General features: G+C 36.9%; 1 protein-coding gene and 1 pseudogene across 1 annotated transcript; both read left to right on the forward strand.

Annotated features, from left to right (window-relative positions):
• The first annotated feature begins 5,698 nt into the window (after window positions 1-5,698).
• LOC111549911 lies at window positions 5,699-6,697 on the forward strand (annotated as a pseudogene).
• Window positions 6,698-12,209: 5,512 nt separating this feature from the next.
• ELOVL4 (ELOVL fatty acid elongase 4) lies at window positions 12,210-43,948 on the forward strand. Its single transcript, XM_023223104.2, has 6 exons — window positions 12,210-12,648; window positions 32,344-32,531; window positions 33,697-33,777; window positions 36,940-37,111; window positions 39,222-39,349; window positions 41,878-43,948. Exons 1-6 carry the CDS (start codon window positions 12,549-12,551, stop codon window positions 42,151-42,153), a joined length of 945 nt encoding a protein of 314 aa, XP_023078872.1. The 5' UTR covers window positions 12,210-12,548; the 3' UTR covers window positions 42,154-43,948.
• Window positions 43,949-72,089: the final 28,141 nt, after the last annotated feature.

Genomic DNA, 72,089 nt, shown 5'->3' on the forward strand with positions numbered 1-72,089 from the left:
ACCTAGATTTTTGCTGATGTTTTCTTACAGAAGTTTTATGTTTTGCATCCTACATTTGGGTCCACAATGCAATTTGAGTTAATTTTTGTGAAAGATGTAATGTTTCTCTCGAGGTTTTGTTTTGTTTTTGCATGGACATCTAATTGTTCTAGACTATTTGTTGAAAAGGCTATTCTTTCTCGATTGAATTTTCTTTATTTCTTTGTCAAAGATAAGTTGACTATATATGTGTAGGTCAATTTCTAGGCTCTACGTTCTTTCCATCATTCTATGTGTCTATTCTTCCCCAATATAACAAGGTCTTAACTACTGTAACTTTGCATTAAGTCTTGAAATCAAGTAGTGTGAGTTCTCCAACTGTGTTCTTCTGTAGTATTGTGTTAGCTATTCTAAGTCTCTTACATTTTCATATGAACTTTAGAATCAGTTGGTTGATATTAACAAAGTAGCTTGCTGGGATTTTATTGAGATTGCATTGAATGTGTACACCAAATTGGGAAGAATTGGCATGTTAACAATATTTAGTCTTCCAACCAGTGCACATAGAATATCTTATCTCTCCATTTATTTATATCTCCATTCATTTATTTCATTGGAGTTTTATAGATTTTCACATATAGATTCTGTGCATAATTTGCTAGATTTATACCTAAGTATTTCATTTTCTTTCGTGCTATTGTAAATAGTGTTGCTTTTCAAATTTACATTTCAAGTTGTTCATTATTGATAAAGCAATTAACTTTTGTATATTATCCTTGTATCCTCTAAACTTCCTATGGTCCCTTATTCGTTCTAGGAGTTTTGTTGTTGATAACCCTTTGGGATTTTCCACATAGATAATCATGTTATCTGTGAATAAAGACAGTTATATTTTTTCCTTTCCAGTCTACATACATTTATTTACTTTTCTTATCTTATTGCACTTGTTAGGAATTCCAGTATGATGCTAACTAGGAATGGTGGGGCAGGGTATCTTTGCCTTATTTATAATTTTAAGGAGAAAATGTTCAGTTAGTCATTTAAGTCTGATGTCCGCTGTAAGCCAATTTTAGATATTCTTTATCAAGTTAAGAAAGTTCCCTCTATCCTTTATGTGCTGAGAGATTGTTTTATGAATGGGTGTTAGATTTTTGTCAACTGATTTTTCTGCACCAGTTGATAAGATCATATTTTTCTTCTTTAGCCTGTTGATGTGATGGATTATACTGACTGACTTTTAAATGTTGATTTTTGAATTATTTGGAATGATTTTTGAACCAGCCTTGGATAACTAGAATAAATCTCACTTGGTCTTGATGTTTAATTATTTTTATACATTATTGAATTCAATTTGGTATATTTTATTGAGGATTTTAACATTTATTTTATGAGAGATTTTAGTCTGTAGTTTTCTTTCTTATAATATCTTTATCTGATTTTGGTATTGGAGTAATAGTGGTCTCATGAAATGAGTTAGAAAGTGTTCCCTGTACTTCTATTTTCTGGAAGAGATGGTGAGAATTTGTATCCTTACTTCCTTAAATATTGATAGAATTCACAAATGAAACCAAATAGACAAGGTGCTTTACATTTTAGAAGTTAATGAATTATGGATTCAGTTTCTTTATAGATATAATTCTATTCATATTTTCTAATCTTCCTTGTATGAATTTTGGTAATATGTATATTTTAGGAAGTTAGTCCATTTTACCTACGTTATTAAATTTGTGGGCATAAATTTGTTCAGAGTATTCATATATTATTCTTTTAACATCCATGGGAGCAGTAGTGATGACCATTCCTTCATTTCTGATGTTAGTAACTTGCATCTTCCTTCTTTTTTTCTTAGCACAGATAGAGATTTCAATTTTATTGATGTTTTTGAAGTAGCAGTTTTTGGTTATGTTGACTTTCTCTGTTGTTTTCCAGTTTTCAGTTTCACTGATTTCTGCTCTGATTTTTATCATTTCTTTTCTTTTGCTTCCTTTTGAGTTTACATTGCTCTTCTTTGTCCAGTTTCCTAAGGTGAAGCTTAATAACTTTCCACCTTTTTTTCTTTTCTAACATATACTTTTAATGCTATGAAAACCTCACTGCTTTTGCTGCATCCCACAAACTTTGATAAGTTGCATTTTTATTTTAATTTAGTTCAAAGTATTTTAACATTTCTCTTGAGATTTCTCTTTGACCTACATGTTATTTAGAAATATGTTGTTCAATCTCCAAACATTTCTGGTTTTCCCAGTTATCTTTCCATTGTTGATTTCTAATTTAATTGTATTGTGGTTTAAGGACATACTTTGTATGATTTCTATTCTTTTAGATTTGTTAAGGTATGTTTATAGCCCAGAATGTGGTGTATCTTGGTGAATGTTCCACGTGAGCTCGAGGAAGCAGTATATTCAGCTGTTGTTGGTTGGAATATTTTATGTCAGTTAGATCAAGTTGACTGAGAGTGTTCTTTAGATCAACTACACTCTTACTGATTTTCTGAATGCTTGACCTATCAAATACCGAAATTAGTGTTGAAGTCTCTAATACTGAAGTTGTTTATTTTTCTTCGCAACTCCATCAGGTTTTGCCTCACATATTTTGACACTGGTATTGGGTACACACACACGAAATATGTATTATCCTCTTTATATCTTGTTAAATTTGATTTCATAAATTTCTAAAAAATTTGTGCATGTATGTTCATGAGGAATATTAGACTATAATTTACTTTTCTTGAAAAGTCCTTGGTAGGTTTTGGTATCAGATTTACGGTGACATCATAAAATGAGTTGAGAAGAGTTACCTTCCCTTTATTCTGAAAGAATTTGAGTGTAACACTGGTAACATTTCTTCCTTAAATATTTCATAGGATTTGGCAATGAAGCTGTCTAAGCATAGAGCTATTTGTTAGAATATTAAGAAATTATGAACTTAATTTCTTTCAAGACTATTCAAATTTTACATTTTTTCTTGTTTCCATTTTGATAAGTTATATTTTCTAAGGAATTGGTCTATTTTATCTAATTCATCAAATCTTCTAGCATAAAACTTTTATAATACTTTCTTATTATCCTTTTAATGCCTGAGATTCTGTAATAATATTCTTTTATTCCCCATTTTTTTCTTTATTAGAATATGTCAGGATTTATAAATTTTCTTACTATTTTCAAAGAACTAAATGATGGCTTTGCTGATTTTCTCAATTGTCAGCTTTCTATTTTTTTTATTTCTGCTCTTATCTGTATTATTTTATTTCTTCTGTTTACTTTTATTCTAATTTACGGTTTTTCTCCAGCTCTTTAAATTAGGAACTTAGAACATTGATTGCAACTTCTTCTTCTAATTATTTATTTTCCTATAAAGCCTGCTTTAAATTAGGAACTTAGAACATTGATTGCAATTTCTTCTTCTAATTATTTATTTTCCTATAAAGCCTGCTTTAGCTGCATCCCATACATGTTAGTATGCTGTGTTTTAACTATTATTTAGATTGGATACTTTTTGTTGTTGTTGTTGAGACAGGGCCTCACTATGTGCCCAGACTGATCTCAAACTTCTGGCCTCAATTGATCCTCCTGCCTCTGCCTCCTAAAACGTTGGGATTACAGGTGTGAGCCACTGTGCTTGGCCTTAAAAATTTGTATAGATATTTCATTGTTATTGATTTCCCATTTAATCCCCTTGTGGTCAAGTTCTATATTATTTCATATTTGAAATTTATTAAGAATTATTTAACAGCCCATAAAATTATAGATCTGGCCGGGCGCGGTGGCTCAAGCCTGTAATCCCAGCACTTTGGGAGGCCGAGAGGGGCGGATCACGAGGTCAGGAGATTGAGACCATCCTGGCTAACACGGTGAAACCCCGTCTCTACTAAAAATACAAAAAACTAGCCGGGCGACGTGGCCGGGCGCCTGTAGTCCCAGCTACTCAGGAGGCTGAGGCAGGAGAATGGCGTAAACCCAGGAGGCGGAGCTTGCAGTGAGCTGAGATCCGGCCACGGCACTCCAGCCTGGGCGGCAGAGCGAGATTCTGTCTCAAAAAAAAAAAAAAAATTATAGATCTTTGTGAGTGTTTCAGGCCCATTAATTTGGCCTTCACCAGGTCAAATGATTTACAGTGTAATACAACTCTTCCATATTATAATTAGTCTTTGCCAATTTATTATATTAATTATATAATAGGGGTATTAAATTCCCTAACAATAATCTTAAATTTGTCTAATTATTTTTTTAGTCTGTCGAATATTGCTTTATGTATCTTAAAGGTCTGTTATTATGTGCTTACCTTTTACTGGCTCTTTTATCTCTACTAACTTTGGTCTGTCCACATCCTGTCATCCTTTAAGGAAGTGAAAAATAAAAAGCTTCTATTTTGTTTTAGGCACTTTTCTTTTGGGTTTTTCTGTAATATATAATCAGATCTAATGCTAAATGATACAAATACTATGACAAAAAAGTACAAGACACTATGAACATGTGTGCAATGGGGATCTAACCCTGTTATGGGAGTCAGAGTTTTCCTAAGTCGTACATTTAAGGTAAAGTGGGTATTAGCTCTAGTTAGAAGTTTTGAAAGAGTATTCTAAGGGGGAGAACATTATGTGCAAAACCGCCGAGTCAAAGGAAGCTTGGCTCTTTGGAGAAACAGAAAGAGGTCCAGATTAGCTTCCCTGTATATTAAAAGCAGAAGTGGTAAATGAATGATAGGCATTCTAGATCACATTCTCATTAGACAAGAAGAAAGACTTACCATGTTCTAAGCTTCTAGATGTGGAGGCTTTGGAGCTTCCTGACAGCACTAGAAATATTAAGAGATTTTAAGATGAGAAATGCCATGATCTGATGTGCAATTTTAAAAGATACTCAAAGTGCTGTGTGAGAATAAATTGTAGGGGGCAAGAAATGGTTGCAGAGAGATCAGTTAAGAGGTGATTGAGGCCAGGCACGGTTACTCACGCCTATAATCCCAGCACTTTGGGAGGCCGAGGTGGGTGGATTACGAAGTCAAGAGTTCGAGACCAGCCTGACCAACATGGTGAAACTCCATCTCTACTGAAAATACAAAAATTAGCCGGGCATGGTGGTGAGTGCCTGTAATCCTAGCTACTCAGGAGGCTGAGGCAGGAGAATCGCTTGAACCTGGGAGGCGGAGGTTGCAGTGAGCCAAGATCATGCCACTGCACTCCAGTCTGGGTGACACAGCAAGACTCTGTCTCAAAAAAATAAATAAATAAATAAATAAATAAAAATAAAAATAAAGGTGATTGAAGTGATTAAGGTGGGAGAGAAATGATAGAACTTTTGGTTAAACTATATGCAGTAGAGGTGAAGAAGTGGAAAAAATCAAGATATATTTTGTATGCAGAATTAATAGGACGTGGTCATGAATTAGATGTCCGTTAGAAGGGAGAATATTATAAAATGTCATTGATCACTTTTTGCACGTGTGCATTGTGGGGAGGGGAAGATAGATTTTTAATATGTTGATTTTCAAGATGCCTGAGTTACATTAAAGAGAAAGTACCACACAAGCTATGAGATACATGAGCTAGAAAGAAGATCCAGGTTGAACATATATATCTGAGAGTTATGAATGCACATGGCAACCAAGGCTATGAGAGTGCATGAAATAATTTAGGCAGGGCTCTCTGCTCCTTCTGTTTGACAGACAGCCACATCTTCTCTCACACTGCCAGCCACATCTCTGAGACACCACTGGGAAAGTGAAGGTAGGAATCAATGGATTTGGTCGTATTGGGTGCCTTGTCACCAGGGCTGCTTATAACTCTGGTAAAGTAGGTATTGGCGCCATCAATTACCCATTCATTGACATCAACTACATGGTCTACATGTTCCAGTATGATCCCACCCAAGGTAAATTCCATGGCACTGTCAAGGCTGAGAATGGGAAGTTTGTCATCAATGGAAATCCTATCACTATCTTCCAGGAGCGAGATCCCTCCAAAATCAAGTGGGGTGGTGCTGGCCCTAAGTATGTCATGGAGTCCACTGGCATCTTCACTGCCATGGAGAAGGCTGGGGCTCACTTGCAGTGGGGAGCCAGAAGGGTCATCATCTCTGCCCCCTCTGCTGACTCCCCCGATGTTCAGGGTGGGTGTGAACCATGAGAAGTATGACAACAGCCTCAAGATCATCAGCAATGCCTCCTGAACCACCAACTGCTTAGCACCTCTGGCCAAGGTCATCCATGACAACTTTGGTATTGTGGAAGGACTCATGACCACAGTCCACGCCATCACTGCCACCCAGAAGACTGTGAATGGCCCCTCCAGGAAACTGTGGTGTGACATCCACAGGGCTCTCCAGAACATCATCCCTGCCTCTACTGGAGCTGCCAAGGCTGTGAAGAAGGTCATCCCTGAGCTGAATGGGAAGCTCACTGGCATGGCCTTCCATGTCCCCACTGCCAACGTGTCAGTGATGGACCTGACCTATCATCTGGAAAAACCTGCCAGATATGATGACATCAAGAAGGTGGTGAAGTAGGCATCAGAGGGCCCCCTCAAAGGCATCCTGGGCTACACTAAGCACCAGGTGGTCTCCTCCGACTTCAACAGCGACACCCACTCTTCCACCTTCTATGCTGGGACTGGCATTGCCCTCAATGCCACTTTGTCAAGTTCATCTTCTGGTATGACAATGAATTTGACTACAACAACAGGGTGGTGGACCTCATGGCCCACATGGCCTCCAAGGATTAAGACCCCTGGACCACCAGCCCCAGTGAGAGCACAAGAGGAAGAGAGAGGCCCTCACTGTTGGGGAGTCCCTGGCACACTCATCCCCCACCACACTGAATCTCCCTTCCTCACAGTTTCCATGCAGACCCCTTGAAGAGGGAGGGACCTAGGGAGCCCCATGTTGTCATGTACTATCAATAAAGTCCCCTGTGCTCAGCCAATAATAATAATCATCATAATAGTTTAGGCAGGAAGGATAACATAAGTAAAAAAAACTTGTAAAGCAGCCAGAAATAACTGAATTTTAACATTCACAGGCCACAAAGAAGAGGAGGAGCCGACAAGGATGAGAAAGAGGGAACAGATATTTAAGTGATATTACAGAAGCCAATGTTTTCCCTTAGGTGTCATTCACATTTGCTTTTGTGTATGGTGTGTATGGATTCTTCAGGTTCAAGACAGTTTCTCCAAGATCAGAGGGAGGTCATTCATCTTTGTGTGGTTTACAGGCCGGTGAGTCCTATTGCAAAGTTGCTGAAACCATAAAATTACAGTTCATTTACTGGCAAGTTTTTAAGCATTTATTCACATATAACCATTTTTCTTAAGAGGCATTCCCAGATCATCAGGATGGCTGGTAGGAGATAGCTTCTGGAATCAACTAAATGCTTGCCTAGAACCGAGTATTTTTCTGATGTCTTGGGTTTTTGAAAGTAAGTCCTTGAAATATAGCCTGTTTCTTTCCTCTATCATGGTGAGTTTTTCCTCTCAGGGCCTCATTTGTTTTCTCTTACCCTGAAACCAGATTGCCCTTCAGTAATAGGAAGATAAGAGGAGGGTGAAAAGTCATTCCCCATTAACACTTGGAATTTATTACCAGATTTTTTGGACAATAGTTTGTTGATATCCATGAAGACAGAGATGTTAGAGTAGTAAGTGAAGGGAATCACAACACAGACAATACTTCAATTAAGAGTGACGAAACTTTTCTTGGTATAACCAAGCCAGGAAAAACTGGCAGAACCACCATGGTTTGGCCCTCTTATCACTGTATGCTTGCATGTATGACTAGAAGTGTGGGATATGGCCTTGAAACATGGCTATGTGAAGAGAGACTGGACTAATGGCTTTGACCGTAAAGAATACGGATTGGGTGTACATGTTGGGTGACACCAAAACAATGAATATACAATGTAAGTAATTCATAATTGTCATTCTTAGGAAATGAGTAGCATATGTACCTTAGAAATACGCACCAGGGGTTGCAAAGTTGAGAAGGCATTCTGATATATGATTCTGTTGGAGGTGGTGGTGGGTGAACCTAACTTATTCCCAGTATCCAATATGCCTAGTTGAAAATCATTATAATAAATTTAATAAGAGACAAATAGCAAACTGGGAAAATATATTTGCAACATATGCAGACAAATTGTTAATAACTTTATTATATGAAGATCTCTTACAAATCAATAAGAAAAGGTAGACACAACTAGTGGAAAATGTCTAAAGAATTCAAACAGGTAATTCTTTAAAGAAGGCTAAAATTGCAATAAACATGATAATCTGTCAAGCAACAATGAAATATCAATATTTACCTCTCAGACTGGTAATGATTTCAAAGCATAAATTCAGCAAAGTGAATGAGGTGGGGAAATGAGCACCTTTTCATAAATTTTGGTGGAATTGTGAACTGGCATTATTTCTGGGGGTTGAGTGGGCATGATGTATCAAAATTTGTAAATTTAAAACCCTTTGGCCAGGTATAGTGACTCATACCTGTACTCCCAGCACTTTGGGAGGCTGAGGCGGGCAGATCACATGACACCAGGAGTTTGAGACTAGTCAAGCTAACATGGTGAAACTCTTGTCTCTAATAAAAATACAAAAATTAGCCAGATGTGATGGCACATGCCTGTAATCCCAGCTACTCGGGAGCCTGGGGCACGAGAATCGCTTGAATCCGGGAGGCAGATGTTGCAGTGAGCCAAGATGGTGCCACTGCACTCCATCCTGGGCGAGAGGGTGGGATGGCATCTCAGAACAAAACAACCACCTCCCCCCCTCAAAAAAAGTCCCAAACTTTTGACCCAGAAATTTCCCTTGTAAATATTTATGCTAAGAGTTATTAAACAAGTGCACAAAATTGCATACTATGGATACTAATAGCCAAATTGATATAGTAATTCAAATTTGAAACAATCTAAATGCTAATCTATAGGGTAAATGGCTACATAAATGAGGGTATATCCATATTATGGAATATTAAGTAGTTGGTATTATGTTGAAAAGTATTCCTGATGTATAAAGTTTTAAAAAAAGCAGATTACATAGTAGCATTATTAAAAAATAACCATCTGTGTTAAGAAAAAAAGGCTTATATAGGCATGTGAAATTTATTTAGAATGGGAGATGAAATTATGGGGGGATTTTCATTTTGTTTCTATTTTGTTATTTTATCTGTGCTTATATATTATCAAGATAATCTATGTCCATTTAAATAAAATGAAAATAATTCATACAAGGTAACAAAAAGGTAAAAATCTTTAAACGTTTGAATGAAACATATCTCATGGAAAACACTGTAATTCCAAGTTAGTCAAGCACCTGTGTTATATGATGGCTATAATGTGGGGGAGGAGTAATGAGCAGAAAGAACAAAAGATTGGAACTGATAGACAGTAGTTAGTATTATCAACAATTTTCTCCATTTTTCTCTAAGTAGCATCCATTTAGCAAAATTTACTTCTAGAAGATTTAAAGTCTTTCTCTACAAACTCTTTAATTAGGTTATTTCTTTTTACTCCTGACTCAACAGGCTTCCAGGTTCACTTTTCTTTGAAAGCAGAGGTTGTTGACAATATTACCAACATGGAAAGGTGGACTAGGAAAAAAAAAGATGGATAGCTTGATTTATGTTGCAAACCTTGTATGGACTGTAAGATATTTAAAAATATTTTGTACTGGGCGTGGTGGCTCATGCCTGTAATCCCAGTGGTTTTGGAGGCCAAAGCAGGAGGATTGCTTGCAGGCAGGAGTTTAAGACCAGCCTTGCAACACAGCCAGTCCTCCTTCTCTACAAAAAATAAAATAAAATAAAATAAAATAAAATAAAATAAATTAGCTGGACATGATTGTGCAGGCCTGTAGTCCCAGCTATTTAGGAGGCTGAGGCAGGAGGATAGCTTGAGCCCAGGAATTCAATGTTGCAGTAACCTATGATTGCACCATTGCAATCCAGCCTAGCTGACAGAGCGAGACCCTGTTACTAAAAATTAAAAAAAAATTGCTTTTTTATACAAAAAAAAGTTTATGATAAAATGTCCTCTCCCTTAGGTTTTGTAGGTAACAGTATCGTATTTGCATTTGATCCACATGAAAGAACTCTGTGTTCTCAAAATTTGCAGATGCTGTTGTTGCTTGTATTTGCTTTTATTCTGTTATTATGCTACCAAGATTTTGGTTAGATGGCTGTCATTCTAGGTAGCAGACATGCAGGTTTCCTTCCCTTTGCACAACTAAACTGGGTAGGCTTTGGTTCTGGGCAGTCACTGGTATTTATAAACCACTTGTTCATGCCAGGCAACAGGGTTCCAGATTGGGTAAGTTTTATGTTCTGGTTCTTGCTATATGTTTAGACGGCTTATAAATGTAAATAAACATTCTATTCTTACAGGTGGAGTGTGGACACCGGGATACCTGTGTCACCGCCATTGCCAGTTGAAGGTTAGCTCATCTGTGGACACCGGGATCCTGTGTCACCGCCATTCCCAGTTGAAGGTTAGCCCATCAATGATTTTCTTATACGTGACTGGCGCCCCCTAGTGAGTAGGGACTTAAGTTGACCTCCACTGCAGAAGAAAGACCAGGGAAATACCTGAAGCTGTTTTAACAATTTCTCCTTCTATTAAGTATTAATAATATGCTGCGGTTTTGCGTGTGTGAATGGAGGTATGGGTAGAAATATGTTCTCCGTAAAAAATCCAGGATTCCACAGTATAAAAATAGTAATCAAATTTTTAAGTGAAGCTCGAACTAATCCGAACTTTGCTAGATCATCATCCTAAATGAATGGATATTTATCCACTCCCTAAATGAAGAGACTTGACTGGATTTCTTTTTTTTATAACTACTAGATTCTGTTACACATAATTTAGGATTAAGGCTTGAGATATTGTCATTCCAATCCAGAAAACTTTAGTTTTGCAAATATATTTCACAAATTAATAAATTATGTTTTATTTGGTTAATTTCAAGAATAGGGCGTTTAAAGAAGCTTTAGTTCTGCAATAAAGTTCCTGCCACTCACAATAATCCTTATTATTCTCTGAAAGACATATGTTATATTTTGTCATCATAAATATTTATTAATTATTGTTTATAGCACTGGGTTAGGTACTCATCAAACAACCAAACATAATTCTTATCATCTAGGATGCTTCCAATATAAAATACAGACAATATAACCAGGTCAATTGGGAAATAGATCATTTCAGTATGATAAAAGATAGCATTCACATTAACAGTGTGAAAGGGCAGGAACAATAAGACACTTGACTCAGTGGTCTTTAAAATGTAGCATCCAAAATGAGCAAGTGGAGAAAAGGTTAAACAAGTAGGTGACACATTTAAATAACAAGTAGATGAAAAGGTTATTGGACTATTCTCAAAAATCTTGTTTTACGTGAGAAACCATCAAATTATGAATTGCAATTAGTGTATTTTCGTTACTTTTCAAGGGTAGGCTCTCCTATACCTTATCTAAACAATTTTTCAAAATAAACCCAATTATTTTGTTTTCCTCTCTACACTAACTTGCCCTTTGCCTCTTGAGCGATTGTCTTTTTAAGATTCACCTCAATTTCTTTAGGTTCAAGCGGACTTCACCTGGCAGTCCCTCTCGGTTCTCCCTCTTCTCTGAACTGCTAATGGCCTAATTTAGCAATTATATTGCTTTGTTCATTCCATGTATAGCAAAAATTCTACAGAACACATGCAAGCATTCATTCAAGTATATGTTAATTTGTTCATGGGTCGACCCCAAAGTCTATTCTCTATCGCTGAAGCATGGAAGACAAATACCCTTCGCTTCTTCAGAGGCATAACACGTGCACTTCTCTTGTCATGGTGACAGGCATGTGCTGGTGGAGGTCAAAGAAACAGGAACACAAGTGAAATCGAGGTGAATGTCAGGTAAGGACCAAAGCACCACGCCTACCTCATCTTTGTCCACAGAACACCCATTCTTCCCGTGTCCTGTTTCCCAGGATGTATCCGGGGCGGATAAGAAGTCACCCATGGGGAGGCGGTGAATGAACTCCTCCGCAGGGGCCCATGCCTGGGAGAGGGGCGGGGAAGGATGATGGGGCGACTTGTGCCCGGAGGGGGCAAGGAGGGGCCCAGGTGTCCCGCTCCCGCGCGACCGCGCGCGCCTGCGCGAGCCCTGCTTGGCGTCGCACCCGTGAGCGCAGCATCCCTAAGCCCGCGAGTCCCAGCGCTACGGAGGGAGGAGGGGCGGCCGGCCCCCCGCCCCCGCGCGCGGCCACGTGACGCCGGCGGAGGATATTGGAGGGGCGGCGGCGCGAGGCGGCAGACTGGTGCAGCGCACTGTGCTGGCGGCTGGGCCTCCACCACCTCCTCCTCCTTCTCCCGGGAACCTTGACGACGCCTTCTGCTCGGCGCTGCTCGTAGACGCCGCTGCCGCCGCATCCCCGCCGCCGCGGCGCCTCGAGGAGGAGGAGAAGACGCAGCCGGGCCGCCGCCGTCAGAGGGGTCCCCGGCCGCCGCTCGCCCGGTCGGCTGCCACTGCCTCGGGGATCAGCCCTCTCTCGAGGTCTCCTCTTTCTCTTGCCGTCAGCGCCCGCTCATCGCCGCGATGGGGCTCCTGGACTCGGAGCCGGGTAGTGTCCTAAACGTAGTGTCCACGGCACTCAACGACACGGTGGAGTTCTACCGCTGGACCTGGTCCATCGCAGGTAAAGTCACTGACTTCCCCATCCTCGCTGGGTCCCCCGCGGGGGTCACCGACCCCTAGTCTCGGAGCGCCCGGGTCGGGCCCCACAGGCCCCCGCGCCCTGTGGCTTTCAGATGCTGCGGATCAGCGGAGGGGCCGGCGCGGGCATTGCGGTTGAACACTGGTTAATCTGATCCGAATGTTAAGGCCTCCCCTCCCCCGACACTCGCAGGTTTTTCCTCTGAGCTGCCTCCATCTCTCATCAGCTCTGGGATGCGGGAGCTGACGTATCAGATGGAGCCTGTACAGCCAAGAGCTCCTCGCAGGAGCCGCCCCACCCTCTGCTCCCACATCTCCCGAGCTTGCTTCACAGTTCTTCCCCGTGCACAGGATTACTTTTAACATTTAGTCCTATTTTGTGTGGAGAGCGGGCTGGGGAGGAGGGAGGGCTTCAGGGGCAGCTGAAGGTACAGGAGGCTTCTTCAGCCTCCTGGTTGCTTTGACACAACCCTGCTAATCTTTTCTTCTATCTAGCTCCTTCATCTATAGTATAATTTGGACTGAAAAGTAAAATAACATTGTTTGGCTCCTTGAACCTTGAAGAATTATTAGTTTCCGAGGCATTTTCAACAGCAAATATGTTTGAAGTGATTGTCTGTAATGGCTTTGCGCACTGCAGTGCAGTCAGAGGGAGGGGGAGGCCAAAACACCGGGTAAGAAATCAGTCTTTAGGAAGGGGGTCTCTACAGCAACACCTAGAGGTTGTCCCAGATGCCTACATATATACAGTTCTTAAATCAGCAAACTTTTCTTTAGCTGTTGCAGTTAATTTGGCAGGGCTGTCAATTGTTTGATTTATGCAGGTTTCCTAGCGCCCAGTTGTGGTATTGTATTTTTGCATTTTACCGTTTATTTCTTCATTTGCTTCGCTGCTTTTGATTTTAAAACATTTAGAAGTTTTTGAAATCTAAAATAAGGTTTAAAGGATTTCAGAAATGATTTTACGATGTGAATTTTTCTGATCCTTTTGCAGTATCACACTGCATCCTATCAGTGAAGGATATTAACGTTCCATCTTATGACTCTGCCTTCCCTACTTCGAAATGAAAATGTATTCCTGTAGTTTTTGTGTTTATTGTTCAATTAGACAGTGGTTTACAGCATAAGTGTAGTCCGATACATAGGGCTTATGTTGTGGGAAAAACGTTTACTGGAATTATTTTTGTTTGAGACAAAATGATTATTTGACATTAATACTGCATTCACTTCTTTAGAAAAGTATGTTCTTTTTCAGAAGATCTCAACTTTGACACTGGGAAATAAGCTATTTAATAAGCCATTACAGCTGAAAATGGTTAAAATGCAGTTTTCAATGGAGTGTTTCTTCAAGTTTTTTTTGTTTTTTCTATGTGCTGTGACACTAATGTTACACTGTACCTGCAAAAACTGGTAAAGATGTCCCCTTCCCTTCATGTCTGTGATTTCGGTTCTTTAAACATTGTATCAGGGCTTCCCATTACACAATCGTATAGAGCTGAACATCAGACAAGTTCTTTAGCAGGTAATTGCACTTGGCATACCTTGGAGTTAGACAATGTCGAGATCCTCCAGTCTCCACATAGCCAGAGCCACACCCAGGAGTTCTCAGTCCTGTCATTCCTATCCTATCTCGGAGCTTTCCCGTCTCTTGAGTCTCAGAAGGAAAAATCGAGGGCAAAGGTAGAATACACCTTTCTGTGATGGTGAATTCCTTCCTAATGATGTTTGTGTAAAAACACACACACACACACACAAATGAAACAGGACATTTTGTGCAGTTGCCGCATGTGAAAGCTTGCTACTAGGTTTTGAAGGGCATATAGAATAATATCGTGGGCCAAGCCTGAGAAGTGAGAGTAGCCCTAGAACACAAGTGACCTCTCACTAGCAGGCCCAAGGAAGGTATTTGCCTATGCTTTGACTATCCACTTACGAAACCTAAGACTGCTTCCTTGCTTTCTGTAATGAGCTACCTTGTGTAGGCAGATGGTATTTCTTAACCAACAGAGAGGCTTAGTGGATATAGTCTGTTCTGCTGTACTGCTGTGTAAGGAGGAGTATTTTTGAGGTCCAGGCCGAGTAGACCTGAAGTCTGGTGTCCATTTACGTTTACTCTCCTTCATTCTATGCAACTCGTGTTCCCTTTTTTTTTTTTTTTTTTTTGGACTCACTGACTCTGCTCTGATTCCACCTCTCAGCATAATTTGATGAAAATCTGGGTGGGGGATATCAAAGTGGAAAAGTAGCTTATTAGATGAGGTTAAACAAAAGTTGGTGAGTCAGATGTTTGGAAAGAAGGGGAAACAAAAATGGGCGGGAGAGAAAGATGGTCTTGAGAAATAGTGATGAGTGTGGTGAAAGGATGCTAATTATTGAGGGAGAGCAAGAAATGAGGTAGGCTCCTTATCCTTGGCTGCTCTCATTCCTAGTGCTGTAGTTACATGCTTCTTTTATTCTTTTATTAATTCATCAAATGCCACTTTGTGCTATTATATCAAATGGTGTTTTAAATATCCAAATATATCCAAAACAATGTCTGAAAACTGGGCTTTTCAAAGGCACATGTGTAGCAAATACAAAATATGGTCCATAATATGTTAACAACAAAAATGTTACTTTACTATAGTATTAACACTTTTTACATTGGAATTGAAACTTTGAAAGAACTGTACTTTTAGAAAAACAACAAAAATAATTTTTATTTCTCTATATTTGTAGACATTTTGAGTGAGGAAATTAGCATTGGTTTATATTAAAGTATAGGCTGGGGTAGGACTTTATACCAGTTGTTAGTATTAGAGTATGTATTCCATGTCATCATGTTAGTTTTTTTCTTCTATTCTTTCACTTCATAAGTACATTTAAATTATTAGGATTGGAGTCCTAGGCTCAAAGTATATATGTAATAAAAGTTGTATATACATTTTTAAAACTGATGAATCTAAATATTCCCCAATCTATGAATACCCAACTTACCGACATTATTCATTTATTCATGCTTTTAATAAATATTTAATAGCTTTTTGCATACCCGACATTTAGCCTATAAACACCCTAGAGAGTTAGTAGGATGCTTACAGTAAAGCCAGGTGTCTCCTGTGAGGCCATATATCTTTTGAACATTTGTTTCTAAATAGCTGTTGTTCACAGGATATGAATGCTGTTGGTTGGGAGTGATAATGGCTGGCATTGGCCCTCTTTTCACAGATACAGTACCCCATGTTTTGGTGAAAAAAATTGTCCACTTGGTAGTTGCAGTTAGAGGTTAACTTGCTGGGTCCTTGAATTCACTTTGGAGGGGTGAGAAAGAAGAAGGGATGAGTGGTACAGGAAGAGGGAGGAGAGCTGTAGGATGATGAAATGTGGAAGCCAGGCTTTTGATACCATTCATTCTTTCCGTATTTACTTGCCATGTACAGACACAGTTCTAGGCTCTGAGGAGGGAAGGAGGACACTTGGTCACTGCCCTCATGCAGCTTGCAAAGTCTAGGGGGTCACTGTCATTCCCGTTTCCTTGATATCGTGGTCTGGAGGCAGTGTGATCTGTCAGACTCAGGCCTAGCTAGGTCCTAGGGAAGACCAGAAAAGTCCTTTCCTGCTCTTCTCATCTCTATTTCTCCTACATGAAAGGAATATACAAGTTGTTTTCAGAATATTTTAGCTGCTTCACCACAGTTTACTTCCCTCTGTCCTTGAATGAGGAGTTGATGTGACTACTGTCAGAGTATTTGGAGAGGGAAACTAGGACAAAAGGTGTCAAAGGCAAGGGGAACAGCTTGACTGAAAACCATGGAAACTGGGAAGGTGCTTAAGGGCCAGACCAGTGGGTCATCCAGGTTTGATGAAGCTGGGGGCTAGTGTGAGGGGATGTTTAACTCAGCTCCAATAAGCTGAAGTAAAAGCAGGTTTGTCTTAGGGATTGCTAGGCCCCAGAGGAGCATGTGTGTTAAATATTGTACAGTATGCTTACATTAATTTTATTATTTGTCATAGTTAATGTTTAGTTTTTCATCTATGTTATTATCTAAAATAGGTTTCTTTGTTTGGCTTAGCCCGGTAAGGCAGTTTTCTTTGAATGTTTCTTTGAGAAAAGACATTCTGATTCCAAGTTATAGGCAGCTAATTAAAAAAAAATATGAAACATCACCAGCTCCTAATACGGGATCTCCCTTGGTCACTGTTTTCAGTGAGGTCCTAATTATCCTTTACTCATAAGCTCCCTGAAGCCTCTGGGAGGTCCATGCCAATTTATGGTTTTTTGTTTTGGTTTGGTTTTTATTGTCTTTTCCTTCACCCCAATCTGATTTTTGGTGGCTGACTGCTAGACTTTTAATAGCTAATGCTCTTGTCCATTCCCCAATGATAGCATACAGTAAAACATCCTATTGCAGGTGGAATTCCAGGAGGGTAAACAATGTGGATTCTAAAACTGGTGTCAGGACACAGTTTTAACTGTTTTAACTTAGATTCTTTGGCTTAGGAAGACAAAGTTTTAAGAATTATGCAGATAATTATATCAGTTGGCACTTTGGTAATCTTAAGAGCCACAGAGCACTTGGTCATCCTTTAAAAATTCAATTTGTTTTCTTTTCTTTTTTTTTTTTTTTTTTTTTTTTTTTTGAGACGGAGTCTCGCTCTGTCCCCCAGGCTGGAGTGCAGGGGCCGGATCTCAGCTCACTGCAAGCTCCGCCTCCCAGGTTTACGCCATTCTCCTGCCTCAGCCTCCCGAGTAACTGGGACTACAGGCGCCCACCACCTCGCCCAGCTAGTTTTTTGTATTTTTTTTAGTAGAGATGGGTTTTCACTGTGTTAGCCAGGATGGTCTTGATCTCCTGACCTCGTGATCCGCCCGTCTCGGCCTCCCAAACTGCTGGGATTACAGGCTTGAGCCACCGTGCCCAGCCAGTTTTCTTATTTTTCTCTCAAGTCCTGTGGATAATGTCACCTGTAAATGATTTAACATGATTAACATAAGTATATTTCATTTATTGAGCCACTTACTATTACGAATTAGGCATATGTTAGCACACCGAAATGAGCAGTGTAACAGAGTCCATCTTTTTTCACTTTAGATGGCTTTTTTTCCTCTTCGTTATCAGGACATTTTGCCTATTAACAAAAGAAGGTGCTATTGTTTTATTTTCCATTAGAATATATTTTTAAAAATCATATGGGTTTGGATTTCAGAAAGGAGAGGGGAGGAAACACATGGCCTTTTAAAGCTGAGGTCCACATTAACTTTCTAGCTTGATCCTTCAGTATTCCCCTTCCCAAAGACCTGCAGCTCTAGGCAACTGGGATAACTCACTGACCCTTGAGTAAAATGTATACGTGTCCACCTTTATGTTTCTCATCCCACCATTCCCCTTGCCTTTACCCACCTTTTCCCTGTTTACTTCTCCAGATACCTTTTACCAGAACCCAGTACAGTAGTCCTCCTTTGCAAAGCCTTTCTTATTCATGGTACCCTGGAGCAAGTTGTTGTCTCACAGGAGCTCATTGTCTTTAGCAATTACTCATGTGTTTCCTGTGCCATTCCTTCTGTGACCCTAGTCTCAAACTGTTTAAACTTTCATTGTTATTTACTACTTCACTCGTTTGTATTTTTCTTTCCAACACCAGAGATGATCACATATATTTGTTGATTTGATACGTATCAGGAGATGATGCTGTTAATCTAGCATAATTTTGAATCTTGGTATATTGTGGTTGCTAAACATAAATAAGGCTTTAGACCACACTAAATTATAGAAGGTTTTGGTTTTTGTTTTTAATAGAGAGGGGATTTCACCATATTGCCCTGGCTGCTCTTAAACTCCTGGTGTCATGTAATCTGCCCACCTCAGCCCCTCAAAGTGCTACAGGCACGAGCCACTGTGCCCCGGTCAGAGAGTTTTTTAAAAGAATGATATTTTTTATCAGTTGGTCATTAATTCAGTTGCTGTTAACTAAAGTTAATGAATAAATCAGGCCATTAAGTCATTTAGTAACACAAAACAGATAAGAAATGAAGATTTCAAGACATATAAAATCAGATATGATTGTTCTCTTCATTGTCTATGCAGAAGCATTGCCTTGTGTGAAAGTGAGGGCAGTGTAGTATAGTGAATGGGAAGAATTCTGGACTGGGATTTAGATGACCTAGGTTTTAGCCCTGGTCTGCTGCTGATTTGCTGTGAGAGTTTGGACAAGTTCCTTTGCCTTCCCAATTCTCAGCATTGTTCACCCATAAATTAAGAGGATTAAATTAGGTAATCTGTAAAGTTCTACCTGACTCTAAAAGTCTAGATATAGATGTCACTTTCTTCATTCTTGGAATAGGTAAAGCAGTTTCAAATAAACATACATTTATCAAGGATTCAGATAAATAAAATAAAATATTTTCCAGCAAAACAGTTATAAATAAAATATAAAATAGTAGTAAGTAGTAAATATAAAATTGTAGTAATAAAAATATTTTCCAGCAAAACTGTTATCAACACTGCCTAAATAGTACAAATAACAGATTCTTATTTGGTCCTTTTTACTTTTTAAAATTTGCTTTATAAGAAATAGCTAGAGGAATAGAGAAACGTATACAGATATTTAAGCATCTGTTTTGAGATAACATTGCTTTTGTTGCTATAACACTATGCCTATTTAATTATCTAGACTCCTTGAATAACCAAGAGCCAACTATTTTATCAAAAACATTAGCAATAATATTAAAGAATAAAGTTATCTCAATTATATATTACATTTATTTTGTGATACTCAGCTTTTGAGGATGGCATATTATGTCGTTTTAGGCAAGTTATTCATGACTCTTTGGGTCTCTTATTTCTACCTGTACCGTGAGAGGGTTGAACTACGTAACCTTTAAGACTTACTTTATTGAATCCTTATAACGTCTCCTAAAACAGCAGCCTAGATATCAGTCTAAATTCAGTCTTCATATTTTTCCAACAGAAAATGTGAAATTTTAACATATCATTACAAATGATTTTCTATTATAAACACTTTATATATGAGCATTTTTTACTTAAGTTTGGAAGTATGGCTTCAGATTTTTATGAAATTGATAAAAATATGTAGGTCTTACAGAAGAGAAAACAAAAGAAACTAAGTGGTTTTGGTATCAGTATGTTCATTAATCAAAATACAAATTTTTAAAATCTTTTCTCATATATTTTTCTTCGTGAAATATTACTTGTAAACAAATACCTTAGTATGATGTCTTATTTATGATTATATTGTATTAGAGTAAAATTTTTGGAATTTGAAAGACAATTGCATTAATCCATTGAGGGAATCAGTTACTCACTGTCAGGTATAATCACATAAAAGCATTTGTGATTTTGAACTGCAGAATTCCAAGAAGCAAACTTTTCTGTTTTCATTTTTATTCACTTATCAAACAAAAACTTGAGCACAGATGTGTGTTTTTAACTAATTTTATATATTTTTTCACACTCATGTACATAGCAGCATTATTCACAGTAGTTAAGAGTTGGAAACGACCCAGTTGTCCATTGATGGATAAATGGATAAACACAACGTGGTATATACATACAATGGAATATTATTCAGCCTTAAAAAGGAAAGAAATTCTGACATGTGCTACAACATAGTTGAACCTTCTATACTAAGTGAAATAGTCCAGTCACAAAAAGATAATTATGTATGTGGCATTATGATTCCACTTGTATGTACCCTCTAAAGTAGTCAAATTCAGGCTGGGCCCACTGGCTCACGCCTATTATCCTAGCACTTTGGGAGGTGGAGGCTCAAGGATCACTTGAGCCTAGGAGTTCAAGACCAACATGGGCAACAAAAAAATATTAAAAATTAGCTGGGCTTGGTGCCATATGCCTCTAGTCTCAGCTATTGAGAAGGCTGAGGGAGGAGGATCACTTGAACCTGAGAGGTGAAGGCTTCAGTGAACCATAATTGTGCCACTGCACTCAAGCCTGGGTGACAGAGTAAGATCCTGGCCCAATAAATAAATAAATAAATAAATAAAGTAGTCAAATTAATAGAAACAGAGAATAGAAAGATGTTTGCTAGGGTCTGAGGAGAAGGAGAACTGAAGACTTGTTTAATGGGTATAAAGTTTCAGTTTTTCAAGATAGAAAACGTCCAGAGATTCACAACAATGTGGATATGCTTAATGCTACTGGACTGTACACTTAAAAATGATGAAGATGGTATATTTTATGTTATGTGCTTTTTTTTAACCACAATGCAAGAATTTCATATATTGTACAATTAATACATTAGCACCTGTAGAAATGATCTCTTCAGTGCTCAATGGTAAAACAGTCAATTCTTCTTTATTTTTTCAGTTTAAAGTAAAATGACTTTATAAAGAGACTATATAGCTGTTGGCTTAAAAAAATCCAAGTGGCCAGAAAGTAGCAAATAACAAGAAACAAAACTTTAGCTTTGTATTTTGCTTTATAGTTTTGCCAAGAACTTCACAATAACTCTGGGAGATAGGCTTTGAAGGCATTTTTCCATATATTTAGAAATCCTTGAGATTTACAGAAGTTAAGTAACTTTTGTAGGTAGTCATTATAGTGCAAATGAGTGTGCACTGGTTGTTTTGTCCCTAGCCAAGTGCCCTTGTCTTCCCATCACACTAGCCACGCAAGAAAGAAATAACCAGGCCTGTTATCTATGTTTCTATTTTACCTTTCTTTTTTTTTTTTTTTTTTTTTTTTTGCTGTTATCTACAAAGTATCATTGTTTAGAATACTAAATCTGAACACAGTCATAATATTACCAGAGATCGTCTAAAGAAAGACATCTAAGTATTCAAAGGTGCTATAAAGGCTGGTGTATGAGATTAAACTACAAAGTGATATTTATTCATATACTATATACATACACAAATATGTGAATATATGTAGAATACAAAATGTGGTATTTAGCCTGAGAAGATGGTTAACTTCCATATGATGGCGTAGGATTGTTTAAAAAAAGTGTATTCAAAGTGAATTATGAAAGTATTGGCCAAATTGTGTAATACAAGAGCTAGAAACTTGTTAGTGAAAGGATAATGAAATTCATTCAGGACTAACAGTATTTTACCCAGTGACTATTCACCTTATAGAACTGTTAGAGTCAAGGGAAGATTTTGGCTAAAGTTCCCATTAACTCACACACTCTAATGGTATCTTCCATCTTTTTTCCTAAAGGGAAACACCATTTCCGTTTTCTTAAAGCTTTGAGTTCATTGGCAGCACTGGGTGGATGGTTGAACTTGGAACTCCCAGGTTAAGTTTTATGACTACTTTTTCTGAGAAGCCTAGCAAAATTTGGAAACAGGGAGAGAAGGAAACTACTTGTATTCTGATCTTGGCTTCCAGGAAATGAGGCAGCATTCTTCAGCTCTCTCTCTCTTGAGATATTTTCCCCCTTGAAATTGTCTCCTTTTCCCTTATGAACTGGCTTTTATGAATAGGCCATTTTCTGAAGTCATGAATTTAGACATCATCTGCACTTGGGTGTGGTGGCTCATGCCTGTAATCCTAGCACTTTGGGAGGCCGAGGCAGGTGAATCATTTGAGGTCAGGAGTTTGAAACCAGATATCATCTGCACATGATGAATCTCACTACCATTTATTGAGCATTTAGTATAGGACCATTTTAAGATGCTGTAGTACTGCATTTTATATACCTTATATTTAATCTTCAGTTCATCTCTATAAGTTAGATATTATTTAACTATCTGTAGATGAAGAAATAGACTCAAAGCTACATAGCTAGAAAGTAACAGAACTGGAATAGGATCAAGATCTTTCTCCTTCCCAACAGTGACCTTTTTATAATGCAGCATAACCTACTTACTTATTCAATAAATACCATTTTATTGCCCAGTAATAATAGTGAACATTTATTGGATTCTTACTAAGTGTCAGGCACTGTGTCCAGTGCTTTATATGTATTATCACATTTAGTCCTCATATTCCTTTGGGCTAGGTACTGTTATTATCCCCATTTTCCAGGTGAGTAAACTGACTTTCCCTGAACCTGATTCATCTAATACTAACCCTGTCAAATTAAATCCCAGTGTAACCAGCCTTCAGCTTGAATCACACATTGATTCTCTCGTCTGTGTTACTGTCTTTTCTTCTTTACAGCTTCTGAATCTGTTCTTATTTTTTGCTTGCTCTAGGAAATTTTGTAATTTCTCTCACTTTCTACCATTATTATGATCTCTATTCTGGCAAACTTGCAATGAAAATTCTTTTTTCCTCTGCTTTTTGACTCTGTCCTGCATTCTTTCAGGCTCTTGGGTAACTGTTATAGAACTGAGTTAGAGGAAACATCTTGTTTTAACCCTGTGCTGAATGACTCTCAGGGCATCTGCTCCCTCATACCTTGAGACATTGCAGCTTTCCCCTCTTTTGCTGGTGAAAGTCTCTGTTCCCTCCTGTCTGCCCATCACATTCTGACTTCTTCGCCACTTTTTAGCCCAGCCTCTGCCTTGTCTACCCCTGCATTCTATAAAAGCTACCCTTTCCTCCCATTCATCCAGGTGCTCTTCCAAACTCAAACCTTCCATCCTCTTTTTTGAGTACATAGGGGTTAGAACAGAAATTTTCCCTGCTAATCATGCTGACTAAACAGGAAACTGATCATACTTTTCTTCACCTGCCATCTTCAGAATCTGCTTATTTCTAGAGTCTATCTCAGAGTGTTCATTACCTGCCTCATTTATCCAGTTATATTTGAAAGTCCCTTCTCTTCTAGTTCTGCCTTTTTCACCTCAATGACAGACATGGCTTGAGGAATCTATTAAGCATCACAGTTTAGATTTGAGCCTAGGAGACGCCTTTAAGGTATATATAGTTTACTCCCTTTGTTAGAGATAAGCTCTTTCCCAGACTCTTCTTGACAGCCGTTATCTAGTTTTCATTGAAAATTTCTTTTAACAAATGTTTTGAAGACTCTTACACACCTGGCATTGTTACAGAGGTACAGCAAGGAATAAGGGCTGTAGCATTGGCCCTCATGACATTTGTAAGAAATGGAGGAAGACATTGACTATTTCCTTAAGAAAAAGACTACAGTTACCCTTTGGGGTACTTGCAGTGTACAGGGTGGCATACTAATAGGTGACCTTTGTGTGTAATCAGTAAAGGCAAATAGATTTTTAATAATATCACTTAGTATATTAGTGGTGATTAGTAGCCAGATGTTTTAAAAAAAGGAGTTAATTTGCAACTGTTGGTTTTAACAAATTAAAGGATGGATAGTTTTAGGGAATAATATAGTATAGACTTCTTGGTGTCTTGAATATACTCCTGAAGCTGCTCAATATTTAGCGATTGTTAGACTTGTGTTCTTCTTTTGTTTGTGGTAGATTAAACAAATATAGATGGTTTTAGAAGATGAGGAAGTTGCTGATTTATTCAGATAGAATCTAGGAAGAAATCAAGCCAACTTTATTTTGTGACTTAATTACTTGTTAAAGTAGGCTCACATTTCTGAGTAGACCAGAGCAGTGCTCCTTAGACTTTAATGTGTTAAGTCACTGTGGAATCTTATTAAAATGCAGATTCTGATTTAGTAGTTCTGGGGTGAGGCCTGAGATTCTGCATTTCTTGTAAGGTTCCAGGTGATGCTTTTCTGCTGGTGCATGGACTCTACTTTGAATAACAAGGGAATGGAGTATTCCTAATTTGTTTTGCAATCTACTACTATGTACTGTTATGGAAAAAGAAGAATTTTTAAATGTGCTTAAGTTATTAATGTAAATATCAAATGATAGCATGTATTTTATAGAAGATTTAATTATTTTTTATCCTAACAGGAATTTTGTATGTCTTCTAGAACCGTATTATGTTGATCAGTAACTGTTGCTCATTTTACCTGAATCAAAAGGGCCAATGATTTGGTTAATCTTATTATCACCTTCACTTTACATATGAGAAAATAGTGGCTCTGAGTTTCAGGTTCATAGTCATGGGGCTAGAAAATAAATGAGAGCTAGAATTTAGGTTTTTAATTCATGTCTAGTCCCTCTCCCTGTATCAAGCTGCCTCTGCTCCATGTGACTCCCCTTGCCATCATCTAAGATGATTTCCTACTGTTTTCTTGTATACCTTTTATTTAATTCTTCTAGGGGTTTGGATGTTCTAAACATTTTTTAAATACTATTTTTTCTTTTGGGAGATTATAGTAAAACTTTATTAACTTAGATTACTTGGGGAAGATAGTTCATTCCGACTGGTGGAGCTCCTGAGTTGCAAAAAGCTTTAAAAGAAATTAGAAAAAAAAAATAGGTTTATTAGAGGTTTTTAAGGTAGTTGCTTTAATAAAAATACTGATAATTTGTTGTATTAATTATAGTTGTTTATATATTAAGTAGAAGTTACCTGAGTTAGTTGAAAACTATTAGATTACAGGCATTTTATTATTTATTAAAATCTGGTTTATATTGTCATGAAAAAGAGTTTTTAAAAATTAGCCTCTCTAAATAATTTTAAAAATCAGAGTGAGAATTTTTATGTATTTTATCTCCTAAACAAATAAATACAGAATTACAAAATGTCTTCTGAGTCTGTCATAAAACGTTTTTTTCTTCTCAGTGTAAACTCTTATAAGTTTAATTATTCATGGTAATTTTTATTTAATTTGGTTTAGCTCTTCTCTTTGAGACAGAGGAGGATTTAGTGGTTGATCAGTGTCAATAATAATGAAATGCCAGAAGTTATTGAACTCTTGACAGTGTGTCACATGCTGTATACATATTATTTTATTCATCACAACAGCCCTACTATCATCTATAAGGCCAGGGGCACTAAGTAACTTCTTGGGTTTATTCAGCTGGTAAGTGAGGAGTCTAATGCTTGTAAGTCTGATTTGAGAGTCCATATTCAGAATATAGGTTGAGAAGAAAAATCCTGGAAGACATTGAGGGGCTTGACTTTTAAGGGGAGGGGCTCAGATTATCTCTGACATGAGACACACTGTGAAGATGTAAAGTTGGGAGAGAATAAATAGGCTGCAGCAGAAGGGAATGCGTGACGTCGTGGTGTCCATGTGTGCTAGGAACCTTCACTTACTTTGGTTTGTTTAGTTATCACATATTAACCCTATGAAGTAACTATTTCCTCATTAAAAAAAGAAAAGGCAACAACAGTTGGTTCTCCAGCTGTAGATTATGTTCCGCACCCTTTCCTTTTGGAAATTTCTTAGTCTCTGTGACATGGTTTTCTCTTGTCCTGCCTCTCTGGCTTACTTGCTGCCATTTCACCCACTCATCTTCAACTGTCCTTAGAGTCATTCCTTTTTCATGTTATTCTCTCACTCTACATGCTCCTTCCCTTGTAACCTCAAACTCTGGTGTGATTGTCATCGTCCAGTGACCCCTCTGTGTGTCCACAGCCCTGGCAGTTCCTCCGCAGCACCAGAGGCTACTGGATGCCTCTACCTAGCTGTCCCACAAGTAGCTCAGATGCAAGATGTTTAATATTCACCTGATCAGTTTCTCCCAGATCTTCTGCTCTTCCTTTACTCTGTTCTGGATCGTGACTTCACTATCTGTGTTGCCGGATAGCCCAGAAATCTGGGAGTAATCCTGGACTTTTCTTTGACTCTCCTCTTTCAGTGAATCCACAACAGTCGTGGAGTCTGTAGATTTCACCCATGAAACTTTCATACCTACCTATCCTGTTCATTGCCGGCACAGCTCCCTGACCCAGATTTCCATCATCTCTTGCGTTCTAGTGGTCTCCAAGTCTGCCTGCCTGTCAGAATCACCCAGGGAAGCTCAGATCATGGTGTCCAGTCCCACCCGCAGAGATTTTGATTCAGTAGGTCTGGAGTAGGACCTGGGAATCTATAATTTTAACAAGCACATGATTCTTATATGGGTAGTCTAGCAGTAGACAAGTGTTGAGAACCACTGATGCAGCTGGTTTTCCTGCCTCTTGACATATCCCCTTCCCCTCAGTCCACACCCCACTGCCTCTACCATGATCTTTTAAAAGCCAAAACCAGCTGTGTGTGGTGGCTCATGACTGGAATCCCAGCACTTTGGGAGGCTGAGGTAGGTGGGTTGCTTGAGCTCAGGGGTTCAAGACCAACCCGGGCAACATGGCAAAACCTTGTCTTTACAAAAAACACAAAAATTCTCTGGGTATGTTGGCATGCACCTGTAGTCCCAGCTATTTGGGTGGCTAAGGCACCAGAATCACTTAAGCCCTGGAGGTGGAGGCTGCATTGAGCTGAGATAATGCCACTGCATTCTAGCCTGGGCAACAGAGCCAGACCCAATCTCAAAACAAACAAACAACAACAAAACAATATTTCTTCATTATCTGCGTGATAAATTCCAGTATCTTCAGTGTAGTTTGTAAGACCACTTCGGGGATCATCACAGTCATTTCCTGCCCTCTTCCTTTGTATATATCCTCTCCATCAGGTCTGCTTAGTTTCCAAATTGTTTTATTTCTTGCTTCCGGGCTGTTTATACATTTGGTTCTCTCAGGGTATTCAGATATTCTCATTTGCATATCTCTTGTCATTGTGCTAAGGGAACTTTTATAGGTCTTTCTAATTCTGCACCCTGAAAAAAGACTTTTCTCCCTGTCTGCTTGGCAAATTCCTCTTCTTTGAAAAAAAAGTTCAGATGTCTATGTTTCAACCCTGCCTTCTCCCCTTTTCTGTCCTACCACTGTATATAAGACAGTCTTCTGACATTACACTCATCACACTGCATAGCAATTGAATTCTCATGTCTGTCTCTTCCTCTACTAGTTGAGCATTGAGAGGTCAGGGACCAAGTGATCTGGCCAAAATCACTTTGCTCCAAAGGAGGAGTATCTGACTTCAGAGTCTGTTCTGTCTATTCCATCATGCTATGTGATCTTAAGATAAAAATCAGAATAAAAACTTATTGGTGGAAGGTATTCAAGGGAAACCCCATTTCAGGTAGACCCCTCATTTTTCTTTCTTTCTTTTTTTTTTTTTTTTGGAGAAGGAGTCTCTCTCTCTCTGTCACCCAGGCTGGAGTGCAGTGGCGTGATCGTAGCTCACTCCAACCTCCGCCTCCCGGGTTCAAGTGATTCTCCTGCCTCAGCCTCCCGAGTAGCTGGGATTACAGGTGCATGCCACTACGCCCAGCTAATTTTTTTTTGTATTTTTAGTAGAGACAGGGTTTTACCATGTTGGCCAGGCTGGTCTTGAATTCCTGACCTCAAGTGATCCGCCTGCCTCAGCCTCCCAAAGTACTGGGATTGCAGGCATGAGCCACTGCACCCGGCCCCCTCATTTTTTATAAAGGAATAATATGCAAATAGTAAAATTGACTCCTTTTACTGAACAGTTTTTGAATTTTGACAAACATGCATAGTTATATAATTATTATGTAGCCTTTTAATAAAGATAAAATTGTATGATTGCTGACCACATTAAACAAATCAGTCCCACTTGGCATAAGCTTTAGAAATCAGTCTCAAAATATTTTCATTACAAACTATTTTTTAACGCTTTAAGGGCCTGCAAAGGTTAAAGTGTAAAATCATAGATTCCCAGGTCCTACCCCAGACCTACTGAATCAAAATCTCTGCGGGTGGGACTGGACACCATGATCTGAGCTCCCTCGGGTGATTCTGACAGGCAGGCAGACTTGGAGACCACTAGAATGCAAGAGATGATGGAAACCTGGGTCAGGGAGCTGTGCTGGCAATGAACAGGATAGGGAGATAGTAATTCTTATTTTTAAAATAAAGACTTTTGCTCCTGAGCTCAATTTGCTATAATATTTGGCTTTAGGTTTGCTTAAATTTCATTCAAAACTAGGATGGGAAACCCATTACCAAAGGAGACAGCTCCTTCTATGTACAAAAGGGAAAGACCCACTGGTCAGAAATTTCCTGAATTGAGGTGAAATTTACTTTCCTATAACTTACCTTGGTTCTAATTCTACTCTCTGAAAATGGAGATTAAATCTGATTTCTCATAAGTTCTCTTAGTATTTGCTGAGGCCTCTTTCTCTTTTCCAGGCTTTAGTCTTTAGTCTTTTTCCCTTATTCGGTGTCATGGCTTTGAAGTATTCATGATCCAGGTCTGCCAGATGCAGCACCTAATGACGGTACGACTTGGCTCCTTTGAGTAACTCTTGTCATTCTTTCTATTGAAGGAACTTTTGAAAGTCTCTCTTATTTTCTTTCCCTTGAAAGAACAATCTTAAAATATAGCATTTGTGGCCGGGCGCGGTGGCTCAAGCCTGTAATCCCAGCACTTTGGGAGGCTGAGACGGGCGGATCACAAGGTCAGGAGATTGAGACCATCTTGGCTAACACAGTGAAACCCAGTCTCTACTAAAAAAGTACAAAAAACTAGCTGGGCGAGGTGGCGGGCGCCTGTAGTCCCAGCTACTCGGGAAGCTGAGGCAGGAGAATGGCATAAACCCAGGAGGCGGAGCTTGCAGTGAGCTGAGATCCGGCCACTGCACCACTCCAGCCTGGGCGACAGAGCGAGACTCCGTCTCAAAAAAAAATATATGTATAGCATTTGTACCTATAATTCAGAAAAAAGCGATGGGAAATTTTCTCCCTTAAGATTAAAGTACATGGTGATTGAGTAGTGCCTACAACAGCTGCTACGTTAAATGAGGCTCTTGCTTTACCTGCAGTGGCAAGTCTCTTGACCTCTCTGAATCTCGTTTTTAAGATAAAGGGATCATTTCTAAATCTAAAATTTTGTGATTCTCTTTTAGATAAAGGTTTACCTGACAACATGAAAGACTTAACATTGTTAATAAATAGGCTCAAAATAAGAGCAAATTTACTAACACATGAAGGTACAAACATGTTAATAAGCATATTAATAGTATAAAATATGAAAGTAATTTGATAAAACAAGTTGACAAGAGTCCATTTATATTTGTATCATTTTTGTTTCCCCCTCCGTCCCACCAAAACTTTCTAAAGAGAAAATCCCAAGAATACTGCATAAAACGTATTTGGATCTTTGTACTATTTGGCGACAGGGTTTGCCTTCAGTGGTGGTAAGAGAGGTAGGATTTTAGTAGACGTTTTTCAGTCTTTTTTCCTAATGAATTCATGACGTGGAATCCCACTGATAAAGTAGGATTAGGATGTTGACAACATAATAGAAATATATCTCCTGTCACTCTAATATGTATAATCTACATTTGGATTCAGTACATAGCCCAAATGAATTAGAGGTTTTAATTTAGCTGTAAAATACTAATATATATATTTAAATGTTCGAGTTAATGAAAATATGGATAATTTACTTTAATATATTTAAAGTTTACATAAAATACATGAAGCATTAGTATTCATGATTTTCCTTTACTGTTTTAGTCCCCCAACTTTTTTTGGTTCAAAACTTAGGTGGAACTGTTAGTAATGGTGAATTTTCATATCATTGTGACACAGCCCTTTTTAATGGAAAAGGAAACATATGAAAGAAATATAGAATATTTGCATCTCATCAGAAGCACTAAAGGAAATATTAATGCAAATACATGCAGAAAGACAAACATAACTTGTATAGTATTATAACATGTAAAGACATGGAGGAATTTCATCCAAATATTATTAAAAGGTTGGGAATTGTTATGCTGTGGGTTAGGGGTTGATAGTTACTACAGCTTCCATGATAATCCTCGGAGGCTGAATTTTTGAAAGCTCTCTGACCCTTCCGAACTAGAAGGGCTAATTTGAAAAGAGTGTGGTGTAAAATGTGGCCTTTTATAGGCTGAAAACAGGGATTTGTTAAGTGGTTGTTGAATGAATGCATGCCTTGCATTGTTGGGCAAAGAAGTGAGGGCATTACTTTTTTACCCTGGAGTAAGGAATGAAGTAAAAGGTCGTTGAACTTTATAGAGCACACATATTCACTAAATACTGGGTTGATGAGTTGTTGACTTGAGGATAAAGTTACTAGGCCAACATAGAGGAGGATCTGGGAAAAGCTGTAGGAAGGGTTCTTGGACACTGAGAAAACCTTGAATGTCAACAAATGTACTGTTGGATTTGGCAGAAAGGATAGAGAATAGAGGAATAATGTGAAAACATTATCTGCTCTTTATTTATTCATCAAATATATTTTTAGGTACCTTGATAGGCCTTGCAATACAAGAGTGAAAGACCCAGCCCCTCTTTTCAGGGAGAAAACCGTTTAAAAGAAGGTCACTGGACAGTGTAATGAGTGCTGTAATGGAATAGTAACATGTGTAGGTGCTTTGGCCATGCAAAATGCGTCCCGTTACCAGTTAAAATTTTCTTGATCCAGTTTTCCTCACCGTTAGTCTATTCTTCTTCCTAATAACTATTTTTTAAAGTAATAATTTTCAAGTGATTATCACCTTTTTCTTTCCCATATCACAGGTTGTCAAGCAATAGCTCACCTTTTTAACAACTCTAATTTCATGAAAACCATAGTAGTTGTGTCGTTTCCTGACTTTGCAAATTATTTGATTAAATAATTGTGTTTTATATCTTGTATCTTATTGTTTATTGACAGTATATATTTTATATTTTGTATCTTATTATTGACAGTATATAGACACAGATTAATTTTTTTTAAGTAAGATATTTTAATACCTAGTTCACTAATCCAGAAGCATTTTACAGCTTTTAGTAGAAGTGACAGTCTAAATAGGGAGTTATTATAATCAACAATTAAGTTAAATTCATTTAGATTGGTTCTAAGAACTTGAATTTTCTTTTACTACTTTAAAAATACATTATTTCCTCAAATAGGATGTAAAAATGTTTTGCATTGCCAAGAATAAACTAGAAATTAGATTTGCAACCTATAACTGTTGTTTAGCTTTGAGAAATATAAAAATTAACATTAACGTATTTTTATAATGTGTTAAAAGATTTTTGTTAATCCCATCCATATTTCATTATCATTCTTGTTTGAGAAATGTTTTACTTGTGGCAACATTCCATTATAAAATTGATTTATGGTTGTGTATTTGAATATGCTGGATAATCAGTTCATTTTAAGTAAAATAATGTGTTGCATTGTATATAGTTCCACATATGTAAGTTATGTGACTTACAGCTCTAGAGAAAAACATTCAAGTTAGTTATTCGTGGGAATAAAATAGGTGCATGCTCTCAATGAAAAAGTTAGAAAAATGTCTTGAACATGGTGACTGTTTAAATACATTATAGAATTGTAATGAACTCTAACTTAATCTCTCAGTCTTTAGTGTCTCTAGATATCAGCAAATGGCTACCATCACCCTTTACCTCTCCAGTTAAATTCTTGCCTGCTTTAGGAGTGGACACACAGAGCAGCCTCCAGGCTGCCCTGAGAAATTTCACATGTATAATATGGAAGACAAACGTTTCCTTAAGATATTTATTTTCTGTGTATGAAGCTTTTCATTCACTTTTCATCCCAAGATAATCACCTCTGTTTTTAGTGAGCTTTATTTCTTGTTTTGTTCTGTAGGGTCTCTGTAGAACATAATGTGTGACAACATAAGTAATGAAGCATAATTTTCAAAAGCCACTTGCAGGATTCCGTATTGTTTCTTTGGTTTTTATACCATGTATTTTTTTGTTGGGACTCAAAGGACAGTGATCCATATTTGGTCAAATTCGGAAATTAAGTTGAAACATCTTGCTTCCTAGAAAGTGTGTTTTATAAAACATTTATTGATTAATTTTATGGTATTTTGTTTTCTCTATAGATAAGCGTGTGGAAAATTGGCCTCTGATGCAGTCTCCTTGGCCTACACTAAGTATAAGCACTCTTTATCTCCTGTTTGTGTGGCTGGGTCCAAAATGGATGAAGGACCGAGAACCTTTTCAGATGCGTCTAGTGCTCATTATCTATAATTTTGGGATGGTTTTGCTTAACTTTTTTATCTTCAGAGAGGTATGTTTTTAAGATCACTTTAATAATTTTCCAAGGTTATTAGAAATTTAAAAATGAGAATGTATGAAACCATCATTATAATATTGTACCCAGACATAACTGTTAGCTACTCTAAAAGTACATTTTTGACATTTTTCACTTTTGAATAACAAAAAAATTAAACATGAAGTAAAGGACAGTTGTTTAAGATGGAAGTCTGAATAAGACCAACTGGATTCTAAAAGAACCCTTATTAGTGGTTCTGGCATTGAAAGTTAAATATTTAACTTTTCTTAGCCTCGTTTTCCCCACTTAAATACCTGCCATCTTGGGTTATTATCAGATTTAAGTAAAATAATTTTTGCATAATGTTTGGCATGTATTAAGCACTCAGTAAACAGTAGCAGCTATTTATTTATAATTCTTATTCAGTAGTTTCCGGTTTGATAACTGATCAAAATATGCCGATTTCAAGTAAATCCTCTTATATAATGTTGTATTTGGAGCTGGAATTAAAATGAATTAACTACCATATAGCTGTTGTTAGTAAGCATTATATACTTTTCTGGGCATGAGCAAATTCTCCGTGACATTTTTAAAGGAAATCCTAAAGGCTAGATTGACACAGCCATTTTTTAAATTGCATAAGTATAAAGAATTTGTTCCCTAAGAGACTCATTAAAATTCTGTGTGATCCCAGAGAACTGACTAGTAATGCTGGAAAATAAACAATAACTCTTCTTCGAAAAAGAAATATTTCTTTAATTGAAAACTTAGCCTCAAGTCTCAACTTCATAAACACTTTAATTTATCTGGATATCTGTACCTAATTTGTTACACGCAAACCACTCTGCATCAAACATAGAAACCAATTAAGGAAGGACAACTTTAAAATCTGAGTCCTACCAGTAAAAATTTCTCTTAATGCTGTGAAGTATTTAATAGATAGAGTCAATATTCAGTATAAAAGTTACATGTGATTTTTAATTTATATTTTAATTATAGAATAAATTAATGCACAGTAACCTCTAGCAATTGGAATGCATGAAATTTTTTAATGCATTTGACATTTTTAAAGAAAATATTGCTTTTAAAATAATTTGAAAGGCTACATTTTGTATATAATTGTATTTTTAATGCTGTATTTACTAAAACTTTACTACAAATATTACTACTCTTTTTCCAGTTATTCATGGGATCATATAATGCGGGATATAGCTATATTTGCCAGAGTGTGGATTATTCTAATAATGTTAATGAAGTCAGGGTAAGTACATTAAAAATACTCTTAATCAGTAAAAGTGATTTGATTTTTATAGGCCCCAATCTGTGAAAATGTAGAATGTACTTTTTTAAAGACAGGTTCTTTAACATTCATTTAGAGACAGGTTCTTGCTCTGTCCCCTAGACTGAAGTGCAGTGGTATGATCATAGCTCTCTGCAGCCTCAAACTCCTGGGCTCAATTGATCCCTCTGCCTCAGCCTCCCACGTAGCTGGGACTACGGGCGTGCACCACCATGCCTAGCTATTTTTTTTACTTTTTGTAGAGACAGGGTCTTGCTATGTTGCCCAGGCTGGTCTTGAACTCCTAGCCACAAGGGATCCTCTTGCCTCAGCCTCCCAAAGTGCTGAGATTACAGGTGTGAGCCACCATACCTGGCAAAAAGTACTTTAATATGATAGTGAAATTATACTAGATTGTTATGAGTCAATAAAACTATGCTTTTTTTAAAAGTACTTAATTTAAAATTTGTTTTTGTATCTCAAGAATGTTTTTTATTTTGCAGCATGAGCAAATATGCATTGGATTACTAGAATGCAGTATTTGTTAAAGCAAAGAAGTCTCATGTTTCTTTTAAAGATATTATTTTAGATTTTTGTTTGTTTTTGGGCAAGAATAGAAACTCTTAGAGTCCTAGTTATGTATTAAGAAAGTGAGGAAAAGTAAATGTTTTGTGAAGTGTGGAATGTTTAGGAAATTAAGCATAGAACAATTTGTATAGGCATAAACTCAGTTTATTACTATATTTGCAGAAAAATAAACCGCTAGTAACAAGATGTTATATTTTGTTTTCCATTCACTTACATGAGTAAAATTAACATTAAGCGAAAGAAACAACAGATTACCTTATTCTATTAAGTATTTATTGAGCTGTTCTTATATACTGTGGTTCATACTAGAAATTACATATAAAACATAACATGTTTTATGTTACCTATAGTATATGTAGTAATAATATCCAGTGACTTCCCTTGAGAAAAAGTTTCCTGCCATGGGGAGTGGACACTATATAAATACCAGTATTCATCAAGACTGGAGACCAAATTGCTTTAATGTACTTAACCATTTTATGTACATATCTTCATTTCCCTATTAGAAGACTTATGGACTGATGAAAAATCACCGGTTTGGTTGTCATGTTGGTTTTATTTATTCGTTAAATAGTGTATTGAGCATCTACATTTGTTGGTACTGTGAGGGGCACTGGGGACCAGCTGAAAAGCCCTGCCTTTGTGGGGCTGGCATTCTAGTGAGGGTGATGAGGCAGACAGCAGCCATGTAAACAAATGACTAAGGAGGAAATAAAACCTGGATGTGACTGAGAGAAAATGAGAGAGGCTCCTCTCTAGATGTATTGACTATGAAAAATTTTCTTCTGATAACTGTTGCCAAAGAATCTCTTCAGTTGGAGAGCTGACTTCTTGCTTGCCGTAGGGAAGGGAACAGGGAGAAGTGTTTGACTGACTGACTTCTGCGAGTAGGCATAGAAAAACCCTTGGATGGAGCAACATATTACTATTTTTAGGATAAAGTTAAGCATACCACTCTCACTTACAGATGTAAACTTTCAAGTCTTTAAAAAATGAGCTATTATGAGAACTGTAATCTAGGAGGATAAAGAACCTGAGATTTGCAACAGATTTCGTTTGGAATCTTGCTCGTGCTCTCTTCTCCTCTCTAATATGGGATACAATAGAGTGAATATTTTATGGAGAGACTCATTTTTGTATTCATTTTATGTAGCCAAGAAGTATCACTTTTGGTGTAGCTTATTTAAAGATACCTAGTGCAGTTTGCAAACTAAGGAGACTTATTACTTGTTATTATTTTATGTGAATTATGGTGAATGTAGAGGTCCAGATGGAGGAAAAATAAGTGATTATATCTTTCCTTTTAGTTACAGGTTACTATGCTAACATGGTGAGAGTTACTTTATTTTAAAGAACTAATGTAATAGTGAATATTAACTGTAGTGTTGCTGGGAGTAGTTAGCTATTTCAAGCTTATTTTCCACCAATTCATATCATTTTTAAAGATATTTTTCAAGTAAATCCAGTAAATAATTCTCAGTTTGTAAATACTTTGTTTCTTATATGCTTTCTGTTTCTTCTTTCCCCATACTTCAGAATTATAATTTTGTTTTTTAAATGCAAAAGCCAAAACAAACAAAAATCTCATGACATATACCGGGTGCAGGTATAAAATACAAAGGGATCCTTCAACTCTAAAACACCTAAGCCTGTCTGTGAATGAATCTGACAGGGCCCCAACACACAAAAGCTTATAAATAGATTTTAGTTATGTACTGCCTTATTTGTTGTTTGTACATAGGATGCTTATCATAGAAAATACTTGACATAAAAAATTCAGTTTTGGTTTCTGTTGTAGTAGGATTCTTGTAAAACATTTTAAAACATACAGAGGTCACCTCTCACTGGATCCTTAATCTCAGCATGTAATGTAATCTTTCTGCACCATCTGGTGACTTAATTAGAGCCCAGGAAAAGAAAAGACTTATTCATGTAAGCAGGATTATATTTATGACCTGGGAAATATTTGTTTGTTCATTCCCATTTATTATTTTAAAGATTTTAATACCTAATACAAACTACTGTGATTGGATATTTATGTTGTTGCACACGTTGGTGCAGTGAGGGGGTGGGGCGCATGGGCAGGAGGAGGTGAGGGGAGAGGGTGGGCAGACAGGCAGACACTTGCAGAGACCAATTGCTACATGAACTTACTTGCAAGTTTTTCTGAGATATAATGTAGGCTGAGCATGAACAACTAAACTCATTTTACAAAGTCAACATCTTAGTTCCTCTACCAAGTTGAAAAGCATAGCAGGCTGAATGTACTTTCAGCTCTGTATTCAGCAGTTTGACACAACGTGACATCTACCTATGGAACAGGCAGAAAATGTTCTCTAACTTATTGGCACTGTATAGACAGAGCTCTGGACTCTTTATTTTCTATTTTTTCCCCATGGAGAGATGCTTAGGTTTTTCAAAACTACTTAGGCATAAATGATTCCATGCCTTGTACATTTTGTGCAACATACAAATATTTATTTTGAACTTACAATGAGTATAAATCCGTACAATAGTGTCCTTTTGGTGTTTATAACACGCTTTCCCTTTTTACAGATAGCTGCTGCTCTCTGGTGGTACTTTGTTTCTAAAGGAGTTGAGTATTTGGACACAGTGTTTTTTATTCTGAGAAAGAAAAACAACCAAGTTTCTTTCCTTCATGTGTATCATCACTGTACAATGTTTACCTTGTGGTGGATTGGAATTAAGTGGGTTGCAGGAGGACAAGGTGAGCATTTTCAGGAATATACTGCTTGCGTTTAATTGCATCTATGTGTTCAGTGGAAAGCAATGAGAACCTAGGACTTTGACTTGATCTACCGTTTAACTTGCTTTCATGGTTAAATATTTCCATGTTTATTTCTTTTTGTTTTTTTCTTTTCTTTTTTTCTTTTTTTTTTTTTTGTTTTGAGATGGAGTCTCGCTCTGTCTCCAGGCTGGAGTGCAGTGGCGTGATCTCAGCTCACTGCAGCCTCCGCCTCCCGGGTTCCAGCGATTCTCCTACCTCAGCTTCCTGAGTAACTGGGACTACAGGCACAAACCACCATGCCTAGCTAATTTTTTGTGTTTTTAGTAGAGACGGGGTTTCACTATGTTGGTCAGGATGGTCTCGATCTCTTGACCTTGTGATCCGCCTGCCTTGGCCTCCCATAGTGCTGGGATTACAGGCATGAGCCACCGCACCCAGCCATCATTTCATTTTTTAAAAATTTGAGGCAAGTATAACTTTTGCTTTTTATCTGTGACTACTTTAATACCTAAAGATTTGCCCCAGAGATAAGCGTAAACCAAGACTAAAAGTAGAAAACAATATTTTGATGGGGAACGGGACTAGTAGTTCTGATCCAAAGAATACCAAGACACAACCCCTCAAATCTGGAGATTTCCATCTTGGCCCATAGCTCACTCCTGCTGTAATACAGATTGAACATCCCTAATCCAAACATCTAAAATCCAAATGCTCCAAAATTCAAAACATTTTGAGCACCAGCATGACACCACAAGTGGAAAATTATACACCTGGCCTCATGTGATGGGTCACAGTCAAAACACAGGTGCACAACACACTTTATTCAGTATACCTGAGGGAAAAAAAGACCCTCGTAGCCTTTTTCTGTGTACAGCATAATATTGATGCCAAACCACCGCAGACAATGTCCACATGGGTGGCTAAGATAGTGACATCTTTGCTTTCTGATGTTCAGAGTAGACAAACTTTGTTTCACCCATAAAATTACTTTAAAATTTTATAAAATTACCTTCACGATACATGTATGAGGTGTATGTGAAGTTTTGGATTTAGACTTGAGTCCTATCCCCAAGACACCTCATTATGTCTATGCAAATATTCCAATGTTTAAAAAAATCTGAAATCAGAAACACATCTGGTCCTGAGCATTTTGGATATGGGATACTCAGCCTGTATAGGTCTTGTTGGTTCTCATTCAAAGGAACTTTTATATAGCCTTGTTAATGTTAAAGAGGATCTAAATTCATAGTTTGGCCAAGATCTGCCTCCTGTCTTTTCAGATGCCTGTAGATTAAGGATGATTCACTTTGTTGAGCTTGATGCAGATGATTCCTCTGAGGAGGATCCAGGGTACAAGTCATTATAGTATAGTTCACCTTCCTGCTTTCATTGTCATATTATGATAATTGGCAGCTTAGGTATTAATACATGTATTATTGGGGCCCACTTTAAAACAATACAGTTAAAGGCAACCTCTGTAATTTTAAAAGAAAATTAGTAAATCTGAATTGAACACTTAGATCACTTTATGGCAAAATTAATTTATTATTACATCTATACCTTGATTTAATTAATATTCTGAAGAGAAAGAATGCTGTTGATTTAGACTGACTGGAATATCTCTGTAGATTTATCTATATTAAATGAATTATTCAGTATGTGTAGTGCTGTTATATTTTAAACTATTTGGAAACCTAAGAAATAAGTGCTGTTTTGTTATAGATATGTATATTGGCACATCTAAAGGCAAGAATAGTAGAATTAAAAGTAACATAGGCAACAGTTCTACATTTGGGCCTATTTAAGCTCACTGGAGTACCCCATTTGAAAACCTACCACTTTGAAAGTCCTTTGCATTTGAACATACATTTTTATTTATACGGTAAAACCTCAAATCTAAACTTTAAAAATACCTAGCTTAATCTGAAGGGAAAACTTTTTTATTAATACTACTTTATATTTTTCATTCCTAATCTGTACTCAATATTAAATATTAAAAAATAGTGTGTATTCATTTATTGTATGTCTCAGTGGCTTACTGCCTAATAAAATTTTCTGTATCTGGTAATTACCTGTTGTTTTTCTAAAGCATTTTTTGGAGCCCAGATGAATTCCTTTATCCATGTGATTATGTACTCATACTATGGGTTAGCTGCATTTGGCCCATGGATTCAGAAATATCTTTGGTGGAAACGATACCTGACTATGTTGCAACTGGTGAGTTAATGCTTCCAAAGTTTCTTCTGCGAAAATACTGAAATTGTTTAAATTTGATTAATTTTAAAGTGCAAAGTCATTTTAGACAATTTTCTATTATGAAATTAACTTTATCCTCTAGTTATATTGCAATTAGGCCCACTTGACTCCAGCCGACTTATTCATAGACTTATTGGTCACAGCAAGTCTTTGTTTTTATAATATCCTTAAAAGACTAGACACGGCACTTCTCTAAGGAAAACATTCTCTAAACATATTTGTGGAAAGGATGATTAAAGATCTAAGCATGCTACAAAGTACGTAGATTTATGTATGAATAGAAAAATAATATGTATTTTTCCCCTCAGGTGATTTTCTTAACTTAAAATTTTATTATCTCTCTTCTTGTCCTTGCTTAAAATTTTTGTTTTTTATTTCATTTTTCAGTCTTTAACATATCTCATATATTTAGACTATACAGCTGAAAAGAAAGCACATAGCCAAGGAAGGGGTGGGGCAAAGGAAGGGAACTCCTTGTAATTCTCTAAAACACTGTCCTTAAGAGAGCAGAGACATATTTTCAAATGGTAGTCTTTAGTCCAGATAGTTTTCAGCACATCCCCCTAGTAAGACTGCTTGTGGCAATCTGAGTGTGTGCATTAGTGTATCTTTCAGATGCTAGGCACTGGCCTGTAATCAAACTGGAAATTCAAAGCCGACCTGGTAACTATTTTTCAAGCTTTAGAATTTATTATAATTTGCTTTAATCATAGCATGTGCACAATTTTATCAGTGGAATCACATTTGGAAATATTATTCATCTCTGCTTTAAGTTGCTAAACAGCTGGCTAACCAAACAGGAAGCACAACTTTTGGGAAATGCTGGGTGTGAAGGATTCATTTGTAACCAAAGTGGTACAGGAAGCTTCCTCCAGTTTTTGTCTAAAAGCTGTTAACACAGTTTGTGTAATTCATTTCTCTCAGTAAGTAGTAAATGGACCCAAGAAAATGAAGAGGTGATCAAAATCATGTGAATTAGTCCTATGCGTTTTGTTGGAGCCTACACCTGCCTCTCCTTGAGTGATGCCATACCCAATCATACCCTTATACACACCCTTTTGGGTGATGCAGCTTCTAAAAACCATTGTGAAACCACAAGTTCTTCAAATTTAAATATTTGCCAAGGAAAATTATAAAAGTTGTTTAATATGGTATGAATTTTTAGCTTACATGGCATACATTATTTTAATAACATTTAAAATAAGTACTACTGATTGTTTTAATCAACAATTAATATTTTAAGGACAATGCTGTCCTGAAAAGAGAAACCACAATTGTCCATTTCAAATAGGAAGTTGAATTTGTATTTCCAAGCTGGAAGTTCTCACAACAGTTAGTCATATAAGTTAAAATTTGTTGTATAAAAAATTAACCCTTGTTAACATTATGTCCTGACCCATTCATTTGTTGATACATCAGAATCTATTTCATTTTAATCATCTCACTTTCGGCTTTTTTCCTTTAAAAAATTTTTAAAGTTGAAAGTGATTCTTTTTGTATTTATTCTGAAATATCTACTAAATTTTATCCAAATATTGCTTTTTTCTTTTTCTTTTCTTTTTTTTTTTTTTTTGTGTGGCGGGGGGGACAGAGTTTTGTTCTTGTTGCCCAAGCTGGAGTGCAATGGTGCAATCTGGGCTCACTGCAGCTTCTGCCTCCCGGGTTCAAGCGATTCTCCTGCTTCAGCCTCCCAAGTAACTGGGGTTACAGGCATGGACCACCACGCCCAGCTGATTTTTTATATTTTAGTAGAAACGGGGTTTTACTATATTGACCAGGCTGGTCTTGAACTCCTGACCTCAGTTGATCCCCCTGCCTCGGCTTCCCAAAGCGCCAGGATTACAGGCGTGAGCCATCACACCCGGCCTTCAAAATATTAGTTTTTGAAGGATAGTGTTCTTTCAAATAAAAATTTACCTGCCTACTATCTGTAAGAAATAAATGAGCCATTTTGGTATTTGATGGAAACCAATCTAAAATGTGGGAGGAAAACAAAATTGAAGAGCCTACAATACTATTATTTTACTCTCCTAGGCCATTGATTCCTTTTCATCAGATAACATTATTCAACACATATTCCTTGATCCTGATGCTGTGCTGAGGACTCAAGAATCACTGATGGGCAAGACCAAGCCCTGCCTTCTGGAGTCATATTCTAGTGGAAAGATAGGCAATAAAGAAATAACAAATACAAAAGATAATTTCAAATAGTTATAATTCTCCTTAAAAAAAAAAAAATGCAAAAAGCTCTTTAGTTAATGGGATTGGGAGGGCCAATTGAAATTGAAGTCTTGTCAGAAAGCCCTTACTGAGGAGACGGCATTTGAGCTGTGAATGAGAAAGAGCTAGCTGTGGGAGCCAGAAAACAATAAATTTTGCGCAGTGTGGCAAAATTTGGGCCTGCGATAGCTATGTAGAAGATGCTGATGTTGTTAAAAGTTGTTTACAATTCACATTAAATGTTTTGTGCTGTCATTTCTGTTTTTCAGGTTCAATTCCATGTGACCATTGGGCACACAGCACTGTCTCTTTACACTGACTGCCCCTTCCCCAAATGGATGCACTGGGCTCTCATTGCCTACGCAATCAGCTTCATATTTCTCTTTCTTAACTTCTACATTCGGACATACAAAGAGCCTAAGAAACCAAAAACTGGAAAAACAGCCGTGAATGGTATTTCAGCAAATGGTGTGAGCAAATCAGAAAAACAACTCGTGATAGAAAATGGAAAAAAGCAGAAAAATGGAAAAGCAAAAGGAGATTAAATTGAACTGGGCCTTAACTGTTGGCAGTGAGGAAAAACTCCCATATCATATAAAATTTCAGGGAAAACAGAAGCAAAGGAGAGCTTGGGGGTGGGGAGAAAAGACAAATGTGCTCTATGTCCTAGTAACTTTTAGACCGAGTAAAGTGTTAATACCATACCCAGATGTTTTATTTATGAAGTTTTTATTTTAAACTTTTTTTAAAAAATTAGCCTTGATTTTCTGCAGACCAAAGCAATCATTATGTGACTTTGGAGATTCTCCCCCTGTTCACATCATCCAGTTGTCTACAGGATGAGATTTTTCATGTATCTTATAGTCATTCATTCTTCGGTCTGAATTTTAAGACGATCACAGAAACAGTCTTTATGAATTATTTTGACAAATTACTAATTATCTACTGACTGAAATCAGTGGTGTTACATTTTCTTGTCCAAAGCTGGAAATGTGTATACATTTAAACTTGCACATTTGAATTCATTTGCTGACCAGAATGGTCAAATCTCTCCACCTCTAGTCAGACTATACTTTTGGTCGTAATTAAATTTTTAAAATCTGCTGATCTCTGTAGAATCTTAGAGGCTTGATGATGATGGTGTTGGTGAAAATAAGAAAGAATTGCAGTAAAGTCTTGTCTGGTGACTCAGAGATCACTATGACTCGAGGCACAAATCACTGTGGGGAAACAATTTTTTGTGATGAAAAGGCAGCATTTGAATACTCCTGTTACTAGCTGAAATATATTATAAAAATTAAAATTATTGTCTGTTTGAAACATGAAACAACTCATGTGTTTATTAGTAACATCATATGATAGTTACATTTATGTGCTGTTAGAATATGTTGATTTTTATCAGGCTTTCCTTGTTTTGATTTATGGCTGTTACTGATTTTTCATATGTGGAAATATACCTACCTCTTCTGTTGGAAAGAACATTCAAAATTAAATAAATTTTAATTAAAAAATCAAGGAGTCTTCTAATGTAAATTTTAATATTAACTTTCAAATTCACTAGTGTTTTTTTTTTTTTTTTTTTTGCTTTTATGACAGATAGCATACACCAAACATTTCTGTGAAACTATTCTTCTCTTTCAATGTGTTTAATTTTGGAGTAACGTTTTCCTTGTGACTAAGTTGCAAGATCTTATTTATTAACTAGGTATGAAGTATAAACCCATTTTGGTGCAATATTCTTGACTCCTTGGTGCTAAAGATTGTCAAATTCAATGCTTGATGTTACAAGATGTTGTTAAAACACAAAATGAATAAAAGTGAGAGTAGTCAGAACTATGACATTCAATTTGCTATTTACAGATGAAGTATTTCATGTAATATAAGTGAACAACTGGAAATAAAATAGGAAAGAATTTGTACCATGTCTTACTACGTAAGTTAATTTTTTAAGGGATGTTGCAAAGGGATTACTAGAGAAAGACAAAATGTGACCAAAAAAAGCATGAATATCTCTAAGTATCAACAACATGTCAAAGCTGCATGTGAAGGATGTATACTGTTTGTACAAATTATTTCAGAATATTTTGTAAGCTATAACATGTTTATTGTGCATTAAAATTAAACACTTTTTCCCCAAAGGCATGCAGTCATGAGAATTACAGAAATTTGCAGCATATAAAGTAGTTTGATCTAAGAGGATTCAACACCTTTGTTTTGTTGCTCAGTGTGTAATGACTAGAGATTTGTAAATCTTTGTGAACATTCTGTGCTGGTTCCCAAGAACTATTCATTCCCTGCTCCTGATTTCAGCACAATAAATATACTTCTGCTGTGGAAAAAGTGACTTTTTTTGTTAATCAGTTTATTATAATGTAAACTGTCTGCTAGATGTTTATTTGATTTAGCTAATTCTAAATTGTTTTCTGCTGCAATTTCTTATATAGAAAAACAATCAAACTAGAACTTGGGTATCTACAATTTCTGGTAAAAAGCTTATTTTCTATAGTAGCATATTTTTATTTTAAAAATTAGTTGCTTTTGGAAGAGCTTTTCATTCAGACATAAAACATACCATTTTCTTCTAAATTATTCTTAACATAAATGGGGAAGTTCTTGTATTCCATTTGAATCATTCAGTCCTTACTGTAAGTTTCTTTATAGAAGATGGTTTTAAGATGTCATAAATACAGCCTTTTCCAATAGCTTTCATAATTTCTCTATTATCACAGATAATTGCATGCCTGATACCTAAAAACTGATGAATAAAGTTTGTGTCTCCTACTCGGTAAAACTTTGTCACTAAAGTAACATTTTCTTACATAGAAGACAGGGAATTTGTTGAATACTTAAAATAACTAGAAATACCTGAGACATGTGAGTTTTCCTCTATAATAGATGACTGTAGCTCTTTCTCTTTCCTTTGTTACTTTTTCCTTTTTTTTTTTTTGGTAGAAATGAGATTTCACTATGTTACCCAGGCTGGTCTTGAACTCGCGTTAAGCAGTCCTCCTGCCTTGACCTCCCAAGTCTGTTACTCTTGATTGTTATGCTGGTGGAAACTAACTGATGACTAGTTTTAGTTTTAACATTATTAATTCATTCTCTTTCTCTCTTTTGTTATGCATCCTTTCAAGGTATTCAAAAATATTTTAACATGGATCATTATGTTTGTACTTTAGAACATGGAATCTAGCAGTGTTTTTAGTTTATTAGGAATATTTTAATTTACAGGCTTGTTTCATATATGCAACTCAGCTACCCTGTAAATAAGAAAGAACATAGAGATATAAGTGATTTTGTTGTATTATCTATTTGACAATACAAGTCAGATGCTATATATTGACTGTTGGAGCAGAACTTTTGAATCTCTGTCACCTTCAGAATGAGACACCACACTGAAGAGTTCACACTCTCCCAGTTCTTTCCTTGTTATAGCCATAATCTCAGCCAGCTGTACTCGTAACAATGTGCTTACTAAGAAAAAAACAGCTACAGCTATTCAGGATGTGTGTTGGCTGGCCTGCTCAGCATGGAGCTGGGTGGCAGATTTCAGCATCTTTCTGGATGGTAAATAGGGCAGCAGAGGCGAGAGACTATGATACTGAGCTGTGTACACAGGCACGCAGTATCTGAGCAGCAATCATAAAACCTGCTGAAGGAGATTGGTCACCTGTCACTCAGTGTGCAAGTAATTTTGGCAAGTGACCTTAGAAAGCAAGTCCTTGTGAGTGGTGTAATTTAGAATCCATGCTTAGTCTTTTGTATTTTAGGCAGATAACTTGTGAATGACAAGAATATTTGTGAAAAGGAAGAGAAGTAGGAATGGATTCCTTTTTTTGTAGTGTTCTTTTTGTACCAACCTAATATTTTTGTTTCAAAATACTACAAATCATATAAGTGTTAGAAGTTAGTTTGCCTATAAATTACAGAGGGGAAGGCACAGCTGTGAATTGAAAGGCACAGATCCTTTTGAATTTGTTTTCATAGCAGGCTGTGAATCCTGGAGAAGATTAAGAAACCTAAATTTAAAATAATTGATATATAGAACCACTGCCACATGAAGACTGTAAGATTTTATAATGTATCACTGGAAGAGCCTTGTGACTTATGCAGAAGAGGATCCAGAGCTGTCTTTAGATGATTAATGGGGATGCTATGAGTCACCTCTTGGTGTTCTTTCAGACTTAGAAATGTAAGTTTTGCTGTTTCCTTTGAGAAATTAAACTTTCTTTTTCTTTTAATTAGGCTGTTGTTTTTTCCTTTTCTTTTTTTTCTTGTCTTTTTCAATTTACCACATAAAGCATGTTTACACATCAATATACATGAGCAAATTTTTCTTCATACATTTCTTCCCTGGAGACTCATCTGGTCTTAAATAGAAACTGAACTTAGATTTTGATTTTTTTTTTCCATTCTCATACATGAGGTTATCCCAGGGAATGTGTTCATAAAGTGGTATCTCCTTTCAGAGGGAACAAGCGCACACTGAAACACATCACTTAATATCTAATTATAATGCAACTATCAGAAGGTCATGTTGCTTTTGAACATCTATACAGAATATGTCCAAATTAAAAGCCATCCTAAATACAAAAAAATCTTGAAAGGTTTAGATAATATGGCTGTTTCTAAAAACATAGGATCTTGAAATTATTATTTCTCAATTTAAATACAAGATTGTTACAAAGAATAAATATTTCATCCGTCTATATACATATTCCATGTACTTTGTCAGTCTTTAGGTATTCCTGAATCCCTTTTCTGCAATTTTAGAGAAGCCAGTCAGATTTTTCCTTTTCTCAGTTAAATTTTATTTTCTTTGAATTTGCCATGGAGAAAAAAGAAAGCATCCAGTTGAAATCCCTTCTTTGTCATTCATGATGCATTATATTTCAACTGAGTTTCTCCTCCCTGTGAGGAAGCTGTTCTAGGAACCAGTCTTGCAAGAATAATGATTAGCTAGCTATTTGGTAATTGGAGGGTGGATAGATAGAATCTTGTACGATAGATAGCATTATGTTAGCAACAGTCTCACCTCACCTGAGAGTGTGGCTTGTGTTCTAATTAATGAATCTGGGGGTCAAATACATTTACAATGTTTATAAGCTTATTATATAGTTAGGATTTATCAGTTGTACGTAATACAGTTAGGTTTCCAATATATTGTGATTTCAGATCTCAGTAAAAATGTTATAAAACATGATCACAAAAGCTGCTCTTCAAAGCTGTATTTATTCAACATTTGTTTTTGTTATGCTTGAATTATTACTGCCAGCCCTTGTAAAGTGGTACCTAATCTTTCCTCCAGAAATAAAAGTAATTTGGAAACTCATGAGGAAAAATAGCAGCCAGATGAATTTGGGTAACACATTTCTACTTTATCATTAAGGTTGAGATTTGGAGTTTACATCCTCAAGTCTACTCTAAATATTAACTACTTCAGAAATAAACATCATCTTTAGTGTACTAGATGTTTATGGGCACTATGAATCCATTCCTTTCCCTTTGATATGTTCTCATTCTCCCCTCCTTCAGTATTACAGAGTTTGGGGAACTAAAAATTGTATTTCTCAGATTCCCATGTGATCCCCTCGTAAATTTAGGTTTTGTCAATGTGAGGCAGTCGTGAAATTTTACAAAGGCTGAAGGAGGTAGGTGTCACCTTTCTGTAGTAGCACAATTATGCAAGTGGGCACCTACAGACAAAAGTATTGGAAACAGTTGGATAACATGTTCTACTATCTTGGCATCAATTTTATGAATACAGACAGTGCTAATGGTGATGGCACTTATGACAGATGTGGTTGAATGAATTTGAAGCTAAAGACTAAGGATAGCCTCCTGACTTTCATTCCTCCAAGTTACCAATAATTTTGTAAGCATCTACTCTTTTAAATTAAAGATTTTCTGCTTGAATACCTTGAGTGGTATCTATTACATGTGATGAACCTTACCTAATGCAGTATTCAGTACCAAAATTTGATCAAGAAATCGACTTTTAAATATAATATGAGATTGGTTATCTAACTTAGTTGTTTATAGGCAGTGGTAACTTCATGACCACTGGGAAATGGGATACTGTTTTCCATGAAACAAATAGCTAAATGATCACCTATGGCCACATAGGATGGAATAGCTATTGAAGACAAGCCTTTGACAGACTGGCTGCTGCATTGCTCTATTGTGGTGCAAATGAGAAATAGAGAAAACTTGAGTGGAAGGGTTGCTTCCTATTGCACTGAAGAGCTTACAGAACGAGCATTTGCTCTTATTTTAAATTCTTGGCTCAGGGCAAGGAAAAAGTTGCAGAGAACTTCTATGACCACCCCCCAAGAGACCCTTTTATATATCATAGCTGCAGACTTAAAATGCCTTAAAACAAGATTCAAAGTTTGCTCCTTTGGGTTGCAGAATTACAATTTGAGTTCACAGTCTCAGTGGTTTCCTATGTGAAATTTGTGGCATTGATCATGAAAGGATGGGACCTAAAGAAACAGAATGGGGATATTTGGGTAGATTTGGAGGAACCTGAGAACATGAATCTTTAAATTGCTTTGAATATGCCTGTTCATAAAAGCAGTCTCTCCTCCCTGTCAAATGACATTAGTCCTTTGTTGCTTGAGATTCTGTAACAACCTCAACCAAGGTAGTTACCTTCCAAAGGGATGCTGATCCTCTTTATGCCTTCTCCCCTTTCAGTGCCATCTCCCCTTTCAGTGCCATCAGATCTGCAAAGAGAATTAGATTGCAGCATGCCCCGGGAGAACAAATACAAAATCTATCCTGGGAAGAGGCAGTTAGGGTGATAGGATTTGGCTAATTTTCATTTGCAGGAAGGCGTACGAATAGGTTCTCAGGATGTTAAGGCAGGGAGAAACATTTCTTTATAATAAACTGAAATTATTGATATAGTTCTTATGTATTATCAAAAATTCTTATTTTGAGGACATAGCTCAACAGTGAGGAGCAGTTTTACTGGTTTTTCAGTTGTTCAACTGAAACAGGGACTCAGTGGCAGCCTGTATTAAACTCAGATATATGTTAGAACTTCTTTGGAATAATATGGAGGAAAGACTCCAGAGACTTAATGGAGTCAGGAATGTTGAAGAAGATCTACCATGTGTGACTCACTTGACTAGCCCCTCTCTATGTTTGAGATATCTATTGGAAAGTTCCATCAGCATCCTTGGAAAATTCTGTAGTGGTTACTTTCTATAGATTGGGATGATGATAGAGGGAGGAAGCTGTCCCTAAAATGAGTTCCTTAATTTCAATTTCAGCGGGAATTACAGTATCAGAATGGCAGAGGCCAAATGGCAGTATTTAAATACCAGGAGAAAAATAGATATGATTACAGTCATGGGCAAAAGAGCCAGAGTTGTTATTAGAATGGCTTGGCCTATGGGTGTCTATGGTGGTGGCCAATTTATTATGATGTCCTGAGGACTGAAATAGGTAGACTAAGGTCCTTCTTGATTAGTATAACTGACTAATCTGATAAACACTGGCCTGACTTGAGTCATTACAATGAGAAAAACAGCCCCTCACCAATTCCCATTCTTGGTCCAGTACACAGACCCAGAGCTTTTTAAATGGAGGGAACATTGGATTCCCTTGAAATATTCTGTGGTGATGTCAGAGGATATACCATCAATCCTCTTTCTAGCTTTCACCAAAAGTGAAACAAAATAAGCATACTTTGGGAGGATTACTGGGACACTGACTCAGAGCAGATGCTGCTCATTGGGCACCCCAACTGCTACTGTGCTCACCAGTCAAAATGGGGACTTATAGAGGCCAGGTAATAAATATAATTTTGATCTGAGTTCATCTCACAGTGACTCAGTGGATCCTCAAATGTACCCTTCCCAGTTCCTGCATGTGTAGTTGGATTAGACATACTCAACCTCTGGTTGAACTCCCACATTGGCTCCCTATCTCATGGAATGAAGGCCATTATGGTATGAAGGACCAAGTTGAAGCTCCTAAAATGTCCCCTTCTTATTGAAACAGTAGACCAAAAGTATTGCCACATTTCTGGGTGAATGTCAGAGGTCCATGTCATCATCCAAGGTCTGAAAAATTCAGGGGTGATGATTTTTTGCCATACTCCCATTTAACACTCCTCTTTGACCCACGCAGAAATTGGGGAGTCTTGGAGAGAGTGTATTATTATTAACCATGTAACTCCACATTCAATGACTGTTTCAGATGTAATTAACTAACTGAAGCAAGTAAAATGTTGAGAGCTGACATGCTGCTATGAATCTGTTAAAAGTGTTGTTCTCCCTTCTAACAAAGAGATGACAGAAGTCATTTCACCTTGTAGGGTAAGACATCTTACCTCAGCTATCCAGTTTTCTGTAGTAATCTAGTACACAGGAACCTTGTCTGTCTCACCATGCCATAGGACATCACTTTGTTTCACTACATGGTTAGCATCATGCTGATTGGCTATGTGAGTAGGAAGTGACAACCTTCATAGATTCCTTGTTAAGGAATGTGAGTGCCAGAAGGTGGGAGGAAAAAACAAATTATGCAGATTCAAAGACCATGACATCACTAAAGTTTATGGCAGTCCATTAGTTTATAGCAAGTTGAGATAATTCCTCCTCCATATACAAAGGTGTATATATGCTGTTTCAAAAGTCCAGTGAGATGGTAACAATCATTGTGTCTCTTTAATAGTGGGTGAAAGAAAATCGCTATTAAAATTGCCCAATATTAAAAAGACCCAATGATTGTTACCATCTCACTGAACTTTTGAAACAATGTACACACCTTTAAATGTGCTACTTTGACCCATTTATCAAGTTATCCATAAGATTGCTAGTTCTGAATGGGGTCCAGAGTAAGAGAATGATTTGTAACTATGAACTGTTGTGCATGCTACTCTGCTATTTGAGATTTAAGATCCAAGAGATTAAATGGTGCTTGGAGTGTTTGACAGAAAGCAATCCTGTAGGAGGCCCCTGTCAAACCTTGATTTAGAATTACAGTGCAATCTTTTGAGGTCTTAGAGCAAAGCCATGACCTAGTCTCCAAATAAATGTTAAGAAACAGATCTTCGATTGCTTTTGGGCCATGGCAGAGACTTGTGTATCTGACCACAGAACATAAAATGTTCATGTAAACAGCTGCCCATCATGGTCTGGGTGTTGTGTCATAAACTAGGGCATGCACAGCAGCACTCCTTCATCAAGTAGAAAGTCATAAAGGCACAGGTAAGAGGCATGAGCAATGCCTCAGGTGACCATCACACCTGCTCTTGCTGCATTGCCATTTCTCCCTCAGCCCACACATTTGACCACAGGAAAGTTCCTATGAAATGTTAGCTGGTTGTGTTTGCACACCTCCGATTCATTTTGCTCTGTTTTGTGCCCTGAAATGCTGAACAATATGGACTACATCATCTTGGCTCCCTTGCCACCTGTCTTCCAGTTGGATTCAATGAATAGCAAGTGCCAATAGGAGATCAAAAGTTTCCAGAGTGTGAAGAACACTTCCATGCCCTCTTCCTACTTTAGTGTTGCATCTCTGACCCTACATACCTTCCTCCACAACGGCAGCCCCTGCTGGGAAGCTTATTCTCCATTGGTCTGATTCTCACTGAGCTCTGTTTCTTTCCCTGCCCCTCCAGAGAATAATAACAGCATCACATTCTTGCTAGTTTTCTTGCACCTCCCCATCCCTTGTTTGTTTCTTTATGCCTGCCTATATCTCTATATGCAATCCCTTCGTTAAAGGCTCTGTATTTAAACCATCTGGGACAAAGTCTAATTTATGATTTCTTATTAAGAAACTGTAAAAGAAAGTAATCGAGCCTGGTTTACAAATTATTCCACATAATATGCAAACACCAGCTGGAAATGGACTGTGGTAGCATTACAGCTTCACTTAGGAGTTGCCCTGAAATGTGTGTGGCAGGAAAATCCTCATTATGAAAGAACCTTGGGCAGTACGTCTGATTGCTCCCTTTTTCTAGAAGGAAAACTTCCCGGGGTTGTGAATTTATATCAGTTTTTTGGGTAACGGAAAATGATTTGGCTAGATGCTCAAGAATTTGGAAGGAATAAAATTGAGGATTGGTGATAAACGGTTCTGAGTGGGACGTTTTTTGTGTGTTCCATTTAAATGCTCACCAAAGGCACCTACTGCGGAAGAGGCTGTTAATAAATAGAGGGACAGGATAATCTGTTCTGTGGATATTAGTCAGCCTCCTTCCTTAATTTCCCTAACCACCCTGTGTTTGCTCACTGGGTTTATAAACAAAATGTACAAAGTACAGGGTAGTGTGCTTAATGGTGGCTCTGGGACTTAAAAATGTCACCCTATTTGAAAAGGTCCTCATAGATGTGATTAAGTCAAGGATCTTAAGATGAGAAGATAACTGAGTTCTCTGGGTGGGCCATAAAAGCCATTCAAGTGTTTTTATAAGAGGGAAATGTCCCAGTACTTTGGGAGGCCAAGGCGGGCAGATCACCTGAGGTTGGGAGTTCGACACCAGCCTGACCAACATGGAGAAACCCCATCTCTACTGAAAATACAAAATTAGCTGGGCATGGTGGCACATGCCTGTAATCCCAGCTAGTCCAGAGGCTGAGGCAGGAGAATCACTTCAACCCAGGAGACAGAGGTTGCTGTGAGCTGAGATAGCGCCATTGCACTCCAGCCTGGGCAACATGAGTGAAACTCCGTCTCAAAAAAAGAGGGAAATGCTATACCTGCAAAGAGGAAATGGTGATGTGAAGACACAGGCAGAGAGGGGTGATGCCGTCAGGAATGCTGGCAGCCAGCCGAAGCTGGAAGAGGCAAGGAGTGGATTCTCCTCTAGACACTTCAAAGGGAGCACAGCCCAGCCAACACCTTCATTTTAGACTTCTGGTCTTCAGAACTGTAAGAGAATAAATTTCTATTGTTTTATGCCACTAATTTTGTAGTAATTTGTTATAGCAGCCACAGGAAAATAACACAAGTATTATTTGTATTATTTACCAGGGAGAGGTTTACATGGGCTCAAATGGTATGGACTTCTCAGCAAAGTTGGTCTGGCTAACACTGCTGCTGAGTGCCTACCTGCCCACAGCAGAGTCCAGTGCTGACCTTGTCGTATGGACTTGGAATAGCCAGCCACTCCGCTCCCATTAGGGAAAGGGATCAATTCATTCTTACTAGAATGATACTTACTCTGGAATGAATTTGCCGACAATACGATCCATTTGTAAATGTATTGAATGTGTTATCCAACACTATGGTATGCCACAGAACATTGCTTCATATCCCAAAAAATCATTTTATAATAAAATAAATAAGGCAATGATCTCACATATATGGAATTTAGTTATTGTTCCATGTATTAGTCTGGGTGGGATAATTACTATAACAACCCCAAATTAAAGGGCATAATATAATTAATGTGATGGAACACATAGATAATTTTTTAAAATTCTATTTCCATTTCACAGTGCAGTAGCAGTCAGTAGGGCAGAGTGAGTCCACAATCATTCAGAGATCCCAGGCCTCCCTCCCTCAATTGGTCTTCTGCACTTAGCTGAGGAGATGAGTTTCTCAGGGCTCAGCTCTACAGAAAGGCTTCTCAGGGGATTTTACAGAAGTAGGCTGTCAATGACCCAGGTTTGGAGGTGATTATCATTAAATTTAACCTATACTCTATTGACAGGAACTCATTCAAATTATTCCACTTAAGGGCAAAGGACGCTGAGAAATGTAATCTAAGTTTGTCTCCAGGAAGGTAGGAAATGTATTTGTGAGCTTCTAACTATTATCTGCAACATACCATATAGTCCATCTTCCTGAAGCATGTGGCCTTTAAGTCAGTGAAATGTCTTATTAAAGAATGTTATGACCCTAGCTTACAGACAACAGTTTGAGAGCCCATGATGCTTTACTGCAAGGTATAGTATATGCTCTGAAACCAGACACCAATGTATGATTCTCACATGCAGTAATCTTTTGTTTTTATCATTGCGAATTTTTTCTTTGCTGGTTTAGAGATTTTCAGTACCCAGAGAAGGAAAGTTTCTACTGGGACATATAATAATGGTTTCACTTAAAGTCAAAATGGCCACCTAGAATTTAGGAATTCTTTTGCCATTCAACAGAGAAGAGAACTGTATCTGCTGTGGTAATTGCTGGGGTGAAAAAGAGAGGTCTATGTGTGGAACTAGATCCTCTTTGGTACTTCCAAATATTTACATAATTACATAGCCAGTGATAAAATTTCATGGATGCCTTTAGTAATTCCAAAGAGACAGGATTACCAAGGCCTCAAATCTTTCAGCAATGAAGGTTTGGGGTTTCTCTATCATGTGAAGAATCCTCTCCAGTTTAGATAATAACTGAGGCAAAAGACAATTGGAATAAGCAGTGGACAATGAGGTTAACCACACTACTAATGATTTTGCAAACAGTTGCAAGAACAAGATCTGAGATGGTTTTGCATATTTTTCCTGGCTTTGTGTTTATATTTGTATATATTAATCCAACGTCTCTTCTCTCTCTATTCCTTCCTATTTGATATAAGGCATATTGTTGACGGTAAAATTTATAGTTTAGCCCTAAGTTTAAAAGATATCAACTTGAAATTATAACTGAACTGGAAGAGAAATGAACAATATCACTAGATGGATACAATGAACAGACTTTGGATCTTTTCTTTTAGGAGAGAGTGATCATGTTTTTGGTTATAAAAAGTCATATTGCACTATGCAAGGCTGGAGCATGTTGGTTTCGCTCTGGTTTTTCTTTAGAAGATAAATACAGGCAAAGATTGTGGATGTTGAGTCACTGCACAGCACACTGTGTTCAATATTGTTCAATGTACTTGACATGCATTCCCACTCCTTTCTTATACCCTCCCACATATCACTTATTGCAAAGGCTAAAGTGCTAAAAACTGTATTTCTAACCTTTCTTGAAGCTACAGCCTTGGATCTGGTTTATATTCTACCAATAAAATGTACTTGAGTGAGTGGGTTTTTTGGAGAGAGAAGGTAATTCAAATAGCTCAGACAGACTTAACTCTGATAATAGCTGGATCTCATGTTTCATCATTTATCATCAGCTTCATTAGCATGGGGAAGATATGATGTTATCAGTGATGGTAGCAATGGCAGAAGCAGTTTTCTGACCTCCAAACTTTTAAAAAATGTTAAAGAAATGTTTCTCAATGTTTGGATGAGTGCCAAATAATTGGCCTAATTTGGGCATCCACAGATCTTAGCATAGGCCTGATTCCTACACCTCTCCTCTCTTATTTTGGGGGGTTTCTTAAGAGCTGATGAGAGATTTTAAATACAGATAGTTTATTTGAGCATTGCCTCTAGAAATCTGGAGTGAATGTGTAAAGGGAGTAAGATAGGGAAAGAGGGAATGCCAATCAAGGGTATATTCTAGGCTGGTTACTACCGTGAGCCACTGAAACACATCTGCTGGGAGCCCTCTGGGGAACCATAAAGAGACCACCTAGAATCTTATATCTGGATAATGAGAGAGACTGGGCATCTATCTACAGATTTCTGTCTCTCGTTGGTTCCTTGGGAGCATTGTCTGTACCCTCCCCCTGACATCTGGGATATGCCTATTTTCAGGCTAAGTAACTCTGAGACAGAAACAAAAAGAAAAGCAGCAAAAATGAGCTTGAGAGGGGACACTCACTGCCAGTGATCATGGAACTGTCCATTACAGCCCTGAAATGAGCAGCAGGCTGAGGGAATGTAGTTTTGAGCACCAAATACTTCATACAACTGATTCGACTCTCAAGGGCAACTCCCCACTTAAAAAAAAAAAAAAAGACTGAGCTTACTCCCTGGCTTGTAGTGTAATCTCTAGTGTGTCCAGTTGTTTGCAATATTCTGTAGAAGCAAATTCATTGTGTAGTCCACGGAATTATACAGGTGATATTTATTATTAGCTGATTTATTAGCTGGTGCCCTGGTTCTCAACATAATTTATAAGAGAACTTTCTTTTTTTCAATGATAATATAAGAAGTAAAGCTTAAGTGCTATAATGCTATAAATTTTGTGGATGAGGGAATTGGGAGTTTGTTCTGAAACAGCCTTTTCAAACTGCCTTTTTTTGACCCAACTTCTCATTCCAACAATTCATCAGTCTGGCATTTTTCGGGGGCTGTGGTTGAAAACCTAGTTACCGCCTTCACTACAGCTGCCTCTGTATATAACTTGGTGGCAGTTTCCTCTACTTTGCTTCATGAGTCTATAATTTAACTGCCTACTTTCCATCTTGCAGAAAATTATTGAAATATCTTATCTGCTAAGATCCCTTCATATTCTTCCCATTGTTGTAGGTTTAGACATTTTAGATAATCTTTGACTATTTTTTTAAACAGAGCCTTGAGAGGGATAGAAAATAGATAGATGAGCTTACCTTACCATCTTGAGTCAGAAGGCTCTTCAATGTTCCTTAAAAAAAAAAATGTTTTTGAAGGCATCCTTGAACCAATGAGGATTCATTCTGAGCTTTGTCACTGATACAACCTTGAACAAGTTACTTAATCTTTCTGGGTTTCTTTCTTTAACGGTTAAATGGGGATATAACCTCTAACTTGATTAATATATGGAAATTAAATTTAAAAATGCATACAAAGTATTTAGCACAGTGTCCGCTTTATGGAGTTGCTTAATCAATGTGAATTCCCTGCATTTTTCTTGGCATCCCCTTAAAAGTTCATTCATCCTCAGATTTGGTTAAATGATTTTAATTTCATTTCTTAATTTATTATGTGGCAGTAATGGGAAAGGCTAGGTAGTTTGCAGCGTTATTATTCTTTTCACAGTTATACAAAAGAAAGAGAATAACTGCCCTAGGCTATTTTCTTGTCATAACTGATCCACAATATGTTTTTATATTCATTTCCAAAAAGGGTTACATTCCCCTCCACCAAGAAACAAACTATTCATTACTTATTTACATCAACATCATGACTTTCTTATTCCTATCTATTCACAGCTTAAAGCTTACTTCTAAAATGGCTTTTCTATAGTTAGAAAATTACACTCTCTTTCTTGGGAATTGATTATATTAAGCATTTTTAATGTAACATAATACATTGTGTATATTAACCACTTAGTAAAGGATTCAATGCATTGTTATTTATACAGCATAGCTAGTTACAGTGCTGCTCTGAATATAGAACTCCCTTGGAAAATATAACACATGTAAATAATAAAATCTCCTTGGCAGAGAGAAATCTTTTAATTAATGAGTTATTGGAATATTAATGGTACCTCTTAGTCCTGATATTGTGGATTGTGGATTAATATGATATAATTTGAATTCAGGCAACGAAAATCACTATAGAAAATAGCATGATTTCTTAATCAAGTACTGAGGCACTTCAAAGTTCATTTAATAGCAAAACAAATTTAAAGAACTTTCTATAGTAGCTCTTATTGCTTTATGTTAGGAATTAATTTGCACCCATTATAAGACAGTGGTGGAAAAGCTCTGGTTAGAATAGCAGGAGAGATAATCAGATTAAGGGCTCATGGTCAGACACTGTGACAATAATAGAAATTAATGACTTTAAATCCAGAGGGGCCTGCCATGGATCCCTGGATTAAAGAACATTACTAATAACATGCCCATCCCTGTACACATCTACAAATCTCCTACAGTTTGAATACAAGTGCTTGAAAAATATTTATTAATCATCTAAGCAAAATTAAAGTTATTGCATTATTGATGCTGCTTCTGTATGCTAATTTTTCAAGTCACATGTTATAATTTCATTATAAATCATAATGTTAAAATTAGACTTCATTTTTTAGAGGAGTTTTAGACTCACAGCGAAATTAATCAGAAAATACAGAGAGTCCTAGACACCCACTGCCCTATCACATACACAGCCTACTCCACTATTGACATCCTGCACCAGAATGGTTCAGGTAGGTACAGTGAACCAATGATGACCCAAAGTTCATAGCTTGCATTAGTGTTCACTCTTGGTGTTGTATATATCCTACAGGTTTTGACAAATGTATGAGTACTATTAGAGATAGAATAGAATATAGAATAGTTTCACTGCCTTAAAAATTCTCTGTTTTCTGTCTAGTCATCCCTCCCCCTTTTGCTGTCTTTACAGTTACACTTTTCCCAGAATGTCATATAGTTGGAATCATATAGTGTAGCCTTCTCAGATTGGGCTTCTTTCACTTAGTAGTATGCATTTAATATTCCTACACATATTTTCATGTATTGGTAGCTCATTTCTCTTTATCACTAAATAATACTTCATTGTCTAGATGTACTACAGTTTATCCATTCACATACTAAAGAACATCTTGGTTGCTTCCAACTTTTTGTACTTATGAATAAGGCTGCTGTAAACATCTGTGTGCTAGTTTTTGCATGGACATGAGATCCTAACTACTGTGGATAAATATCAAAGAGGGCAATTTCTGGTAAGAGTATTGTTTAGTTTGGTAAGAAACTGACAAACTGTCCTCCAAAGTGTCCATGTCATATTGCATTCAAACCAATAATGAATGAGAGGCTTTGTAGCTCCACATCCTTGTCAGCATTTGGTGTGGTCAATGTTCTAGATTTTGGCCATTCTAATAAATATATAGTGATAGTGTTTTAATTCACATTTAATTCACATAATTTAATTTACATCAGAAGTCTTTTTCATAATGAAAAAAATTCATGTAGCTTAGTTCATCCCATATTTCATTTTTATATTTAAAATTCATTTTGGTTTGCCTACTTCTCTACCATGATTGCATGGTCAGGGGACAAGGTTATTGTTTTTTTAATTTTTTTTTTACAAGTATTCATCCTAGTAGTTTTGACTAGATCCCCTGAAAGAGTTTACCATAGATGGCAAAATATTTTTAACTGACATCTTCCTTAATTATTATTTAATTATAAAATACTAAGACCCTGGGTCAAGATAATTCTCACTTACTCTACTTACGTTTGGCAAAGACAGCTACTCTTCACCAATATTCATTTCCTCCTCCTCTTTCTGGCTATATGTTTTCCAGCTCCCTCACAGTAACTGAGGACTGATCAGTACATGTGAGTAGAAGCAACAGGTACTGGTTCCCCCTTGATTCATGAAAACCCTCTCCACATGAATCTCCACTCTCTTTTCCCCTTCCATAGGTGCGTGTTTAAATACGTTGGCTTGTTGACAAGGGTGGGGCCTGGGTCCCCAGCTCATCCTTTGGAAGCAAGCTGCCTGTTTTCTGAACTGAACTGTGATTAGAGCAAAAAATAAACTTTTGTTGTGATAGTTGCTGAGATTTGGGGCTCACTGTTACAACAGTTAGCTTACCTTGACTAAAACAAAGTGAAAAAGCCAAGTTACATTGAACATAACAGAAGAGAAGAAGGATACACACAGCAGGTCAAACTGAAAAACATCTACTTGCAGAAATTCAATTACCAGTGTTAAAATAGGCCTTGTTGAGTAATAGAGATGATGATACTCTCAATTATTTAAGCAAAAATGTGCACTATAAGATGAAAATCATCATATTAAAAAAAGTGAGTTATGTGCTGAGTATCTTTTTTGACAAAGGTTGTGAAATCTTTTTCTCATGAAGATATAGATCCACCTGGAGTGATTAAAGTGTACAATACAATCACATCCAAACCTAAAAAATTGTATTCAAAAAGAAATCAGAGGTTAATTTCAGAGAATATGGATAAAAGTATAATCGCCGTATGTGTGGGCCCTGTATGCCCTTTGTACTGCTGAGTCCTGCTCTCCCAGCATTTTGATTCACTCTTGTGTAGGAGAGGCTTGTGCTTTGATTTTCTCACCCCCGTGACTGGTACTTGTGAGAGGACTAACCATGCATGGACATTTGGTCTGTAAAGGAGAAATGGTGATCCACCATGGAGCATTCCCTGGCCACAGTGGTCATGTTGGATTGTGCCATACACCCTGTGCCACCCACTCAGTGACCCTGCACTGCATTCTATGGTCAGGTGTTCCCTGAGTTGTATAGAGGAAGGAGCATAAGTTTGCAGCTAACAGAATCCACTTGAAGATTTTTTGCAGATTGGTTGCTGAGCTATTAATAGTGAGGTGGCAGGATCCTTATAGGATGTGCCAAATGTTCATTTAATTAATATTTCCCATTGTCTGTGATAAGTGATTAAGAAGCATGAGTTCTGGGGTCAGCTGGCTGAGGTTTAAGCCCTGGCTCTGACACCTATGGGCTATATAAACTAGGGCAATATCACTTAACTGGGCTTTCGTTCTCAAGTTTTTGGTGAGAATTCAATGAGACACTGCTAGAGAAGCAGTTAGCCCAGAGACTGGCACATATTAAATATTCAATGAGTAGCATTATTATTATAGGGGTTCCACCACATTATTGGCAGAATACTTCTTATTGGTTCATATAATTGTAACACTACATAATAATTACTTTGACTTGTAACTTGTTTCATTTTCATTTATATTTATCAATAATCACGGGAGGCAGGGTTTACCTGCTTTGGCATTCACAGTGCCACGTGACCTGTTTAATTCAGGAAAGGGATAACCTTAATTATCCACTGGACTGGAGCCTGTTTTATGCAGTAGCTTTAGGGACAATTAATGAGCATGTGATATGCAACTAGAAAAAAGTTCTGATTTTCCTATTCATGAGATTTATAGAAATTCGGTCACCCTGAACTAATGGGACTCTTTACTATTGTGGGTGTAGTATATGTGGTAGAAAGCAGACATGCAGATCATTTAATGTTTTTCTCATAGACCTATTAAATATTTAATATAAATTAATTGCTTTAAGCTTGGTCCAAAATGTTTTCTTATATACATCATTATGGTATAAGGGCTTCTTAAGATACCTGGACATGGCTATGGAATTGTACTACTGCCTGAAATTAACCATCTTTCAAAGACTTATTTTTGAACAACTTCAGTGGTGATTAAGCTTACAACAATTTATGTAACATTTATCCTTCCATATTCAGATTTTATGTCAGAAGTTTCCTAATTGTAACTGAAATTTATATAACTACTCGGGAGACAGTGGTATACTTTTGGAAACAAGTATTTCCTTGTCAAGAACTAGTGTCCTATGCCTGTAATCCCAGCACTTTGCGAGGCCAAGGTGGGCAGATCACCTGAGGTCAGGAGTTCAAGACCAGCCTGGCCAACATGGTGAAACCCCTTCTGTACTAAAAAATATAGAAATTAGCTGGGTGTGGTGGTGGTGCCTGTAAGCCCAGCTACTACTCCGGAGGATAAGTCAGGGAGAACTGCTTGAACCCAGGAAGCAGAGGTTGCAGTGAGCTGAGATCGTACCACTGTACTTCAGCCTGGGAGAGAGAGAGAGCAAAACTCTGTCTCAGAAAAAAAAAAAAAAAAAGAAGTAAAGAAGTAGTGTACTTATACCAAAACCTAGATAACATAAAAAGAGCTTTACCTATCATTTTTGTGGTAATTATACTTTATACCCTCAGATTACTGTTGAATATATTCATTTAACAAACATTTAAAGAATTTCTTATATGTACCAATTATTGTGGTAGCCTCAGGAGGATAATAATATGCATCCCAAAACTTTGACAAAGCCATTGACTTGTGGGGAAGATTGGCGAAGAAACTAATAATTACATGATAAAAGGTGTTTAAAGTCAAGGTCTAGATAAAGTGAGAAAAAGTTAGAACCACTTCGTAAAACCTTATTTTTCATTTACAGACAACTTTTATGAATATATATACACATTCATAGTATATGATATATGAATACATATTCATAATAACACATATATTTTCTTGCCTAGACATGCAGAGATTTGTGTTTAACATTTCTGGTGGCCAGTGCAATCTTAGATGTGACACTATTGGAAACCCTTGAGACAGTATTAACAGAACATATGATTTTTCTATGAATGAATTGAGGCCGAGGCAGGAGGATAAACTGAGCCCAGGAGTTAAAGCTACAATGAGCTATGATCATGCCACTGCTCTCCAACCTGGGCAACAGAGCTGGACCTTGTCTCTTAAATTAAAAAAAAAAAAAAATTATCCAGAAACAAACTAGGAATTATTTGACCCAGTTCTTATGGTCAGCCAGAGCCTGAACTAGAATCCAGGTTTTTTTGTTTTGTTTTAAGTTTTTATTGATTTTTCTTTTGAGACAGAATCTCTGTCACCCAGGCAGGAGTGTAGTGGCATAACCATGGTTCACTGCAGCCTCAACCTTGTGGGCTCAATCAGTTCTTCCACCACAACCTCCCTAGTAACTGGAACCACAGGCACGCACCACCATTCCTGCCTAATTTTTTTTTTTTTTTAATAGGGACAGAGTTTCACCATGTCCACTAGGCTGCTCTCGAGCTCCTAACCTCAAGTGATCCACCTGCCTTGGCCTCCCAAAGTGCTAGGATTACAGGTATGAGCCACCACACCCGGACTACACTGAATTCTTTAACAATTGGAAGCTAATTGTATACATGGTATATGTCAAATAAATAGAACAATAGACTGAAATAAGTGTGTAATTTGTTAGCTTATTTCATCTCTACTGGAAATGATGTTATGGTTTAATATAAGAACACAGTACAATTTAAAAGAAGATTTAAAATAAGTACAGTGAACTTTTACTATTAGTTACAAGTTTTTAGAGTTAATGTTGCAGAGTTAAGATTATTGATATGGTGCTTGAGAGTGCACTAAATTTTATTCATTCCTTTAGTATGCAGTTGTGGCAAAATGGTGAAATGCCCAACATATCACTATGCAAGAGTATGTAATAAATGCCTATGAACATTAATAAAAATGTTAATCATCTTAAAAATGAGAGCTAGCTGACACGTTATAAGTGTTAATTTAGGCAATAGTAACTAAATAGATGTTTGACCTCCATAAAGAATGATGACAGAGTTTGCCTTGTTAAGCAAGTTTGGATTCATTGCTGCTAGTTTAAATTGATATTATGGGAATGTTCCCCAGGCATAATGTGATATTACATAATGCACCTAGTATCTATATGGTTAGTCTCCCAGTTATTGTTGTATTGTGTTCCAAAAATTTGTTGATCATTCATTCATCTGACCTTCCAGCTAAAATAATGTCATACATAAATATTAATCCTCAGGCCTACCCACAGGGCCTATTGAACTTAAAGTTCACCTGAAATAAAAAAAAAAGTTGTATTTTAATCTAGCCATCAAGTAGAATCAATAATGTTTTTCTGAGAAAGGCTTTCAGAATTCTAACTCAAAGTACTATTTTGGGGGCAGGGTGGTGCAAATGTAATTGTGGTTTTTGCCATTTCTTTTGCACCAACTTAATATCATAGCTGACACTCCCAACACAATAGAAGCAGGAACCACTCAGCTCCAAGCCATTGCTAATCGCTCTAAAATCTTGGAGCAGGACCACTAAAGGGAAGAATAGGAGATGAGGAGGCAGGGAGGAAACAGGTCTGTGGGAGATAAACTCCTCAATGGTTACAAACCTCCCATCAGATGGCAAGTTCTTTGAGGGCAGAGACAATGTCTTACTAGTCTTGCAATAGGTGTCTAAGGGCCTGAAGTCAGGCAGAAATAGAAGTTTTTAAATGGCTGCTATAAATAGTCTGGTACTAGCTAAACTCATTGACATATAATTCATCCCAGGAATACATTGATAGCTTAGATTGCATCCATGAACTAAAAGACAAATAAGTGCTACATTTTTGAGAAAGCTGCAGATATCAGAAATAAAATCAACATTCTCTGAAATATAACAAATAGTTGGTAAACATTACCTACTATTATTACTTTGAGTACTTGCTATGGCCATCTCAATACTGCCTCTCTATGTCTATCCCAGCAACTTTGAATTATACCCATAACTTATCAGTGCCTTATTTTTAAAACATCCCCAATTAATGAAAATTTTCTTTCAGATCAATAAATACTTATTGTGCACCTTCTTGGTACAAGATAAAGTCGTAGGAAATAGGTATGGTCAGCCAGGAAGACTAAAAAATGTTGATTCAGGTAAGAGTGTGTTTGGCTGCAAGTAACAGAAAGCACAATTAATAATAGTTTAGAAGAATAGTTTTGCTTTTTGTTTCTTACATATTCAGAAGTCTGGAGGCAGAGGACACAGATTTGGTATAGTAGCTATTTTTATCAGATTGAAGAATTATATTCATGTAATTACATGTATGTAATTTTTATCCTTTTTCTCTATCAATCCCATCTTTATTTAAAAATTTAATATGTTGTTCATGGTATTTTTGCAATAATTTTTATTCTTTTAACATAAGTTATATTAAATTGCACTTTAATTCCATTAAAATATTCATCTTGATAACTTTTTTTGTATCCCTTTAAATTTTTTTTAAAAAATTTTAAGCAAAGGCCTGAAGCAAAGGCCTCACCTCACTCACTTCACCTCACTCCTGGCCCTGCCAATTTCAATGACTAAAACAATTCTTGTTAAACACATGTACATTGGCCATTTTCTGAACTCAATCCGTAAATTACTTTTCAGTGTCTGAAGCTTCAGAAAGAGGGAAGCTGACAAACAAATTGGAGTTTGTGTTTTCAACCCTTAGAAATGAAAATGGAAAAACCTAACCATCTTTAAGCTGTTTTGTACTGGGGGGCATGCAATGTGGTTGCATAGAATGGGGAACGACTTACTAACAGTGTGGCTCCTAAGCTTGGCTTCACCCATTAGAAGCCATGAGTCAATGAGCAAGTCAAAAATCCTCTCTGGGCATCGGTTTCTTCACCTATAAAGCAAAAGTAGTAAAATCTGCTTTGCCTGTCTCTCCAAGTTGCTACAAAAATCTGAGATCAAGAGTGTGAAAGGCTTTTTAAAACATAGAAGTATGGAAGAGCTTTGTAAACTGTAAAGCACCCATTGAGGAGGTCAGCTAGCGCAGAATAAATGAGAAGAAAGAATCAGATTCATAGAATGTTAGCTATAATCCCGACCAGCCCTCTTATTCTGATGGTGCAGAAAGTGAGAACAGGGAATGCGCATCTCTCACCTAGACCGAGACAGTTAAACAGTGGCAGAGATGGAGCACAGCATAGGCCTCCTGAGCCCAGGCCAGGTCCACGGCTCTGCCTCTTACTCAAATTTATGATCTCTAAATCATCAGATTCAGGGTATAATCTGGACAGCTTCTACCAGGACAGGTTCTTTCTTCTAGAAGAAAGAGAGAGATTTTTATGTCTTTCGTGAAAAATGAAAATAATAGGTACACAGAGAGAGGAAGGAGGTAGGAAATTGAGATGATCTGCTTCTGAAGTGTAGCTAATTTGGACTGAGACTAGCAAAACTGGCATTTCCAGGCTCCCATCTCAAGGTGTGGCTACACAGACAAACCACAGTGAGTTAGACTGACCATGTTTTTCAATTGTGGTTGGTTATGCCTGTGGCATATAGACACTAGTTTAACAGGAAAACTATGCCGTAAGAGTTAGTCATTTCTGTTTACAAATAAATGATCTTTGAAAAAATTATTCACATTAAAATAATATGGCTCTCATAGAATAATAATTTACTTTAGAAACTAAAGAAAAACACCTAGAAAAAGACTCCACCTCCACCGTCCTATTTCTGGTAGTAAAATTCCTTCTCTAAATTTCTCCATTCTAATGAAACTAAAAATTTTGCCAAGCTCCACCCAATTCCTCATTGCCATGCCTGATTCATCAACCTAATTATTAGTTTTTACATGGTACAACTTACTCTCTAATGGTACAAGTATGAGAGTTTTATTGACATTAGTCTTAAATAGCAAACATAACTTAAAAAGTTAAGAGTAAGAGACACAAAATTCAGTTAGAGTCATGTCTCAGAACACAACTAGTATAAAAATTAAAGATAAGTGACATCACATCTCTTTTGTGAACAGCAGTAATTTTTAAGGGAATGAAGTTCTCTGCATCTTCTCTAAGTCATTCCTAAAATCTCATTGTTCCTTGAAAGTATTTGTAACATTGCTGAAAAATCACTCAAACTGTTCTCTGGTTGGCAAAACCACTCAGTTTGTTTCTGCTGGACTTCATCCAAAAGATGAATGAAATTCTAGGGACTTGTTTTGAATAATTATGCTAAGCCTCCAGCAAAATTACTACATCACCTTAACACTGCCAAATTTCCTAAAGCCTGGATACTCCTCATGAATATATTAGGAATCCTACTCAAATTGTTGTGTCACAGATTATTTGCCATTATTCTTCATTCCTGGGAAGGGTGGGTCCACTCCATTTGAAGGGAAGTGTTGGGATCTACACTACCTCTGCTGAATAGTCTCTTCAGAATTTAAGAGAGATGTGCACATCTTTTTCAGTCCTAAGATAGGAACTTACACACACACACACACACACACACATTTCAATAGTATACACTTTCTGAAAAAGTAGGCTAACATGACTGCTGTAGTCCTGTGTAAATGAATAAAGGATGTCCAATGTAATGACAACTTTTTCTCTTCCCCAGAGTTTGGGAATCTAAAGCAAGAAAACTTTCATTTTGTGGAATAAATATTTAAGCCAGAATTCATACAATGTTGTTGATGGTAGTAATCTTTGGATGCCACAATGAGTAAAAAAGGAGGAAGGAAAGATCAAACAAACCAAGTGTAGCTGGGAGATAACCACCTGAGATTCTATCCTTTGCCTGGTTATCCAACTCAATGCAGGATTTAAATTTTATTTAAAAGAATTTCCCTTTCTAGAAGTCTAAATATAAAGATTGGGTTTCTAGGATTTGTTCTCTATATTTTCTGTCCTCATTTTCATCATTTTTATCTCTTTTCTCTCCCTTATTGAGTTCTAGGTAAAGACAATGAAATCTCATCTTCATTGCCTCCACTGTGGGTTTTTTTTTTTTTTTAATCTTTAATTCTATTAAGGCATGATTTACATCAGCAGTCCCCAAACATTTATGGAAGATAATTTTTCTATGGTGGGTGGGGGAGGATGTTTTTGTGATGAAACTGTTCCACCTTAGATCATCAGGCATTAGTTAGATTCTCATAAGAAGAGTACAACCTAGATCCGTCACATATGCAGTTCACAATAGGGTTCCTGCTCCTTGAGAATCTAATGTCACCACTGATCTGACAGGAGGTGGAGCTCAGGTGGTAATACTTGCTCACCCACTGCTCATCTCCTGCTGTGCAGCCTGGTTCCTAACAGGCCACAAACCGGTACAGGTCCATGGCCTGGGGACTGGGGAACCCTGTTTTACATAACTGAATGCATCCATTTTAAGTGTGCAGTTGGCTCCAAGGGACTGCTGATTTGCTTTGTCAATGTAGATTATGTTTGTCTTTTCTAGAGTTTCATGTAAATAAAATAACACATTTTGTACTCATTTGTATCTACCTTCTTTTGCACAGCATAATGTTTTTGAATTGTCTATATTGTTATGTAATACTAGCTTGTTCCTTTTTATTGTTGAGTAGCATTTTATTGTATGGACATAAGCACAATTTATTTGTTGACCAGTTGATGGACATTTGGATTATTATGGTTTCAGTAAGATTTATCCCCATCAGAATTCACGTTGAAATTTACTTGTCAATATAGTGGTGTTGGGAGGTGGTTCCTTGAAAAGGTGTTTAGGTCATTAAAATAGATCAATACTTTTCTCAAGAGACTGGGTTAGTTCTTGTGAGAATGGATTAGTTTCCACAAGAGTGGTTATTATAAAGCCTGCTCCTCCTGTTTGGTCCCTTTTGCGCATTCCCAGTCACCTTTCTGCTTCTTTGTCATGTTGTGGTGTAACATGTGAACCTCATCAGAAGCTGAGCAGATGCTAGTGCCATGCTTTTGGACTTTCTGGTCACCAGAATCACAAGCCAAATAAATCTCTTTTCTTTATAAATTATACAGCCTCAAGTATTCTGTTGCAGCAACACTAAACAGACTAAGATTGCTTCCAATTTTTGACTATATGAATAAAATTGCTGTGAACATCCATGTACAAGTATTTGTGTGGGCATATATTTTCATCTTTTTTGGCTAACATCCTAACAGCAGAACTGCTAGGTTGTATGGTAATTGCATGTTTACCTCTTCAGGAAACTACTAAACTGTTTTTGCAGATGATTATACCGTTTTACCTTCCCACCAAGAATGTATAAGAGTTCTACTTCCTCCATATCTTCATAAACAATATTGTCAGTGTTTTGTCTTCATTAGTTTATGTTGTTAATTTTAGCCATTCTAATGGGTTTGTAGTGGTATCTCATATTGGCTTTAATTTGTCTTTCCCTCACGTTAACAATATTGTACTTCTTTCGTGTGCTTCTTCTGCAAAATGTTCAAATCTTTTACCTATTTTTACATTGGATTGTTTATCTTAGTATTAAGTAGTGTTGTTTAAAATAATCTGGATACAAATTTTTGTCAGATATATGTGTTCCAAATATTTCCCCCAGCCTGTAGCATTTGAAGAGCAGTAGTTTTTGATTTTGATAAAGTTCATTTTACTGATTCTTTTTTATATATTTAATGCTTTTCATGTTCTGTATAGGAAATCTTTCCATACCAAAAGGTCACAAAGACTTTCTCCTATATTTCCTTCTTAAAACTGTAAGTCTATAGTTTATTTACAATTAATTTTTGTGTATCATGTGAGATAAGAATAACTTTTCATTTTTCCTCAAGTAAATATTTAGTTGTGCCAGCAGTATTTGTTAAGACTCCCTCTTCTCTATTTAGTCATATTAGGACCTAGGATACAAAATAATTGAACATATACATGTGAATTTCTACTAGACTCTATTTAATTCTATTGATCTAAATGTTAATCTTTACATCAATACCACAATGTCTTGATTACTATATATTTATAGCAAGTTTTGAAATAAGGTGATATAAACCTTTAACTTTTTCTTTTTCAAACTTACTTTGGATATTCTAAGTTCTTTGCTTTTCTCCATATGCATTTTAGACTCATCTTGTCAATTACTACAAATAGTCCTGCTAAGGTTTCTATTGGGATGTTGTTGAATCTATAGATCAAATTTAGGAGAATGCCAATTGACATCTTAACAATATTAAATCATCTGATCTAAATACATTCATATCCCTCCATACAAATGTGATTATTAATTATTCAAGTATCAAACCAAACTTTCCTGATATTAGAATGTTCTTTACTTCATGATCTCTCAATCCAATTTCACAAATACACTTTTGTCTCAAAATTTGTCTCAAATTTGTGCTTGACAAATTTGTGTTTGAGACAAAATTTGTCAACACAAATTTGACAAATTCTGTCTCAAACACAAATTTATCTCACTCTAGTTTCACAAATAAATTTTTTTCTCAACTAATTCTTAATTTAGAAAATTCAGAAATTTTCTTTTTTTTTTAGAAATTTTCTAAAATTGTCTCTTTTTTTTTCTTTGAGTAAACCTATTTAAAAGAAAGGCATTTCAAATTATCATGCAAAGCCATTCTCTCCTTCAATCAATATGTAAGTATTTCTGTTTGCTCATTCAGAACAAATCCTATTATGCTGGATTTCTACTAGTTAAAGCCATATGTTCTGGGAGGAGGAAGGGAGAAGTTCCTCCTTGGTGATGGATTTTTGTTTGTTGTGTTTATCTCCTCTAGCAGGAAGCCCACCACAACGATCTTTTGCTTTTTCACTGCCTGCCCTTATATACTTGAGTCTTATGGTGTAAGTGGAGTGCTTCAAGGGTCTGTATCACTTAAATTTGATTCACTTTGTTCTTTCACAAGAGGGAAATTGAATTGGCCCTTTATGTCTCCATACTTTTATTTCATCGACATTATAATAAAACTTTAGTCTTCCCTCTAACATTGTTTTGTTTGTTTTGTTTTGTTTTGAGACAGGGTCTCACTTTGTCACTCAGGCTGGAGTGCAGTCTCACTGCAGCCTTGACCTCCTGCGCTCAGGTGATCCTCCCACCTCAGCCTCCCGAGTAGCTGTGACTACAGGCGTGTGCTACCATGCCTGGCAAACTTTTTGTAGAGACGGGATTTTGCTGTTACCCAGGCTAGTCTTGAACGTCAAGACTCAAGCAGGCTGCCCACCTCAGCCTCCCAAAGTGCTGAGATTACAGGTGTGAGCTATGATGCCCAGCAATTACATTGTTGATGCAAATTTACTTTTTACTACTGATAGGATATATAATATATGCAGCTTCACACACTCACTGCTGGACTGGGCCCTACAATCACAGAAATTCTGTTAAATTATGTCTTGTACAAATATCATCAAGAAAGAAATTAATGTATGGCATGTTGTCTGTGTTATCAAGCATATTCTTAACAGGAATGTACTTCCCATTTTAACTAGAATTTAATCCTTGACTTAAAATTTTTATATCAGTTTTATGCTTCTGAAAATTAAAATAAATTTTAATTTATTTTAAATAAATTATGGTTTATTTATTTTAAATAATTATGGTTTGCTTTTGGCTCCATACAAACTTTGTTCTACTTTCCATACCAAAGGTACCATAAGATATGTTTCAAAGTTTGATATAACATTCTGCTCTACAGCTTCAGTCATAAAACTAAGTGAGCCGGCACAGTGGCAGTAGAATATTCCTGAATGCCATTCCTACCCAAGCAGAGCTAGCAATAACTACACCTTAACTCAACTTCTCCTTAGCCAGATCTCCAAAATGATGGCAGCTTCTTCAATACTACCCTCAGTGGTCAGGTGGAAGGTTGGAGTGGAAAGAGAGTGCACTTAACCTACTACAGCTAATTTTTTGAAGATAATTTCAACTTGTATTTTAGATTCAGGGATACATGTGCAGGTTTGTTATGTGGGTATATTATGTTAGGCTGAGGTTTGGGGTACTATTGAACCCATTGCCCAGGAAGTTATCATAGCACCCAACAGCTAGTTTTGAGAGTTTTTTTGTTTGTTTGTTTTTTACATTAACAGCTAGTTTTTCAACCTTTGTGTCCCTCCTTCCCTCCCTCCCTCCTCTAGTAGTACCTAATATTTGTTGCTGCCATCTTTATGTCCATGAATACTCAATGTTTAGCTCTCACAAGTGAGAACATGTGGTATATGGTTTTCTGTTCCTGCTTTCATTCACTTGAGATAATGGCCTCCAGCTGTATCCATGTTGCTGCAAAGAACATGGCTTTGTTCTTTTTTATGACCAGCATTGTAAATATTTTTTACATTCACTAGTTTTACCAAAATATATAAGCATGTAAACACATCTCTAAGGGTTCCTCCAGGTCTTTGAAAAGCATATAATAAAATAATAAAAATTAAGCTTCATTCGCTTTATGATAAATCTGCCTCAATATTCAATAAACAATTTGTTGAATAAATTGAGTGACTAAATGAAAAACATAATTTTCCTTGCAGAAGAAGGCCAAACTTTTGTGAACTGTATAACATTAGCAATGAAAGAATGTTTGGCGAAGTCCTGGGACCCTTTTTTTGCTGACATATATGATGTTTGTTTTTAATCAATGTCATTTTAGTTAGAAATAAATTTCCTCTCTCCTGATTGAAATAATTGGGGCTGTTATTTTTCCTTTCGGCACTTTCAGCAATCCAAAAAAGGAGGAAATAAAATTAGTCTACCTGGTTTGATAGAGAAGAAATGTTTCAAATACTAAGACTAACATCTATCCCTTAGCAAAGGAAGGTGAAGAAACCATTCAAGATACCAACAGTGGATACATACACTTATTAAAATGTGTACATAAAAGCTCTAGTCATATTTAAGGTGTAAATGGCTGACAATAGTCATTATTCATCTATCAATAACCTAAATAACTATTTATCTCCTGTCTGTTATCATCTATCAATCCATCTGTCTATCAAATGTTAATCTGTCTTTACATTGCCAGCTTTACTTTCCATCCACTTGTTTATAATCTAAGTAACTTCTGAGGATTCACCTGTCCTCCTCTCTCTGTCCCCACTCGTCAATTTATATGTTTCAGGAGGAATTTGTGACCCCTTTCTGGCTCACCAGGTTATTCTGTCACCCCTGTTATAGTGATTGGTCTACAAATGGACATGAAGACCAAGCTGGGCCAAGCAGAGTCAGCCCTGTGATTTTCTGACACTACTGGGGAAGAGAAGCTTTCTGCTAAAGTTGTTCATCTGGCAGAATATAAAGCAGGCACTGAGAAACACTCTTGCCACTATGTGGAGAGAGGCTGTCTTGGGATGAAGTTAACACAAAAAATGCATTGTTAAGAGATGGTGTATAAGTCCATTTTACATTGCTCTGAAAGAATACACAGACTAGGTCATTTATAAAGAATGGAAGTTTATTTGGTTCAAAAGTATGGCACTGGCACCTGGTGAGGGGCCTTTCTGCTGTATCACCCCAAGGTAAAAGGTGGAAGGGCAAGACAGCACAAGAGTGAGCAATCAAGAAAGGTTTGAACTTGCTTTTATAACAACTCGCTCTCAATGTAATGCTTCCCTGAAATAACAACAGTAATCCACTGATGAGAGCAGAGCCCTCAGCCCTCATGACCTAATCA

The sequence above is a fragment of the Piliocolobus tephrosceles genome, chromosome 5 (assembly GCF_002776525.5).
Source record: "Piliocolobus tephrosceles isolate RC106 chromosome 5, ASM277652v3, whole genome shotgun sequence".
NCBI classification, from domain to species: domain Eukaryota; kingdom Metazoa; phylum Chordata; class Mammalia; order Primates; family Cercopithecidae; genus Piliocolobus; species Piliocolobus tephrosceles.

What these genes read in the sequence shown, in the direction of transcription:
- ELOVL4 (XM_023223104.2), top strand. Translation starts at nt 12,549, where the DNA reads ATGGGGCTCCTGGACTCGGAGCCGGGTAGTGTCCTAAACGTAGTGTCC. An exon ending in ATAATGTTAATGAAGTCAGG is followed by an intron (nt 33,778 to 36,939) that starts GTAAGTACATTA and finishes CCCTTTTTACAG; the next exon opens with ATAGCTGCTGCTCTCTGGTG. An exon ending in GTGGGTTGCAGGAGGACAAG is followed by an intron (nt 37,112 to 39,221) that starts GTGAGCATTTTC and finishes GTTTTTCTAAAG; the next exon opens with CATTTTTTGGAGCCCAGATG.